Source organism: Lacerta agilis, chromosome 3 (assembly GCF_009819535.1).
Source record: "Lacerta agilis isolate rLacAgi1 chromosome 3, rLacAgi1.pri, whole genome shotgun sequence".
In the NCBI taxonomy this organism is placed as follows: domain Eukaryota; kingdom Metazoa; phylum Chordata; class Lepidosauria; order Squamata; family Lacertidae; genus Lacerta; species Lacerta agilis.
This window is the reverse complement of record NC_046314.1, coordinates 37,500,928-37,573,016: the sequence shown is the minus strand read 5'-3', so window position 1 is coordinate 37,573,016 and position 72,089 is coordinate 37,500,928. Positions and strand designations below refer to the sequence as shown.

Here is a 72,089-nt window from a genome sequence, read left to right as displayed (position 1 = left end):
GACATTCACATCCATTGGTCCATGGGCCAAAGAGGCCGTAGGTTCCACCAGAAACAAAATAATTGGCTGGGGGGTCCTGGCTAGAGGAAATAGTAGGCCAGTTTCAGCATGTTTTCAGGCTAAGAAAAATGAAAATAATACCAGGGCCATAGCTCTTGAGAAAGTGGGAACTAGACAGTGGGCTGTAAAGGTATAGGTCATCAGAACCTCCAAATGGGAACTGATTTTGAGAGGAAAAATCTATTTTCTCACAAAGTGAAGAAACCCTGTGTGTAGACACATTCCCTCATGCTCAGTGTTACCATTCAAAATCTAACGTTACACTGTTGCGTCAAACGTGCTGCAAAATGGCCCTGATTTGAGAGCAGAAAGTGTAGCAAATTGAAATGGATAATTGTGATTAGCAGTGCAAATATTTTACCCCTGCTGAAACGAGGCTGCGTTAACACCCCCCTCTGAAGTCTTGCGAACTCTAGGAAGGAGAAAATACTGCCTCGGAGAATAGTTACAAACCATGGTGATAGCTTTTAATAAAGCTATAAATAATGCTCACTTTGGCTATTTTTGTTAGTAAGTGTTATCAAAAGATAGTTGTTTGTTATCTTACTGGCAACGGACAATAAATCTGATTCCACTTACTGACATCTCCAGGCCTTGCTTTGACAGAAACGAAAGACACATGATTTACAGAGGATTGTTCTTCTGCACTCTCTGCAAAGAGGGGATAGTGCAGCTGGATTTCAGTTACACCACTGGCTACTCCAAGAATGCTGCTTACTTATGAGAAACAGCGTGCAGGACTGCAACAGGAATTAGGAAAAAGCTTCATCCTAACAAGAACAAGATCCAAAATATGAGAACAATACTGTAACTGAATTTGAGGAAAATATGCAGAATACAAACAATAATAACGTTAAAATTAAATGGCAGACTGTGATATATTTCAGAAGCCAGAACACCAGATGAAAGACTGTTTTGACTAATTTGTCTTTTTCAATCCCTTCCATTTGGTCTAGCGTACTCGGGAAGAGTGATAACACCACATTCCTGAAAAAAATGCTTCCAAGTCCTTCATGTGCAGCTGTGTTTTTGTTGTTACTGTTGGTGGCTGTGGTGGTAGATCATTAGCTGTAAGCACAACTATAGGCGGCATAATTACACAGAGAAACCCAGCAACATACAAACAGGATACAATAAATACACTTACCTGGGATTATGGAATGTTTCACTCAAATATCATTCTCACACAGTCCTCCCAGGAGTTGAAGCAGACCATCCTGATGGTCAAAAGTGGAATACATGGCTTCAGAGGACGAGTCGACTTTCAATGGTGAGTGGTGCCCATTGAGGCTGGTAGAGCAGAAGGCAGGGAGATGAACAGTTGTTGTTGTTCAGTTGTTCAGTCGTGTCCGACTCTTCATGACCCCATGGACCAGAGCACGCCAGGCACCCCTATCCTCCACTGCCTCCCACAGTTTGGCCAAACTCATGCCAGTCGCTTCGAGATGAACAGTAGGTGGAGCCAAAGCCAATGACAGGCAAAACCAACTAGAGACCCAGCTGCATTGGCAAAGAAAAAGCATTTTATAAGGGTTATAACACTGTGACACCAGATGGCGCTGTAGAGTCCCATTTTTTCGCGAACATGATTTCCCTTTAAGAAGTTTAGAATGCATTTTCCTGAAACACTTCTTTGATATGTCTAGATCCAGCCTAATTCTGATTTTGTGCACATCCTCTTCCATGCACTATTGAGACTGAAGAGGTTAACAGCCAGCTCTGGGCTGCATTTACACTGCATTTCCCTAACTGGTGATTTGTGCATTATATCTGAGTTTTCACATGACACAGAAGCCACCTAGAAAACTGAGGGAATATTGCACAAGTTGAGCACTTGTGTTATATGATTCCAGGAAAAAAACAATCCCTTAATTTGGAAAATTGTGGGAGTTTTGCCTGGCAATTCCCCCCTCCGTTTTCATGGGCTCACACCAGAGTTGTTAAGACATGAGGCGATATACCAGCATGCATTGAACTCTCCACCCATTTCAAGGTTCACACTGTTTCTTCTCTCTCTCTCTCTCTCTCTCTCTCTCTCTCTCTCTCCTCTTTTTGCCTGACAAGAGCACACTGGTATTTGGCATAGAAATTTCTGCCTAGAAGAATGGTGGCATATAGAGGGAGAGGCTCACAGTGAATCATGTGCATACAGGGTGGCCGAAACCAACATCTCAGCTGACCTCTGTTGATGTTTGCTGCTTGTTCTTGCCATGTGAATGACATTTACCACAACACAGCAGTGCAGCGGGCAAGATGTAATGGAATGTGTGCACGCAGCATGAAAGGAATGTTTAAAAAACCAGGAAGCTCTAGCCTTATGAACAGTTAAACTAACACAACAAACCCCACAAGTGAATGCAGCCCTGGAATAGTTGGAAGCAGACAGGTGGCATGTGGCTATGGGCACACTGAAGTTGATAGTGCAGTGTGGTGTAGTGGCTAAGAGCGGTAGACTCGTAATCTGGTGAACCGGGTTCACGTCTCCACTCCTCCACATGCAGCTGCTGGGTGACCTTGGGCTAGTCACACTTCTCTGAAGTCTCTCAGCCCCACTCACCTCACAGAGTGTTTGTTGTGGGGAAGGAAGGGGAAGGAGAATGTTAGCCACTTTGAGACTCCTTCGGGTAGTAATAAAGCAGGATATCAAATCCAAACTCCTCCTCCTCCTCCTCCTCCTCCTCCTCCTCCTCCTCCTCCTCCTCCTCCTCTTCTTTCCTGTATCAGGAAGGGTGGACTAGATGACTTTTGGAGTCTTTCCAACTCTGTGATTTTATAAGAATAGGGGTAGAGAATGGGAAAAGAGAAACCAGTCCTTCTAATATTTATTCAGCTCTGCAGTGCTAATTGGATGCATGTTTTTCACATCCATCATAATGGTTTCCTGCTATGGAAAAGAAAGCCCATAATAAAACTGATGATTTCAGAGAGCGCACCAGATCAATTTTAGACCCATTATAACTGGTCTGTCATGGGGGGGATATTACATTTATGCTTTATTATATGTTGCTTTAATACTTTTTATTTTAGTTGGGGGGGGGAGTGACAACTATCTTTCAAGTTGATTTCTTCTCAGGTGGAGTGCCTCTATGAAAATAAATTGATTCCAAAAGTTAGCCACACTGTAATGGATTGCTTGGCTTTAGATCAAACTGAGCAGCTCCCTCCACCCCATGGTGTCTCCTCCCCTTGTTTCTATCTTCACAATAAAACTGCTGAACTGAAGGGGGGGGGGCAGGAGAGAGAGAGAGAGAGAGAGAGAGAGAGAGAGAGAGAGAGAGAGAGAGAGAGACCAGCTCAAGGTCAGCTGATAAATCCCTTCTTAGCTATGCAACTTGAGTCCAAATCTCCTGGCTCACTCTTCTCAACTGTGCTACACCTTTTCCATATGTATCTAAGTATGGAAGCTTTGTGCTATTGCCAGGTCAATTCCTGAGCCAATTCCTGATGGAGGGGCTCACAGCATCAACACTCCAAAGGGGTCTTGTCCCCCCCCCCCGGTATCCACAGCCACAGCCTTGTATGCAAACAGAACTCAACCATCGTGATCTGACCCTCTCTACAGTTTGCTCCCTTTAACAGCCTGCAACCTTTTTTCCCTCTAGCTCACATCACAGCAAACTCTCAACTCTGGCTTTGTCTTATAACTAACTCTGAGCTCGCTCTACTATTCATTTTCTTAATGGCCTATTACCTTTCCTTTGTTTTCTTAATGGCTCACCATCCCTAGCTAACAGGACCAGTGGCCAGGGAGGATGGGAGTTGTAGTCCCAAAACATCTGGAGGGCCGAGTTTGCCTATGCCTGTCCTAGGTGATCTCCTGAACACAGGAAGCTGCGTCCAGGGCTTAGGAGTGTGGCATCCAGTTTCACTCCAGACATTGATTAAATTCTAACACTTACTGAACCCAGGAATTTAGGGGAGTCTGGCACCCACAAACTCCTAGCTCTGTGATTTTGGATGTGGGTGTGTGATTGGTGATTCATTGTTTGCACCGCTGCAGCATTAGAAAAATAGAATCGTAGAGTTGTAGTGTTGGAAGGGACCCCAAGGATCATTAGTCCAATGCCCTGCAATGCAGAAAACTCCACTAAAACATCTATGATGGATGGCCAGAGATAGAGGGGAGGGAAGCACTTCAGCAATGTTACTGGGGAAAGGTGGATCCAGGGAGGCCTCAGCAAGAAAATTGGGGAAACAGTTTGGCCAAGTGTCTCCAAGCAGAATTGTGTGCCCTGGTGCACTAGAGGAGTCACAGCTAACCTTGTTGCCAGGGCCGTCTTAAGCCTATCTGGCGCTGTGGTGCAAGGATCCATCCAGCGCCCTCCGGGTGGGCAGCAACTGGAGGGCGGCTCCTCCAGCAGGGATGTCTCCAGTTTAGGAACTGATCTCGGCTCGCGTTCCATGTGGATTCCTTCCACAGGGACCCCTCGGGCTCCTTCCCGCAGCCCTGCGCAGCAGCAGGCTGGAAAAGCACTCCGGCAACCAATTGCGGCGCCGAGAAGAGGGGATCGCGCCAGCCTCCTGGTGGGGGTGCACATACCAGCCGGAGAGAGACGGATGGAGGGATGGAAGGCTGATCACTGCACGCCCGGCTCACTGCCACTGATCACCTCCTCCTGCCTTTCCTCTGGTGATGGGCAGGCTGCCGCCTCTACCGAGCCACTGACATGGCCTCCAGACCTCTTCCCTGGTGCCCTCCAGAACGTGGCACCATGGTTCCCCACACCACTAGCCTCTATGGCTAAGATGCCCCTGCTTGTCGCTTTACATTTGGAAATCAAATGACAGTCATACCTCGGGTTATGTACGCTCCGGGTTACGTACTTTTCAGGTTATGAACTCCAGTAACCTGGAAGCGCAACCTGGAGTGCGCTGCACGGGTGCGCAGAAGCGTTCTGGCAGTTCGTGCATGCGCAGACGCATCCGTGCATGCGCAAACCGCTACTTCCGGATTTTTCACGCGCTTGTTCGGGTTGCGTACTTTTTGGGATATGAGCTGTAACCCGGAACCAATTACATACGCAACCCAGGGTGCCACTGTACTGTTCAGAGTGCCCAACTCTCTCTTAGGGAGGGGGGGAAAGCCCACAGCATCTACAGTAGCTTATTGCAATTAATTAAATGCAGGCTACTTTAAGCTGCTGAGTATTACTGAAGTAGTGCTAACAGCTGCTGAGGAAGAAAACAAATCTAGCAGCCTCTGTGGGGACTCAATGAGAATCGTTGTGGGTGGCAAGAGAAATTTAACCCCAATGATGTGCTCTTCCGCACCCCAGCAGAAGACCAAATGCTCAGTGTGATCTCAATATGAAGAATGAAATAAAGGATTCGTCCAAAGGAAGAAAAGTTATAGCAATGGGTGAGTTCAATTACATTCACATACAGTAGGCATGTTTCAGTCAGGAAAAAAGTGTTCGTTTTTATAGGCCGTAGGCCAGTTGGTCACATAATTGACCAGATGGGGATACAACCCTGGGCTTAATCTTAAATAATGTCGACTTCCGGCGGCGACGCCATCGCGGGCGGTCGTGGGTTGCCTCGGCAGCGAGGCGACCCAGGCCGGCCCGGCGGTTGGAGCCCTGCTACCGCTAAGCGGGGCTCCGGTGGGGCGCGGGAAGAGCGTCCCGCGCCCTGGGCTCCCCGGCGGGCCCGTCAAAGCTCCGAACCCTTCCCTCGTTCCCCCTGTAAAGGGGGAGTGGGGGTGAAGGGACAACGGAGCTGGGCCATTAGGGGACATGCCCCAACCGGGCCAGCGAAGCGGCGGCCGCCGCTCGCGACGAGCGTCAATGTTCTCCCTGCAAGGATGGAAATTAAGAAAGCCCGGTGGTTGTGAGTACATGATTTGATCTGCATTTCGTTTTTAACGATCCGGGAGGTTTCATGAAAAGGAAGTCTGCCTCCCTCCCTTTGGTGGATAGAAAATAACTGTCTTAAGAGACTGCTGTTACAACGATGGTTACAAAGTACTTTAATTTTGACAAGTGAGACTGTTTCGATCTCCCTTTGGGGAGCGAGTCAGTGGAGAATATCTCTCTTTAAAATTGTGCTCTTTGCGCCCTGGCTACAGGAAAAATGGCTGCGAAAGATTGTGACTGAGTGGTAATTTACTTGCACTATGATGGGAAAGTTCTGAAATTGAAGCTGTAATTTGATACCTATGCCCGCTTCTGCCATGCTGGGATTTGTTTTTGAATTGGTTACGAACTATGGATTGACTGATGACCAAAGGATTACTTTCTTGAGACTGGATCTGCTTAATCAAAAATTGGTGATATTGAACCGGGATATGTCAGAAAAGACATTACCCACAGAGGAGACTTTTCAGGAAATGGCTGCATTGGCAAAGAGCTGAAAGGGATGATTGAAGAACAGAGTAAAATGGCTTGGCGACTCCGGAAAAAAGAAACGTCCTTTGGGGGTGGCAGACCCAGGACGGGGAAGATTTTTATATCTAACTCTCGAGGTGAGAGCTCGGGAGTGTTGGCGAAAAAACTAATATGTTCACAAACAAAAGAAGAATGGTATTTTGAACCGGAGAAGCTGGAAGAAGAGGATGTGCGCACCCTGATGCTCTATGCAAGGATTGTTATGGACTTTGTCTGGATCTGTGGACTTATAAGGAAAGAGGACATCTCGAGGAGCGGCTCCGGAATAAGACGGGCAAAGAAAATGGACAGAAGGGGGATAGGGTGAACTGTGTTAAGGGTAAAGCAAAAATGATTGAATATGGTACCCTGAAGCCAGTGTGTTAAGACTTTAAGCTTTTGAAGTAGAAAAGGGATATTTGGATTTCTTTTTATTAGCAGCAGTTTAAGGGAAAGAAGATGTTTGTTATGATTTGATTCAAGAATAATATGTTAAGATATTGAATTCTGTGATGAATTAATGCGAAGTTACAATATGATTCGATTTTAGTTAAGTCAAGAACTAGAATAGATATTGTAATTTAGAAAATAAGATTTTTAAGAAGAATGTTTAGTGTTGATTTTTTTAAAATGTATTTAATTCTTTTAGAAAATGAAGTTATTAAAGTAATATTTGGATTTGGAACCGAAGGAGAATAGGCAGGGGAAGTCAAAACCAAAGATTCGACCAAGAACTTTTTTTTTTTTTTTGTAGAAGAAGAAGAATTACTGGTATGTTTGTATTTGTTTATTTTAGTTGGGGTGGGTAAGTGTTGGGTTAATGTTGGTGATGGTGTTGGATTGTTTGTTATGAAAAACTAATAAATTCTTATTAATCTTAAATAATGTCCAGGGACTAATGCAAGATGTGAGTGAATTGTTCTTCAGTCCTATGCCTGGGATTCAGGAGCAACATTGCTATATTAAATGCATGGTGTAAACTAAAGGGAGAACAGAATCCTGACATTAAATTCTTGAGTGTGTTTCATCTACATTGGCTATAATAGGGAAGTAGGGGTTAAATTTGAAAGTTACAGTAGTTTCCATCAGAAAATGCCTGTGGTTTTCAAGCATACATGAAGGAGAAAGCTCTTCTGCACAAAATGTGTGCATTTTAAAACCAGTTATGAGTTCTGCCATGCCTAAACTCTGTGTAGAAAGAGGTATGAGGATCACGTGGTGGCAAGGAGGGAGGAATGGAGTAGAAGGAAAGGGCTGGCAGAAAAACAAACAAGCGGAGAGAGGAATTAGGATGGCTGAGAGAAAAGGGGTGCCCCACTCATTTTTTGCATTGTTCAGTTCCACCACTGGCTTCAACACAGCCAAACCGCTAGCATGCAGCCCCTGGCAGACTAACCCTAAAGAAATGTGTCCCTTTGACAGAAAAAAGGTGTCTCACCCCTGCCACACACCGTAGCTGTCAGTGGTTTCCAAGCCGTCCTCTCTCTTAGGAACTGCAGAGTTTCCCAGAAACCTATCTGTTAGGTTTGATGCAGGGAGAACCTGGAAATTCACAAACAATCCAACAGAATCTCACTGGGACCTGCCAACCTCTGCACCTTCCAAGACAGAGTAGCCCACTGAGGATCTGAAGAAGGGCTAATTGTCAAAATGTAGGATAGATGGATTCTGTGGAGCTGTAATAGCTCAGTAATTGCTATTAGGCAGACACCTTTGCAGTGTTATTTATGGTGCCTACTAAAAGCATTTTTGGTTAGGCAAGCCTACACAGGCATGTAATTTTAATTTATTGTGCATATGTGTTTTGAACCTGCTGATTTTATCCATGTCTTGCTAAAACGTTGTGTCAATTTGTAGTGTTTGATTTTATTGGGTGCTTTACGGTGTATTTATTCATTAAAAAATATGTACTGTGTGTGTATATATATTCTGTAAACAGCTTACAGGGTTTGGGTTGATTAAGACAGCCTGTGTCAGGTGTCTTTTAAAAAGGGAGATCAGTCTGGCAGACAACCTTCCACAAAGACAGCTTGTTTGTCACCTTTTCCTGTAAGGCACAGTAACATGGGAGTCTTGAGTGCATGCTCAGTCTGCACAAGGTGAATCAAACAGACCTGAGCATCTCTTTGCTCGGTCTGACATGTGGCCAGCATGACTAAGCCGCTTCTGACGAACCAAAGCAGTGCACGGAAACGCCGTTTACTTTCCTGCCGGAGCGGTTCCTATTTATCTACTTGCACTTTGACGTGCTTTCAAACTGCTAGGTGGGCAGGAGCTGGGACCGAGCAAAGATTGCTCACCCCATCGCGGGGATTCGAACCGCTGACCTTCTGATTGGCAAGCCCTAGGCTCTGTGGTTTAGACCACAGCGCCACCCGTGTCCCTATGGTATTATTAGTTATTAATAAATATTATCAGTGCTTTCCCCCCATAGAAAAATACCATGAAGATGTTGCAATAATAGCCACTTTTTTGAACAACAACAAAAAGAGGTGTCGGTACTGTACCCTTGAGTACCCCCTGGAAAAAAAGGACTGAGTATTATTATTACCTTGTCAATGATGTTATTCTCTATCTAGTGATCATTGACTATTTAAAACTGTTCATTATCATGCATGCTGATCAAATGACTAGTCTGAGACATGCCACCTTTATCAGACTACTGAAATGCAAGTTTCTAAACCTTTTCTTCATTCATTAGTTTATTATCTAGGTCAGTCAGTAAATGGTGCTTTCCATAGAATCATACTTGGAAGGGACTATTCCAGCCCAGCCACCTGCAGTGCAGGAATCTTGAGGTTTTTACATTATACACTGAAGGTTGTAATTTTGAGGCTGCAATTAAGAATAAAACATAATTTTCTGATCAAGTCAATTTGGAGGGGGTTAGATTATGTCATAAAACCATGTATTAAAGCATGATGGCATTTTATAGAAATTTAGTTTGATTAGACAAAGGCAGACTAGATTTTTTTTCCCAACCCAAGGTGTTTGTCAGAGGTTGGTGTCATTTTCACATTATTTTCATATGTGAAAATTGAATTTTCAAAGCCACCGGATGCAGGACAGTTGAAGCAGGAGCTTCAGGGATCTCCAGACCTTCGCATTCATTGTTTCTGCAACTTCTGACAAGCAAGGACACAGAAAGAGTTGGGCAATGCTAACCAGCGACATCACACCCTTTTTCTTTACAGAAGCCTAACTCAAGATGAAGCGTTAAGTGAAATGTAGGTCCTTGTTGGCTAATGAGCATTGAAAGGTGTCGAATCCTGTCCCAGCCACATGAAAGACAGCCCTCAAAACCAGAAGAGAACAAGCACACAACAAAGAGAGAGTTGTCAGCGGGGTGAGGGAGATCAGATAATTAATTCTCCTTCTCTAATTTAGAATTCAGTGGGTGAGAATGCCCTCGAGGTTTTGGATCACAAAAACCTCTCTTTTTGAATAAATTAATCTTTTGGTACAATTAAATATCTCACCTCCCCTACTTTTTTTTTTAATTAATAAAATTGGTAGGCTTCTGGCTTTTTCATCAAGAAGAAAATGTTAATGATTTCCCATGTTTTTGTGATTTGCAATCTTAATAAAAAAAATGGAAAGAGCTATATGAGGTTGCACACAACATCAGCAGGATGCTGACAAATCACTTCCCTCTATCTTAAATCATAATGTGGGTTTTGCATAGCACAGTGACTGAGAGTGACCTGGAAAGCATCCAATTCATTTTACCACCAGAAAATCTTGGGCAAGTCACATTTTGCAACTCCTTCCTCTCTCCCCTTTAGAAGGGACAGGAAGGCAATTGTGTCTTCGCTTACAGGAGAGGGACCATAGTACAAAGACTTCTTTACATGCAGAGGTATAATAATAATAATAATAATAATAATAATAATAATAATAATAATTTATTTATACCCCGCCCATCTGGCTGTGTTTCCCCAGCCACTCTGGACGGCTTCCAACAAAGATTAAAAATACATTAAAATATCAGTCATTAAAAACTTCCCTAAACAGGGCTGCCTTCAGATGTCTTCTAAACGTCAGGTAGTTGTTTATTTCTTTGACATCTGATGGGAGGGCGTTCCACAGGGCAGGCGCCACTACCGAGAAGGCCCTCTGCCTGGTTCCCTGTAACTTGGCTTCTCACAGTGAGGGAACCGCCAGAAGGCCCTCAACGCTGGATCTCAATGTCCCAGGTTCAACCCCTGGCATTTCCAGCTAAATTGATCTCAAGTAGCAAGCGATGCCTAAGACAACCGCTACTGGTCAGAGTAGGCAGTCCTGGGGTAGCAGGACAATGTGACCTGGTATTTAAAAAAGCTTCATTTATTTACTCGCAGTGAATCACATAAGTGCTAAATTGTAAAGGAGGGCAGGCTTGCATCCAGCAGTTCTGGGGACTCATGTTCAACTTACAAGAAGGCATGTTGAGACACTTCCCACCCATTCAAATGCCCCACCACCACCAGCAGTAGCCTGGTGCCTTCCAGATTTTAGTCCTTAGCAGATCAGGATTTCTTCACTAGGCTTCTCCTTCTGCTTTTGACTTTTACAACTTCTAGCAGAAGTCTAAGGTGCAGTGCTGGATTACCAGATAGGCAGCATAGGAACTGGGCTATGGACCCCACATCTATTAGGGGCCCTGTGACAACGGATCAAAATAATGTTGATATGATCTTGATCTTGTTGGTTGGTAAAATTAAAAAATGCATTAGGAGATCATTTGCAAGCCCCCCCCCCAAAAAAAATTGACTGCCATGGGGCCTTCACAGGATTTAATCTGGCACTGTTTAGGGGTGTGTGTGAGAGAGAGAGGGGGGGGAAAGGTGTTTGAAACCTCCCACCCACCCCAAGTCCACCCTGCTGCTGAATCTCTGGGTGACTTCATGTCTCCTAGGAAATAATCCAGGCCCAGAAATGGCTCCCCTCACAGCAGCCCTCACAGCCCAGGGCTTTCTCACTGGGATGCTGATGCTGATGCTGTCACAGCTTCTGACTCAGGCAGCAGATGTCTTCGCAGCATTTGGCTCTGACAGAAGAAATTTTACATTAGAAGTCGCCCTGCTAAACATAGAATGTCCGTTTATATGAAAGTCATATGTGACCAGATGCCACCACACCAACCCCAATTGGCAACTGAGGAGCCTCACCCTAATATTCAGGTGCAAATATTGTGTGCTACCCAGGCCCAATGCTCCCTAATTCATTTCCAAGGAGGAGGAGCTCAAAGACATGGCGAGGCAGCATTGGTGGTAATGCAAGTTGGCTGGGTGGGGATAACTTTGTATATCATTAATCTCTCAGTGCCTCCAACAGCCACTGCTGTGGAGAATTCCTTGCGCTGGGAATTGCTGATGCCATCTGCTCAATGAGGCCAACAAACCTCAAAGATCATTGTTTTCAAAGGAAGAGAACAAAAGGCAAACCAGAGGAAGAGTTGGGATGTTTTAACCGTTGCCTGTGTTTACAGTGCACACCACTTCAAAACTTCTGTTGTGGAATAAGATGGGCATGGTAGCAAGTAACCACGCTCCTCCTCGTACAATTGTTAACTGCATAAGGGCAATGACTGAACAGGGCTCGTGTCTCTAATTCTACATCTCAAATAATTTATATCCTCCCTTTCACTCCTTAAAAAGGACTTCCGAAGCCAACCATAAAAAAATAAAATAAGCATAGCTAAAAAATAAAACCAATGGCTTTAAAGCAGAGTTATTAAAGTATAGTCAACCAGCAGAGAGTCATGCAGATATTGCAAGCCATGGGAATGACTGTAGTAGTAGTAGTAGTAGTAGTAGTAGTAGTAATAATAATAATAATAATAATAATAATAATAATAATGTGTGGGTGTTTTGTCTCCATGAAGACTTGGGTGGGCTTCTTTCTGTACAAATAAAAATGAAAATTCCATCTGTGGCCACCGCCACATTATTACATGCATGCATCCTCAAATATGTACAGAAATATAATTTGGGCATCAGTCCTAAGGATGCTTTCAGCAATATGACCCACCCACATTAAACTGATATAAAGTATTGCCAGGAGCTGTTTATAGCAAATTTATGTTCAGAACCATGGAGAGCATCATATGTACCATGCTTTCAGATATTTAAAAACTGAAGTGCCAAAGCATGTTGACAATCAGTAACAACTGTTTTTAATGAAATGTTTCAGTTTCAGGCATGAGCAGCAGAACCTTCATTACACCTCCTAAATAGCGCACAAGGTGACATGACTATTAGAAAGCATCAAGCCCAGATACTGTATGTATTTACTCCAGAAAGAATATACGTATACTAAAATGTTGGAACAAACTCAAGCAGCAAAAAACACACACCCAAGAATTGATTAGGTAAATCTGGGAACAATTGGAGATCATTAAATTAGCTGGGATAATATAAAATAATAAAGGGAGAAATAGATAACTGGAAACTCACAATTCTATATTTATAAAAGAGAATTGGAAATAAGAGACTTAAGGAAGGCTTTGCTGCTATAAAAAAATCTGATGTGTGTGTGTGTGGTAATTATTAGAACTGGCTATTTGACCATTTAATGAAATATTTATATAAATTAATGCTTGAGTTTTAATGAGGTGTTTCATGATATCTGTATTAACAAGTATGGAATTCTAGTTAATTATTAATAAGTGAATTAATTTCTAAACAAATTAATACAGCATGGGTTTCACACATAAGAAGCACATTATCAGAGATCAGACCAAATGATTCCATCTAGCTATCACCCCAAATTTGTCTTTTTTTTTTTTTTTTGCATTTTCCAATAAATGTAGTTCCATTGTAGTTTTAAAAAAAATATAAATCCAAGTTACTACGTAATGAATGTTAGGAGATTTTAGGAATGCCAGTAAGTGATGGGGGCAGTGTTTCTAGCATCCAGAAACCCCAAGATTTGTCTACTTATACCTGCTTTTACACACACTTCTCTCGGTAAGAGCGTCTTGGGCTGAATTTTGATGCAAGGAAACAGCTGGAAAGCTGTTTGTGTATCGTGGCATGAACCTATTTGTTCAGTATTTCTTCTGGAAGGGAATCCTTTTAAAAAGAGGACCACCACCACCACCCCGGCTACATTTTAAAGCATCTCCAATTAACACATTAGTTCTGCACCAGATATGAAAGAACCTCTCTCTCTTTCTGTTAATGTACTACTCTGTGCTTTGTCGAGGGAGCAGGGAGGAGTATATTCAGTACAGAAGGTAAAACCACTGCGGAATGTTCTCCTGATCTTGAGTTTGCAGTAACCAGTGCCTCTTCACCTCCATTATAAAGTGAGAACTAACTTTTTTAAAAAAACTTCGCTGTCCCAGATCTCATTCTGCTTCTCAGTGTCATGGCATTTTCTGAGTAAAGAAAGAGACGGTCATTGTATTAATAGCTACATAAAAGAATCATTTTCACAGCAACTGTGCTGATACGCTTCTAACAGAACCTAGGATATTTATAGGCCACAAATGTGAGCAGAATAAAGTGCCGAACTGAATGTGAGAAAAGTCATTGTACATCAGCAGGGAAGAGAAAACACCTGAATTTCAGATTGCAGTCCTTAACACACTTACTATCAGTGGAGGCTGGTTCATTAGGGCAATGATACATGCCAACGCCCCACCAGCCTCCGTCTGCCCTCAGTCAGCCCCTACCTGCCTTCTTACTTACAGCCAATCCAGGGCAGCTTCCCCACTGAGCCTCTTGGACATGCTGATCAGAAGGTCGGCTATTTGAATCCCCACAACAGGGTGAGCTCCCGCTGCTCTGTCCCAGCTTCTGCCAACCTAGCAGTTCAAAAACATACCAGTGCAAGTAGATAAATAGGTACCACTGTGGCAGGAAGGTAAATGGCATTTCCATGAGCTCTGGCTTCCATCACCATGTTCCGTTGCGCCAGAAGCGGTTTAGTCATGTTGGCCACATGACCCGGAAAGCTATCTGTGGACAAACGCTGGCTCCCTCAAATTGAAGTGAGATGAGCGCCACACCTCATAGTTGCCTTTGACTGGACTTAATCGTCCAGGGGCCCTTTACATTTACTTTATATTTAAAGCATATCGCTTACCTCAGGGAATCCTGGGAACAACTCCCAGGATTCTTTGAGGGGAGCCATGGCAATTAAAGTGCTATAAATGTTTAAATGTATGGTGTGGATCATAGAATCATCTAGTCCAACCCCATGCAATGCAAGAATATTTTGTAATGCATGAACCTATGACCCTGAGATTAAGAGTCTCATGCTGAGCCTCAGTGTTGCCCTGTAAAACTCAGCTGGGATGAGGATGGGGACAAAGCCAGAACTAGTTGGCTCTGCCTGTCATTCTCTCTGGCGCCACCTACTGTTGACCTCCCTGCCTACCTGTCCCAGTTGGCACCAGCCTCTGCTACCTATGAGGGAGTAAGCGCTTTTGACTACAGTGGGACTTACTTGAGTAAACATAGGTAGGATTCATTTGAGAGTTAGGAGGGAAAGGGAGAGAAAAAGGAAGAGGGGGAATAGAGACTTGTAGCCAGTAAAGATGAGAGCTAACATAAACAAACTGAAAATTTTCTTGGCTAATGAGTATGCACCAAAGCTGCTGAGAAGGGAGTAACAAATGGCTAGATCAATGTTTAATGAGGTCAGTGTGAGAGCTGCTTATATAATCTGAGTGTAAAAGCTGCAGCATTGACAAAGCAGATGTCTCCCCTTTTTTGCACTTACCCCTATTCAAGATAGCAAAAACATACAGTATATGTTAAATAACAGCTTTCCACCCTGCAGTGTCAGACATAATTTAAAAGTGTAAGTATGAAAAGAAGGGCCCCACGCACCTTCTTAAGAGGTAGTTTGGATGAATAGTATGGAAATGTCAAAGGGGAACAGGATAAAAACCTTAAATAAAGATCATATGGAGAGATTCCATAAATATTGGATAGACAGTAGAGGTTGGTTTTTGTTTTGTTTTTTTAACCATTTCAGATTAGATACAGATTCCGCTGCCCCACATTTTTCTGGGAGTTAAGGGAAAGAGGAAAAAATATGTGTTTACAGTACAGTAGTTGGTCAGGACCTCATCAGCATAGACATGTGATTCTCCCTTATTATAGCACTTGAGATCAATGTGCTGTCTTGCTCAGTATTTCTGCACTGACTGATGGGGCCTCTCCAGAGTCTCAGGTAGGAGTCCTTCCCAGCTTAACCTGGAGATGCCTGGGATCAAACCTTTCGCAGTGGCTCCAGACAGTGCCTTCAGAAACCCCTGGGGTGACTGTTTCTTCTGGTCTCCCACTTGAAACATGGACTGTCGGACCTAAGGGAGGCTGGCAGGAGGCTTCCTGAACCTTGTGAAGCCATCAGTATGCAACTCCCAGATGATGAGGAAACAAGTTGCAGTTCTATACACACTTTCTCAGGAGGAAGCACCACTAAACACATTTAGGGCCTCTAATAATGCTCTTTAAGAACCAGAGGGCAGAATTATATACATCATGTGGCACAATGGGTCAGTGCATCTGGCTGTTAACCAGAAGGTTGGTGGTTTGAAGCCACCCAGGGACGGCTGTGAGCAGGAGTCCTGCATTCCAAAGGCTTGGACTAGATGTATGAGCAACTTCACCCCCAGTGGAATTATAAAGCACAAGTAACTCTTCGAAATCTACAGCAAATATGGAACGAATCAGAAACACAGCACCCTACCTTTGTTCATATGCCCCAAAGTTCTTCTGTTTACAAGCTGCCTAAAATGGCATTGTGATGTAGCCCAGTTACCCATCCTTGCTTTGAAAATATCCCCGCTTTTCAGTTTGTTTGTGCTTTTAACATGGTTGCAACCGGTTTCTTTCTGGGGCAGATCGGGAGGCCGCATGCTCCGTGAGTGCGGTTCCTCTTCCTGCATCACATCAGGATTTAAATCGTGTTCTTTCAAGAAAGCGGTTGCATCTAAATCAGGCTTGGTTGGGGTTTCTCTTGTTTTTATTCTGACAAAGGTCCTTCCCCAGTGGGAAAGCAGGTGGTTTGCTGTCTATTTGGCTTAAAAGGAATTGCTGCATGTTATCCATCAGCACGGGACCCTTAAGAAGCTTCCAGATTTGTGAGCCAATATGATCTCTTTTGTTGTTGTTCAGTCGTTCAGTCGTGTCCGACTCTTCGTGACCCCATGGACCAGAGCACGCCAGGCACGCCTATCCTTCACTGCCTCCCGCAGTTTGGCCAAACTCATGTTGGTAGCTTCGAGAACACTGTCCAACCATCTCATCCTCTGTCGTCCCCTTCTCCTTGTGCCCTCCATCTTTCCCAACATCAGGGTCTTTTCCAGGGAGTCTTCTCTTCTCATGAGGTGGCCAAAGTACTGGAGCCTCAACTTCAGGATCTGTTCTTCTAGTGAGCACTCAGGGCTGATTTCCTTAAGAATGGATAGGTTTGATCTTCTTGCAGTCCATGGGACTCTCAAGAGTCTCCTCCAGCACCATAATTCAAAAGCATCAATTCTTCGACGATCAGCCTTCTTGATGGTCCAGCTCTCACTTCCATACATTACTACTGGGAAAACCATAGCTTTAACTATACGGACCTTTGTCGGCAAGGTGATGTCTTTGCTTTTTAAGATGCTGTCTAGGTTTGTCATTGCTTTTCTCCTAAGAAGCAGGCGTCTTCTAATTTCATGACTGCTGTCACCATCTGCAGTGATCATGGAACCCAAGAAAGTGAAATCTCTCACTGCCTCCATTTCTTCCCCTTCTATTTGCCAGGAGGTGATGGGACCAGTGGCCATGATCTTAGTTTTTTTGATGTTGAGCTTCAGACCATATTCAGTGGAGCTTTTACATTTCACCAAATATATTTCTGTTTCTCACCTGCTTTTCATTTTCAGTGCTGAAAAACGTGCTATTCAGAGCCAATATTAGTAAGGGCTTGGTCCTATGAGCTGGGTTCAAGCATATGGGTACCATTCCATGATCGTACCCATGCCAGTGAATGCATTACTCAGCTTACTGTGCAAGCATTTACAGCTGATTCAATATACAGTACCTGAGTGGGGGTTATGTTCTAGGGATGGTGTATATCCACAAAAACCCATAGACCTGAACCAACCCCACACAACCAGCCTTACATTTCCAGCAAGGCAGGGAGCATGTAAGCTCTCGGACTTGCTTACCAGGCTCTGGAAGCTTCTGAGTTCCCACATGTCAGATGCAAACAGAATTGAGAATCTTGTCTCTGCCACAGGAGATCTCGTTCCATCCTGCACAGGTGCAGTTTTGCTAAGAGAGAATGTTATCTCTGGGGTGAGGTGAGGTGAGCATAAACAGAAACATCTTTGGCTAGGGAAGGCTTGCCATAATTTTTTTTTGGGGGGGGGGGGTGTTTTGACTGAAGTCCTGAATGCAATGGAAACTCAAGAGGTCAGAAGTTTGTCCAGTCTCATTTGTGAGAATGTTTGATGCGTTTTGAGTGAAGGAAAACAGAGTATTGAGATTTGCTTGCAAAGAAGGTTGCTGGGAAGAAGACATACTTTATTGCCTAATTTTGTGCATACACATCGCTGCGTCGTTTTCTTTATTATTTGTAGTCCATGGCGCAACTGGCCATGCTGTGTCTAGCTCAGGAATTCACTTTGGCCTTTTCTATAGCTATTTCCATGAATCAGACATTCTTAAGGCTGAGTCATAAGGATGAATGCAAATTAGGGGCGTAACCCTAATACATGGGGCAGCTGTCCACATGTTGGAGGGAATGAATTCCATAGGTTCCTCCTTCCCTCTTGTGGTGTGCACATAGCAGTGCACTGGTTTGTTACGGGGATGGATGAGAGTGCTGGGCACACACCTCTCATGCTCCCATACACTCCTCCCTCTCTCCTGATGCAAGTTCTTCAAGTTGGAACACATAATGTCCATACACTCTAGAAGAGAAGAAAACAGCTCTGTTCATGCGGATACCTTTCTGTGTGCATAGTTGCATCTGGGCGGGTCTCTGGAATGTGCTGAACTTCTTTTAAAAAACAAGGGAACCAGCCAGAAATGGGCTTAACTTCCACAACTGTTTCCCCCACTCACCTCCACTCCTTTGCCTCCTCTCTACCACCAGATGTGGGAAATGAGACCCAGCGGCATTTCACCACACCAGGACTAAGGGGTTTTCCACACCATATTCTTGATTGTCAGCTTTATTCTGATATTAGAGAACACCTTCCCAAGTCCTTACTAGAGAACATTAAATATTGGAGGTTGAAAGCGGGGGAAATAGCTTTCTGTTTCAAGGAGCTCATCAGAAGGTGACTTGGAAGGTAGCTACTTTTTTGGTAAAGGCCTCCAGCACCAGGAGATTTTGGGTTTTAAGAGTCTAAATTCATTCTGGTATCTTTCTCCCCTGTTTTAATGTATTTTTAAAATTTAGATTATTTTTGTTTTTTGTTTTACAAAACTATGTTTTTGCGTATACTTTTTGTGGGGGGGGGGAGAGGGTTTAAGCATATTTCACTCCTGTATGTTGCTTAGATATATTTCATTTTGTTCTCTCCTGATATGGTCTTCACAGAGTAGTTCGGTAAGCTCTAGCCTATTCATTGGGCTGAATCATTTCAGCGTAGGTAGCCCACTTTCCCTCAGAAGCCCAGGTTCGTGAAGTGGCAATGCTGAAATCGCCTCCTGCTTACTTGAACGCTGAAGCGCCCCCTACACCATGCAAGATGCTTTCCTACGACTTCACCCCCCCCCCCTTGGTGGTGTCCCATTTCAAGGCCCAGCATTGCACTGTTAGCAGGGAGCCTAGATGCTATCGGCTGCTTTTGGGTATCTGCCGCTTTTCAGATGTGTCCTTCTGATTGGTTTGCAGGAAGGTAGTCTGATGTCTCATCAAGCAGTTCTGGTGCATTTCCTCATCACTTTCCTTATCGCAAGAAAAGAAGAGAAAAGAAAAAGGTCCAGTTTTGTGGGAAAGCAGATTTGTTGTGCAAGGGCATCATATCAGCTGTACAACCTGAATTTGCCCTTATGTGACCGGACTCCACCCAGAAACAGTGACAGCCTGGAAGTACTCCAAATAGGTTGCTTCGTATTTTGCTCTTGCCAGCAAAAACGCTGTGCGAGCTCTCTCTGCGGAGACCTCCTGATGTTGCCGTCACCTTGCAGGAAACAGCGCAATTCAGCTCATTTGTCCTGCCATGCTCAGACATGTAAATTCATAACACTCAAGTCACAGCTCATTATCTGTAATGTAATGAAATATGGATTAAGATTGTATCTGGTAACATAGGGATCACACACATGTGGGTTGTTGTTTTTTTAAAAAGGAGCAGGGACAGGGTACTCACTTAAGTTTTTTTGCTGTGACTCTAGAAAACTAGGTGCACCTGTCAAACCAGATAGTTTGGGCACAGAGGAGTCTTCCCTCAAGGCCACAGTGAAACCCTGGGAAGAGTTAGTCAAAGCTAATCATGGGTACAAGTCTAGACAATCATCTAATCCAACTCTTTGCTCCTTGGCCGCCTTTGGTAAGTGCAGCGCAAGACTCCGACACTGCTCCAGCATCAAACATGCAACTGCACATCCGAAAGCTGAAGTCCAAAGATCTCCACATTGGTTTCTCTGGCCCAAATACCCTCTTCAGCTGCATTCTCTCTCTAACGCAGAGGGGAAAGAACAGAGGTGCCATCTTGTGCCCAAGACGACATCATGCGCACAACACGCAATACATGTACAATGTTGCATCATCAAGAGGAATCCAAGTGCGGAGCCCGGCATGGCATAGCTTCAATGGCTGGCGGTTCCTCCTCTCGCATGCTCTCTCATGCCAACCTAGCAGTTCAAAAGCATGCCAGTGCAAGTAGATAAATAGGTACCGCTGTGGGGGGGAAGGTAAATGGCATTTCCGTCCACTCTGGTTTCCGTCACGGTGTTCCGTTGTGTGCCAGAAGCGGTTTAGTCAGGCTGGCCACATGACCCGGAAAGCTGTCTGTGGACAAATGCCAGCTTCCTTGGCCTGAAAGCGAGATGAGTGCCACAACCCCATAGTCGCCTTTGACTAGACTTAACCACCCAGGGGTCTTTTACCTTTATTGTAAAGTAAATTTGCATCTTTCTTCACCTTTACATCCCTGAAGCCTAAAAATACACAAGTGGAAACTGTTTTGTTTGTTTGGGGTTTTTTTGCAGGGGGTGGTGGTGGTAAAAGGGAGTTGGAAACCTGGGCCCAAAATACTGTGGACTGGAATACAGTGGTACATCGGGTTACAAACACTTTGGGTTACAAACTCCACTAACGTGGAAGTAGTACCTTGGGTTAAGAACTTTACTTCAGGATGAGAACAGAAATCGCGCGCCAGTGGTGTGGTGGCAGCGGAAGGCCCCATTAGCTAAAGTGGTACCTCATGTTAAGAACGGTTTCAGGTTAAGAACGGACCTCCAGAACGAATTAAGTTCATAACCCGATGTACCACTGTACCTGTAAAATGTATTGGATATGTATTTTCTCAAAGGCTGGCTCCACTGTGTGAAGAGATAAACTCCTGTTTCGCTGGGTGCATGTTCTCTGTTCCCTGGTTTTCTGTGCATCTGTGGAGGTATTGTGCCATCTCCTTGTGACTGTTGTGATTTAGGGAAACTAGAGTTGAGTTGCCTGGGAAAATACAGCTAAGAACATGAACAGAGCAATCCTGGCCTGGAGCTACACCCACTGAGTGGGGTGGACTCACACCCAACACAGCCTTGCACCACTGCAAGCCAATGATGTGCCAACACAGCGAAGATAGGGATACAGCTGTGGCAATGATGAGCTGTGCAGGTGGAACTCCTTTACTGTCATGTCAATGTAAACATGGAAGGGGAAGGTGGGTGGCGTCTGGGGTGTGGTGGTGGTGGTGGGGATGATCAGAGTTTAGTCAGAATCCTCTCTCACTGCCCTATATGCATTTGCCCCATCACTTCCCTTATCACAGAAAGTGTTGTCATCAGATTGTGTGTGTACGTGTGGCTTGGATGATTTTGTATCTGCAACAATGTAATCTGTAGTAGAAGGAAGTGCTGAAGTGGTCAAACTAGTCCATTTGTTAAGCTAATGTTTTCTGGCCAACTCAGTTAGGCATCCATTTACCGGTACATGTCTAAAGAGTTGGTCAAATTAAGATGCATTACCCTAGAGACATCTGGCTGGAGGCTACATAATCTTGGAGGATAGCCCAGGAACTGACCTTGCGTCTTAGTCTGTCTGGAGTTGAAAAGACACAGAAAGGCTGGACTTGCTCCATGTGCCGAGACGCAACTATGGCCACCTGGAAGCCTAATGGGGAAGCAAGATCTGTTGGAATGTTAATGCTGCAAGCCCCCACTCCCCAATCTTATGCTTGGGTTATATATATGTATAATCAAAGCCATGTATCCTAAAGACACTACCATCTCCAGTGGCCTTCGTCCCAAGGAAACCCAACCCTGGGTAAGCAGTGGAACCCCAAAAGTCTCTCACCACCTGGAGACTGGGGGCATGAAGTGATGTGATCTTTGGATGGAGTGGAATTGCTGCTCAAGAACTCCTCCAAATCAACCATAATTGCACAGCCTGAATTTCCCAGTGTGTCTCTGAGTTCCACCTGAAGATCGCAACAGACTGGAAGTGCCCAAGTTGAGCAATTTGCTCTAACAGAGATGTAGACTAGAGGTGAACTGGAGCCTTACAAGTCCTTCCTTCCAGTCTTATCCATCTCAAGCATCATACCCCTCCCCACAACCACCTGGATCAAACTCTTTATTTGTTTTTCTGTGCTGCAAATAAATAAATAAATAAATAAATAAATAAATAAATAAATACCTACCTACCTACCTACCTACCTACCTAACTGGAAGGCAAGTGTCATCTTGCCAGGGGTGCTCCCTGATCTCTTGGGCCTTACAGTGGAGCTGAGGGACTTTTCAGCAAGAAGAACAAAGTATCCTGTGGCACCAGAAAGACTTTATTATGGAATAAGTTTTCATAAGCTTCATCCAATACATAAAGTGTATTCCTGTGTTCCACCTAAATGCATACATGCAGGGCAGTGAGGAGGCTTAAAGCAGTGAAATCAGAGGGAAATGAAATGTAGAAGAGCACAGACAGTGATGATCATAACTATCTAATTAGCAGTTCTAATTCACAGAACATGTGTTGGTAATGCAGACATCCTGACACTGATAAACCAATTCATATTAACAATAATTTGTCTCTGCATTGACCCTCTTAATGTGCTGCATTATAATTGAGTAGTTTCATGTTGCAGTCTCCCTTTGAAGTTCCTTTGCTTCAGTGTGGGGGGTGCCGGGTGCACCCAAGACCAGTTCTGCATCAGGTAATGCAACAAACCCAGACTCAGCTTGAGTTTATATCCAAAACTCAAATCCAGAGCCAGGACAACATTGACAAAATTAATTTTGGGCTCCTACCAAGCACAAGGAAAGACCTTGGGAAGCACAGCTTCCTTAGAGGCTGAACACTAAATGTTCCTCCAACTGATACTGCTAGCTGAACACTTCTTATCAGAACCAAGGCACATGGCAGCAGAACAAACAGTGGCTGGAGACAGGGCTCCAATTCAACTCAACTCATATTGGGTCCTTGAGTGCCTTCTTGTTAACTGTATTTCCAAACCAGGTCACCAGAGGGCCTGGCAGGTAAGAGCACACCCGACAGAAGAATGGGCTGAGCCATGCACTTAGGCAATGGCACACTTTAATTCACACGCAAGGACCTATCTGCTGCACCTGCTAGCCGTGACATACAGGGTGGGCCAAGGGAAGGAAAGGGCAGGGCACCCGCACCTGCAATAGTTGCAGGACAGGTTACACCTGCTGAAACCTCCTCCACTACACAGCTACTAAAGGCGCAGGAATCCTGTCCTCTTGCTTAGTCAGCCACTGGGGGACTGAAAGACTCGGCAGATATCTGTGTGCCTATGGCTATCGGTTCTTAGGTTTGTCCATCGCTCTGCTTTGCTTGTCTCTTCAGAAAGACCCCATCCAACACCTCTGTCTGTCCCATGTGGACCAGAGGTGAGGCCTATTGCAGCAGGAAGAGGTAGAGGAGGCAAGTTCTGCCTTCAGTTTTTTAGCAGAGTTTTGCGTGTCTTTGGCGGCTCCTTTCCTGGCAGCTCTGACTCAGACTTGTTCTGGAACAGGCATGTGAAGAAGGGGAGGGGGCCCTCTTGCAAGTCTCTTCCAGGAACTCACCCACGTTTCCAGGAAACTTTGGGGTAAAGGGGTTCAAAGCACACTGGGCACCTGGCTTCCTCTTACCTGAGTTTGCTCTCTGCCTTGATGAGTTTAGGCAGTCCCTCTGGGGCTGCCCTTCTCCCTTCCTCCAGAGCTCCTTTGTCTGGGACATTTTCAAGGTCATTCCCAGAAGTTTCATCTAACACCAGCTGCTAATCCCTACTAGGTTCTGCATCCCATATAGGTAGGGAACAGGATGCAGCGCAGCAGCCCTCCTTCACACTCCAGCAGGAGAAGTTTTGTGGGTTCTTCCTGGAAACATGCTGCTTCTACCAACAATCCCAGAGAAAATTTGTGATTGTCTAAAAAGGGATGAATAATGTTTGCCAGTACCCACTGATGTATCTATGAAAAGTAGAGAAATGTATAGGTGTGTTTTCAGGCAATCAGAAAAGTGATCCGAAATTGTGAGCATTTACACATGAACATTGACATTCACCGAATAAATTATTGACTTTAGAGGCAGAACATTGACCATTATTTCTGTGTTCATTCAGGATTTGGGAGGAAATGCTTTCCAGTGTAGCATAAAAGTGAAGATCAATATGGGACATGTACCTAAAATGGCTTGGGACCTAAGTCCCTAACATAGCACCTTCCCCAATATCAGCCATCTCCAACCCTATGGCGGGCACTTAAGGCTTCATCGATGGTGTCACCACTGGGGGATCCCTGGTTGGAACTGACTTGTGACAGGGCCTTCTCAGTGGTGCTTCCCCATTTGTGGAATGCCCTCACTGTTGAGGTGCACCTGTCTCCCTCATGACTGGTTCCAGGAGGAATTTACCCAAGCGTATGATGGTTGAAAGACACTGTTTGTGGCAAGCCTGCCATCACCAGCAGAGGGAATGTTTTTAACTGTCCTTAGAATTTTAGAAATGTTTTTACTTACTATGCTCTTACTGTTGATGTGTTGGTTGCCCTGGACTTCTTTGGAAGGTAAGGCGGGATATAAAATAAAGGAACCAAGGAACGAATAAATGAATAAGTAAATGTATAGCTAAATGACCAGTTTTATTGTTTGAACTAGGCATCACCATTTTCCTCCAGCAAAACCATACTGGGGGGAGGGGTTGGGGGGGAGTGGGGGTTGGCAGGGTTCACCTGACATTTGCGGCATAATTTGCAATTGCAATCTTTTGCCAGCCTATAGATCTGTTAAAAGTATAACAAGAGAAAAAAAGGAAAGGGGGAAAATATTGGATTGTATGAGCGCTGAGACATTACTGCTAAGTAGATTCTATCTGGTATTGTGTAAATGTGGACTAAAACCCAGTCTCAGGGGGCAGGGGTGAGAAAATCCTCTAATTAAAAAGAGTCTGAAGACGGAGCACTAGGAGGCTGCTTCTTACATGTGCACACAAGCACACATGACAAATGCATGTTTGCAAATATCATTCAGATATACATTGCTGAGAGTTGGGGTTGACTGCAGCTTCGCACCACCTTTTTTACGTATGGTGGCAAGCATATGTTTGCTATCATGTAATGGATGTAATGTCATGAGATTTCTGGGTTGGTTTCTGTGTATTCGCTAATGAAGTACCGTCATGGCTTTCAACACAGTCACATGCTTTTTTTCTGTAGCCCTCTAGATGTCAGCATCACACAATTCATTTCACCTAAACAAATAACAGGAAGGGGTGGAATCCATGCCTAATATATCACCTTTGGCCAGTGCTATTCAACCAAGGATTACCGGTACATTGAAGGAGTTTGAGTTGTCTGGTTTGAGAGAGAGAGAGAGAGAGAGAGAGAGAGAGAGAGAGAGAGAGAGAAACCACCTATAATGTTCAAAGCTGGTTGTATATTCAGAACAAATTTCAGAGTAAATTCATAGCGTTATCTCCACCCCACCCCCACCCCCACCAATAATTGCTCTGCAGTTGTAGTGTGGTAGGAACCAAGTGGAACCGAGTTGTGTGAAGAGATTCTTCATTGTACCATTTGTATAGCATTGCATTGTTCTGGACTGGACCCTTCCTAAATGCACGGCGACGAGAGACAATTTCAGGTTGCAATACTTAACAGATAGTTGTTCCATTGGGTTCCACATGTGTGCACCAACACGTGCACAGTTTTTACACGATTGTAAAAGAGAGGATACTTTTTTCTGTATCCATGAAAGAAAAAGACACCATGTACAAGATTGCCCTGAGGCAACTGGATTAGTAGCAAGGGATGTGAGAAGCTCACAACTCATGCTCCCTTGCCCCATTCCCCAGACAGAGCATATATTGTTTGCCCCAATCTTCTTTTGGAGCCTCCCCAGCCTCCCCGTGGAGAGGATAATCTCAATGGAGGAAGATTTTTCCATTCTTCCCATCTGCAAAGCCCCAAACTAGGTCAGGAGCAAAGAAGATCAAGAGCAGCAGTCTGTGGTCCATGGAACTTTCTCCAGCGCTTTCTTGAAAGCATCTATGACAGTATTTCCAGGCTAAAATAAGAGTGCCTACTAATACATGACTTATGCTAATGCAGTAGTTTCCAGTTTGAGTGTGTGATAGATATCCACCTTTTATTTTATGTAAATGTGTTTCCCAACATGAAACGTCTTATGTGACAGTCATGCCTTCCCTCAAACTACTGTGTTTTGTTTCTGGGACAAAACAAGACTTCTCACTCCCCACTGCTTAGTGCCAATCTTGTTGCAGTCTGAAGAGCTCTGTAGCCTCCAGAGGTACTTCCTGTCTGGAGTATAGACCTTGGTCAACAGCCAGAGTCAGCTCACTCCCCTACAACAGGGGTCACCAGTAGGCTTAACCCATCCATTTCTATTTCTATTTTGCATTTAATTCTAGCCTTGTGCTTTGTATTCGGGTTATTTTTCCCCTTCCCCTCTTCTAAAGCCTATGGGACTCACATGTAGAAATTCTGGCCCTCTGGTGCTTTTAAACCAACCAAATGTTATTCTGTGTCCAGAGAACACTTGGTTCCCATATCAACCAAATGCAAAACTTTTCTCCACTCCGTAACTGCGCCACTAGGAGATATGCTCAACTGTTCCATTCAATGTTCCCAGAGAGGAAGGGGAAAGCACCAGAAATCTCAAGGTCGTTCCTTTATCACAGTTCTAAATGGTGAAGTAATAATTCCCTTATATTAATAGAGAAGAGTGTCAACTAATACATGACTTATGTCAGTGCAATTCAATTGAATTGTGAGGCTATATATATATATATATATATATATATATATATATATATATATGGATTTTTATCCATTCTTGTATGTATGTGTGTGTGTATATATATGTGTGTGTTTGTGTGTGTGTGTTCCATTAAGTTTGAAGATAACCCTATTTAATATTCAAGGTAATAAAAGCATATAAAAATCTATAGGCATAATCTCTTAAAAATGAATCCATTTCGATGTATCAAACATTTTGAGTTAAAGTCTGCTTTCCTGCATGAAATAACAAACCCAGAGGCAATTATATGTGGATTTTTGAGGTGAAGTATTTTAAATACCCCGGGACGCGGGTGGCGCTGTGGGTTAAACCACAGAGCCTAGGGCTTGCTGATCAGAAGGTTGGCGGTTCAAATCCCCGCGATGGGGTGAGCTCCCGTTCCTCGGTCCCAGCTCCTGCCCACATAGCAGTTCGAAGCCACGTCAAAGTGCAAGTAGATAAATAGGTACTGCTCTGGTGGGAAGGTAAATGGCGTTTCCGTGCGCTGCTCTGGTTCACCAGAAGCGGCTTAGTCATGCTGGCCACATGACCCGGAAGCTGTACGCCGGCTCCCTCGGCCATTAACGTGAGATGAGCGCCGCAACCCCAGAGTCAGACATGACTGGATCTAATGGTCAGGGGTCCCTTTACCCTTTACCTATTTTAAATACACACAATAGGTAAATCCTATTGATTATTGCGGAAATCATGACCTCAATTCAATGGTCCCCGGAGTCCCAGAGGCCGCAGGATTCTTTCTTCCCTTTGTGGGCTGCTTTGCCCAGTTATGTCCCAAACTTCATGGACATTTATCATGGAGAAATATTCCATGTATAATACCACACTGAACAATACTTACCACCCCTTGCTCCTGAGCATTTCAGTCTCCAAGCAAGCGGCCTTGCTGAGTGCCCTCACATGTATGCACCAAAAGCAATCCTTTGTTTCACAACTGCTCCCTGAAGCATATATACATTTTGTAGAGCAAAAGACGTGTGCATTACATTCACGGTGATTTTGGATTATGTTCCCGAATAGAATGAAGGCTATATTTAGCGACAAACCTCTTTCTACGTCCAAAAGTGCTGAACTGAAGCAGCGGCAAATCATGTTTTGTTGCACTGAGGGCTTTGCTCAAGCGGCTTTCTGACAATCCATCTATTAATGCAGCTTGATGAGTTCAAGAAACTGAAAGCGTAGGCAGTTTTATAGGAGGCTTACATTGATCTGTGTATAATTGGTCTATAACGCGAATGTAAAACCTACATTGGTGAGAATGTGGGTCCAAGGTATTCCTTGAATTCTGTCCACCATTAACAATCTCCCTCCGCTGCAGGCCAAGCAGTTTCAAAGAGGATCAGAAGTGCACTTCACCCTCCTTGCAGAAATACCTTTAAGCTTTGCGTTTACGGAACAAAGGATGAAGTTATTCTCGTTGCATAAACCAGGGTGGTTGTTCTTGACTTTAGTTTAATCATTACCCGTCTTTCAATACTACTTTGGCATTTACATCTGTCTGAGGGAGATAATAAATGCTAAGTTTTTGTGTAAGAGAGAATTCCTTCTTTGCACTTAGAACATTCACATCCTGATGTGCCACTTCATTTTAAATCACTGAAATTATTCTTCGAAGCTTTGACAAAAAGCTTTGTGCTGATCACAACTCTTATTCATGTTGCAGCACCCAATGACTCAACAGACAGCATATTTCACACACAAACACACGCACACACAAATCTAATGCAAGGACCGGCCAACAGGGTTTCTTCCAGTTGCTATTGGACTCCTAATTCCATCCTCCTCCCAGGGAGCACAGCCAGTGGTCAAAGATGATGGGAGTTCCAGTACAACACCATTTGGAGGGCAGCGAATGAATCTCCCCTTGGCTTTGGACACCACAAAGCTGCAGCAAATGTTCAGTGGCCTTTAGCACAGCCACATCTATGCCAATCCCCTTTTCTTGTATGGTAGTTTTTTGTAGCCATCCTTATGTGCCTCTGGGGAGATTTACAGTCTGGAAAGCCAGAACAGTAGCACACAATCCTGCACAAATGATCCCTGCAAGGAGGTTTTTCTAGGAGAGGTCACCAACACTTTGAGGGCAGTGGGCATGTTGGGAATGTTGAGAATAAGTTCCACAAAATGGCTGCTGGAGGGGGTTGCGACTGGCATATCACAAAATGGCTGTTCTGGGATGTGTGTCACCACACAAAATACCGGCACATGTAAACAGCAGAAGAAGAGACAGGAGCACAAAATGGTGTGGGCATGTTCTCCCATCCATGGGAGAAAAGGCATCACATCACCAACCTCATTCACAGGGAGAAGTTCTTAACACCTCTTCTTTGTTGAGAACAGGAGGATAGGTGGGTGCCCAGTCCTGGCATCCAATGAAATGTGGGCATGTTTAAGGGGGTGTATTCAATGTAGGAGAGGCTGAGTCAGTGCAAACAGAAACTGAGAAGGAAGAGCAAACAGCCTTAGTGTTTGCATATGGTTCAAGACTTTTATATTTACAACCACACAAATGTAATTTGGGTGGTGTAGTTGTTAGTTGTACACTGCTTTGTGTGGGCTGTGCTCTAAAAGGAAGATTATTATACTTTGAATAAATGTAGATATAAATAAAAGGGAAAGGCGAAATATTTCACATTTAGAAAGCTTAAAAAAGAGTAGAGATCCACTCCTCACAAATATTGGTTTTGCTTCACAGAATAAATTAAAGACACCAGCTAGAAATCTGAAAATAACACCAAGGATCTTTTTTAAAAAAAATGTTTATCAATAGCAGCTTATTTTAGACTGCTTTGCAAAAATAATTTCACACACAAGATACCTTTTTGCAAACTCATGAAATCAAATGGGTGCTAGTTTTTCCTCTGCTCTCCTAAGAAAGCTTTTGCCAGTTTAAAACACCCTTCTTCCTGTGGCTTGTTTTAGGAAGTGATGTACTGTATTTTTCGCTCCATAAGACACACTTTTTTCCTCCTAAAAAGGGGACATATCTGTGCATCTTATGGAGCGAATGGTGGTCCCTGGAGCCGAATTGCCCAGGGGCCAAAAGAGAATCATGCTTTTTATTTTACAAAGAGAAAAGGGGGTGTTGAAAGGACCCCGCTCAGCAGCTGATCAGCAAGAGATCGGGAGAGAGATAAGAGTCCCGGCTCCCTTTCGCCCTGCCCCCTTGCCCAGGCCTCCTTTGTTAAATGTGCTGCAGAGGGAGGTTGTTTGTTTCCACAGCGACATGTGACTGGCTGATTAGATTATCTGTCTGGAAACTGTAGAAAAGGCTCCCTTTCCTTTAGAACCTGCAGAAATGTGAGTTGAACCCCATAAAAACAGGGCTTTTCCTCTTTGCTTTCCCCCCTTTGCAAAAGGAGCTTTGCTTTTCCCCCTTTGCAAAAAAGCTGCAAAACTTTTAGCTGATCCTCAAAAAAAAAAACCAGGGCCTTTCCCTTTGCAAAAAAGCTGCAAAACTTTTAGCTGATCCTCAAAAAAAAAAGGCTTTTCCCTTTGCAAAAAAAGCTGCAAAACTTTTAGCTGATCCTCAAAAAGACAGGGCTTTTAGAGGAGGAAAACCAGAAAAATATTTTTTTTCCTGTTTCCTCTTCTAAAAACGAGGTGCACCCTATGGTCCGGTGCGCCCTATGGAGCGAAAAATACAGTACTCTTAAATAAATATACTCCTGCAATCCTAGACAGTCGAACAACACAATCCTATGCATGTTTACTCAAAAGGAAACCCCTATGTTTAATTGCACTTGTTCCTAATAAGTAAGTATTTTCTGTTAGCATGAGATACCAAATTACAAAGTCTACAAACCACCCAGGAGAGGCCACAACCATTTCGGTGAGGTCACATTTAGAGAGAACACAGCCTTTTAAGGGACAGATGAGATGTGCCAACAGAATGTGACAAGCACACACAAGCCATTCTCTTCTTCATATGTAGGTTTAATATGACAGTTTAAGCATTAAATATAAAAGTTGTTTTTTATTTTGAAACACAGTACACCTGAGACACATTACACAGGATTCCATCTGTCATATTATTCAACAGAAGATATGGGAATCTTTGTTTGACGTTATTCAGTGCCATAGCTTAATGCACAAAAGAAACAGGCTTTGGGGAGCTGAGGCCGTTGAGAAATCGATACTTGGATGGGCTGCTATATCGTGCCTTAAAGAAGCTTCCATTCCTGGTATGAAATGTGTGGCAGGGAGATGTCACACACTCAGCTTCTTCCAATCACTCTAAGGGCTGTTAGTGAAACTTTTCCTGCTGCCTGGTATTGAAGACACAGGAGCCCAATCTAGGTTGCAGCTCTTGCTCTAAGTGAGTTCAATATGAGCAGGAAGTCAAAATCTGGCAGGTGCAGATTTGTCTGTTCAGCACCAGGACAGGAGGTGCTGGACTCACTGAACTTCCCCCTGACAAGCAGCTGTCAATTAGGCACCATGCTAGGCACCTTGGAGGCTCCCGTGAGATGTTCTAAGGTGTCCTTGTTGTTTTTAAGAATTGACGTGCTCGGTAGATCTGAGCTCTATGAGCCATGCATGCCTCAAGAACGCACCTGGAAATGGCCCACCAAGTCGTGCGCACAGCCAACGGAGCGCATAATGGGGCAAATGCATGCTACGGTGCCTGCAGAAACTATGGCACTATGGTTTAACACTAGGGCTGGCTTGCGGCACTGTATTTGCCGTTCCAAAGGACCTTTCCCAAACATCTGGTTTGCTGCCTTGAACTAGCAGCCAGCGAAATAGCTGAACAGATATGCCACAATGCTACATGTGCATGTATAGGTGGTCCTCCACAACACAAGGTTTATCAGAAAAGCACAAGACTAACATTGGCAAAAAGTGACATAGACAACGTAGAGGAGAAAGGATGGGAGCCATTTATGCAGGACTTGTTCATGTACATTACCTTGGTTACTCAACATTTGGTTACTTGCAGCTGAATATATAATGTGCTTACATTGGAGGGGGGGAGAACCAACATTGTGTTTGAAGTGATGTTGGGTAAGATCAATGCCCTGCTTGTGACACGAAGGCTCTTTCACAGACGCAAGTCACCACCGAGTGCTGCACTCATGCATGTGTCAACAGAGCTTTTAAGAGACTAACTTGGGAGAACTGTAACTCCATACAAGGATGGCTTCTCACTTTGCTTCCAAGCAGATACCTGAACACAAAAAACATACATGTAGCAGCGGCTGTGTTTCCAAATTGTCAGTTTTCACTTTAAAACACACACAGAAACAGTAGCAAGAAAAGGGAAGTCATACACGCCCGCATCTAGCTTGTCCTCTGGTACCTGCACTCAGGGGCAAAAGGAGGCTTGCATTGAGAGATGCAATCCAAACGTAAACACTGGAAATAAACATTGATTTCTTTGTCAATGGTGTAAACAGCTGGCCTGGTCAAAATTAATACTTCTCAGAATGTGTGTAGCCACTTTTGCAACATGAAGGCAAACACCGTGCAGGAGTCCTGTCGATCATCCCCATATCCTCCAGAAAAAGAACATTGGGGGGGGGGGGAGGAACCCATGCAAAGAATGAAAAGGGATAAAGAAGGCGATGGATTGAAAGAGGAGGGGCAGAACATCTTGAGCTACTAGTCGCAGCCAAGGTTAACTTGTAACATGGTTCTTCTCACTGCTTTGGCATACAGCCATGCCTAGGTTTTAGAGTCTCTCAGGTCTGGTTTAGCTTTTTGGTGGTTTTTACCGATTGCAAAAGGATTTTGCGAACTACAACTGAGAAGGGTGAGAAACTGACAACTCCCTTCTCCCAGTGTAAATTGATGCAGCTCTTTACATGTCACAAGTGCTTTGAATAGTAACTAAGGGTGTGATCTGCAAACAGTGACATTCCACTTCCCCAATGAGAGGAAACGTACACCGGGGAAGCTGTCACATATCCTAATCCAACACACGCCCTCTTCCAATGATCGCTTACATGTTTAAGGCTTCAGCACCATAAGCAGGGTCCCACATTGCACAGGAGAAAGGTTCTCTGCTTACCCCTGGGGACCAGGGTGGGATGGGGACAAAGAAAGAGTCAGCGGACTTGCCTTCTCCTGCCCTCTTCTCACATGCTGAAAGCTAAGGTCCTGCTGTTGGGCTTCCCACAGGCATCCAATTGGCCCTTATGAGAAGAGGGTGCTGGACTAGAGAAGCCAATGACCTGATCCAGCAAGCTTTTATGTTCAAAAGTAGAGTTGAACACCTGAATTAGTGAGACCCACTTTCCCTCCATCAGTGCTAATCCCACATAGAAATTGGAAGGGAACATCTGCTTAAGATCTGATGCCAGAGATAAGGAAACTAACTGTGGCTTTGGTGTTGGGACTACAATTCCCAGCATCCTTGACCACTGGCCATAGCGACTGGGGCTAATTCCACAGGGCTAGCCACCACCACCACCCTTATGCAAAGCTAATCCTTGCAGCAAAACTGGCTGGTCCAGAATTTGATAATTCAGTTGTTAATTCCTTTTCTTCCAAATCATAGTGTATCCCAACTTTATGAAACATGGTGATGACTCTGAGTCTGACATGCTTTGAAGTGAAGATAACTTTAGTTGCTCCAACAGAGCTGCACTGATTTATGCCTTTAAAAGGATGTGGCCCACTTTTATGAACACAACTATTTTTCTGTCAGATGTGACTGTGCATGGGGGGAAAAACACTTTTTCTCACAATTAATAATATCAAGTGATCACATGAAGAGGGTGTATTTTTACACAGATCAAAGCTAGTCTCAAACTACTGGAATATTTCCCATGGAGATACTGTAGATTAATTTTCCATATTAATTTTCCTGATAAGAGCACATCCTGGGAGGGGCTGTGAAACAACAGGACAGGCAGGACAAGAAAGAGATAAAAATAAATGAGTGTTTAGTGGGTTTTTTAACCACCAACTGAAAGGAATGCATTCTAATGCTCTTTTACATAAAAGAAAACCAGAAGGCTGCAATATAATGAAAATAAAACAGAAAGAACTCAAGCACCTTACAAAATTTTAATATAAAAATGAAAGCCAAACTCTGCATTAAAAATCAAATAGCATTCACCAGTGAATTTATAGAGCTGATAAAGGCATGAAAACAGGGCACCTTTTGAACTATTCTTGCATTCTAAGAATACACTCCCCCACCCACACACCCCACATAAAACCCATTAAGGCATCTTAAATGATGTGCCTTCTGCTTATTACAAACGCCATTATAATTAAAATTAACTAGACTCCAAAGAGCTGCTCAAGGACTTGCATGCTCCTGGTGGAATGGATGGAGCACAGTGGATTTTTAAGCTACCATCCCCACACGTCCCAGAAGAGCAGACTTGTTCTGCCCCCTACAACAAAACTGCTTTCAAAACTTCCCTGAGCTATGAGTAACAAAATAGGGCACATATACAATACTATAATCATCTGTGATTTTATCATTAAAGATTCCATAGCACCTTCCTCTTTTCCTTTCCCTTTAGTACTTTTAAGACCAACACCTGAACTATTCTATTGCCCTGATACAGAGGATCTGATATGCACACAAGGAACACACCCTTATCAAAATTAAAAAGGAAGCCCTAGCAAATGGTGGGATAAGTGGCATATTCGCTCCTACAACAAATATGTGAAACCCTTTAGCCCCAGTCCAAAGCTAGTTAAGCCGTATTCAGGTCTTCATATCCTGTGTAAGCAGGTGAGGCAGACTGCAGGGATGAGTGCCCTAGATCTGATCCTGTTCTCGTAGCTCCCTGTGTGTTGGAGAGGGAGAAACAGATGGAACAGGGACTCTCCTGTACTTTTGGGAGCTTTTTACACATTTCAGAAAGCTAGAAAGTCAAGGCTGTGGCACATGAAACCAACAGGAAGCTCCCTGTTTCATCCATTCACTCTCCAAATTGTAACAGCAACTGGGTAGGGTGGGTTCATCGTTGCAGCCCTCTGTCACATGTTTACGCTTAATAAGAATGCCTGAAGAGGGCTTACGTCATGCTTAAACGCCCATTAAAATGAACGAGAGTCAAGCAAGAGACAACCAGCTTCTTCCACTGATAAGTTATTAACTTTCTCTTGACTGTGAACTTTGTCATGGATCTGGGAAAGGCTCATGTGCACCTCATGCGAGCTTTAAATCAGAGCATCCATATTTTTGAGGGGGTACTTGCGCTTCAAACAATAAATATTCAGTTGATAAGTGGTCTTTTAAAACCCAGCTAGGCTGCAATGCTATGCACCTATTTAACTCACTTCTGAGTAGACATGCATAGGATTGTGCTGCTGTTTTTTGGTCCCACACTTTTCATTTAGATGCCTCACATATTCACAGAATAGGCTATCCATACTGCCAAGTATAGCTATTTGGGACTCTGAACTGGAAGACACTAAACACACTAGTCCAATCCAGCACTATTATGTAAAGTGATACATTTTATAGGCAAAAATATAATGCTTCTTTCTATAGGAACCCTCCCCCCCCCCATACCCTTCCACTTTTAAGGCAATAGAACTATTAATCTACTTAAGGTTCTGGCTTGTATGCTTTTACAGGCTCCGATTATACTGTATTACATGGCACACTACAGATTTTAACCTTTGTTCTACAATTAATCTCGCTGACAGCAATAGGGTTTTTAAGTAATATCAATGCTTCTAAGGTAGGGGGGGAGGAATCTGTAATTCATACAAAACATTTTTGGCAAATGCACGTAATGTAGCTCAAAATGGCAGACATGCCCGGTGTTCTCATCAAGAGGTAAGGTCCATTTTGTCAGCTTCACATTTTAGAATCTACTTGGCAGCTAATTCTCTTCCATCAAGCTGCAATTCAAAGCAATCTATGAAGTACATGCAAAATGGCTGTTGTTTTAAGAACTGGCTGCTGAATACCAACCAGAGGGGATGTGAGATTTGATTCCCCGCCCCCTCCAGATAGAAAGATAATACCAGGCCACATCTACCACAATAAGCACATTTCAGCACAATTAGCACATATTCTGTTGGAGTGGTATCTTTGCAGCTCAACGCTGCTGACTTTAGCATTTAACTGTGTTCAAGAACAGCAGGTTAACTCTCAGCTCAGAATGCAGTAAACATCTGAAACTCTGACAATGCTCACTGTACAATCAGATTCAACACACCCACCTGTCACTTTCAGAATGGAAGTAATGTCTCAAATGTGGCATCAGAGACTGTTAGGGTCAATGGTACCCAAGCACCCACCTCAGATATGTTTGCAAAAAGAAAAAGGGAAAAGGAAGGACACGCCCCGCCCATCATTACCATTTTACCATCACCATATACCCAATTTTTGTAGCTACTGTCTTATTTCATATTTTCAGTGTCAAACGAAATAGTAATGGTGCATATTGGTGTGCATCACAGTGATCCACTACGGAAGCCGTTGTGTGCTGGACATCAAGAATTTCATTCACCCAGACAATGTGCTTGCTGAATCCTCAAGGAACTTTTCCTAAGGCTCCGACTCCTGTTTTGTTTTTTGTTTTTAAAAAAGAACCAACAATTATAGAGTTATTTCTTTCAAACACTTATTTTACCTTACAAAAATTACTCAAAAGTGACGAACCACACACAACATTAAAATAATAAAGCATCAAAAGCATCAAAATACACATTTTTTAAAAAAATAATTGCAGCAATGTCACAACAAATAGGCATTTTAAACAAAAACTTCAGCAGCAGTTGAAAACAGAAAATTAGAAACACCTGCTCTGCTCATGCAGACTCCCTGTGCATTTTAGAACCCTTCAAAAGCACATGGGAAGCCTACATGAGAAGAACAGGCTCGTGCTTTGGCCCTCCAGATGTCGCTGAACTACAACTCCCATCAGCCCCAGCATGCATAGCCAAGGAACAGGATGAAGGGGATTGTAGTACACGGCCACAGGCTCCCCAGCAGTGGTATAGAGAGTCGCCCACCATTTAATGGAGAATGACTGGGAATGGGATAGAAGGAGCAGGGCAATTGCACTCATCCTCTCTACTTCCTTTTCCATGTGATTAACAGTGGGTGGAAGAAGAAATGCATTAATAGGGCTTACATATCATAGTTTGTGTACGAAACAAAATAAAAAATTCCTTCCAGTAGCACCTTAGAGACCAACTAAGTTTGTTTTTGGTATGAGCTTTCGTGTGCATGCACACTTCTTCAGATACACATATAGTTTGTGTAGCTGAGGCTCAATTGCCTCTATGCCAATCCCAACTTTTTTTAAAAAGATAGCATGGAGGATGGTTATCACTAATGGTCAATAGGCCCAACAAGTTAAGAGAGCCCAGAAAGGTGCCTCATAGGAATAGGCTCTAAGCTTTATCTGCTCACTAAGAGGACGCCAAAGGAATCAGCTATGACTCCAGGTCACATACAAAGCAAACTGTGACCTGGTTTGGCAATATTCCCAGGAAATCCAGTAAGTTTGCAACACAGTAAGAGATACACATATTTCAATTTCTTTGATATTTTATTAGTATCAAACCCTAAATTTAAAAAGAAATTAAAAAGTAGCTGAATTAAAAAATCAATTACACTACTTGGATTTAACTGGGTACATTTTGACTTTAAGTGTTTATAAATTATGAAAAAAATAACCAATTGTCTTTTTTTTTTTTAGGTTCAAGCTAAGATGTTGCCGAAAATCCCATACCCTTTTATTCATTTTTCAAATCACAGAGCACGCCGTCTATTCCAGAAAGAAAATATACATTGAAAACTGCAAGCTGAATCTCATTAAGCCTCATATCATATTCACCTTTGATGCCAAATTAGGTTTCAATCCAAGAAACGTAAAGACAGTGTTGCTTTCCTTGGCTTCAAAAAATGAGTCATAATCCTAGAGAAAGGGGAAGAGAGGGGGGAAAGGTAATTATTTTTAGAGCTTCATACCACTGATACTGTATCAGAGTTGCAGTATAATCATGCTTACTGATATATAAAAGAGTAACTTTATAATAGTAATGGAAGGTTAATTCCAGTTTACCCATCATTTGAAAATGTGTGTTCTCACTCCTGCTTTGTAATTGATACGAAAAAAGGAGAGAGAGGGAGGGAGGCAGATAGAATAAATTTAGTTAAACCCAGGCCACATTCCACCTGATGATCGGCACCATCAAAGCAATTCAGAGGAGCATAAAGAGCTGTTTATCAGATGAACTTAATCAGATCATTGGTTCATCGAGCATACTGCCCTGAGTGGAAGTGGAGATAATGGTTAATAATTCACAGTAATATAATTACATATGTTCATTGTAAGAAGCAAACAGCTCTGGCATTTCACCAAAAAGCATCGCAGTACACAGCCTACACACAGCTCAGGCCTACTTCCCAAAAAACAGGTTCTGCAGCTTTCTCAGCTATTGGCTTAATTTCAAGTTTCACATGAAAAAAGGAGTAGAGGTTGCAATTTCTGGTTAAATTGCCTGAAAGTTAAATAGTTTTTTAAAAAAATAAGAAGAAGAAGAAGAAAGTAAACAACCTGACAGTTCAGTCCTATGCACGTCTACTCAGAAGTAGGCCCCATTACTCCCAGGCTGGCAAGTTTGTACAAGATTGCAACATAACTTGAGGAGGCACCAAAATGTATAGCTAAGAGCCACCTGTTCCTAAGGCAGGTTTCTAAACGAAAGTTCAATAAATCAATAGCAGGTTTACCTCATAGGTTGCCCCCCCCCCAATGGGCAAGGGATAGCTGATTAATTGGTTTCTTACAGAAATATCAAGAAATATATTCAGAGCCAGCTAGCAAACCTCTTGGTCAGGGGTGTAGCAAGGTAAATTGGTATCCGGGGGCAAAAAAAAAAAAATCGTCACCCCCCCCCACACACATATACATATATATATTACATTAAAAGCCAGATTCCTGGCTTTAAGGAGCAATTAGATTTTGTGGGGTTACAAATGAAAGCTCTCTCTGCACTGCTTTCGGGAGTTGATATTTTGACAAACCCCCTGTGTGTGTTTAAACCACCCTTCAATTCTGTTTGCAGTCTATTGCTTTAGCATTCTGCTAAGAGCCTTATGGTCTGAATAGGGGCTTTGTAGTTAAAAGCTTAAAGAAACAAAAGACACGTCATTCACTACTGATCATGTGCAAACTACATAGGCTAAAAAATTTCCATCCTGCAGCAACTCATCAATCCTTTTTTTTCAGGAAACCCTATTTGTACCTAAGACCAGTTCACTACATGTCTAAAATTGGGCGGTAAGAGGACTGAGCAATCAACCCTGGAGAAGCTGTTCCAAAATCTGGGACCCTTTAATGGTGGTGCAGCCTGCATTTACTTAAGAAACCCCTGTTCAGACCTTGCTTCAGCCACAACCTTGCTTTAGGATGGAGCTATATGTTTCAAACTTGTTTTTTTTGCTGAGATAACATGAATGTGGGGCGGTGGAGGAAGGAGGTACATGCTAGAGAAAAATATGAAAATCCGGCACCCAACTCTTCTCACCTACAAATGTCCCAGAGGTCATTTCCTACCATGCCTGTACTTGCTTCTACATTTGGAGTGGAGCTGTATACATGCACACAATGTTTAAAAATGACCTGGCAAGAACCAACTGGTAGGAAAGGGGTTAATTCTGTCCCACAAATTTTCTCTACTCTTGCACCATATTGCAAGGGAGCCTTCTGCACATGAAGTTTGCCCTTAGATTAGCCTACTTTCAGCCTCTTCTCTGCAATAAGGGAATAACATTGATCTGCTTTACAAGAGTGTTGTAACAATTAAGGGCATAATGTATCCAAAGCTCTTATAAATGCAAAGTAGCATGTTTAGGATTACCACTTGACCCTCTCAACAGATCTCAGCCAACACTTTTGTGCATGCCTTGTTAGAATCCACACTTTTTCTATTTGGACTTTAATAAAATAAGTAGAAAATATCACATTCACATTTGTAGATACATATTAAAGCAAGAGAAAGTATTAAAAAAAGGAAGCCAGTTAAGTTCATTATGTTTGCCAAAATCTAATAGTTTTTCAGGTACTTTTTCCTAGCGCTGACTTAAGCTTTCCGCACATGGAACTGTTAATGTATTTTCACACATTTATATCCCACCTTTCTTCCATCATGGAACTCAAGGTGGTGTACAAGAGGTTTCTAGGTCTCCCATTCAGGCACTGACCAGACCCAGCCCTGCTTAGCTTCTGCAAAGTGGCTGTATCATGCGCTCTCAGACCATCTCCTGAAGGAAATGAGATTGAGTGAAATATGCCCACCAAATGAGATGTACCACCTGCAGCACAAATGGAAAGGGCATGCAAGTTATTTTGCTAATTACATTAAAAGCATGCAAATTAGTCTGAGAATGTGTTTAGCTTCTCCCCCGGGAGCTCAAGAAGTATTCACTGCAGTAGCGTTATACAATTTGCCAAGGAAATGCAACCTGCACACATGATGACCAAACAGCTGTGCCACTTTACTTGCAAGATGCAGCATATGAACAGGGGGGTATATGGTGGGAAACTTTGGCTAAGTTTGATTGGCTTTGGCTCAGGCTGGCATCTGAATTCCAAAAGGCAACTGAGGCAAAATTCACTGGAGTCCAGCCAACATGAAGCAATTTGCATTCCATGCATCTAAAAGGAAAGCAATATATTCTGCTGTAAATTGCCCTGAAGAAAAAGGCCTCACGTGCCTTTTGAAAAGGCAAAGGGGTTACCAAATGGTTAAATACTATATTCATATTCTTTGGGGATTGTTCTGTCAATTTACAGGATCTACAGTAATCAAGTGCATTCACTTAACTGTTGAAAATCTTCTTCAGGCAAGTGACTAGTTAACAGGATCAATAGCAGAATGCTGCAGTGGAACCTCACAACTCTTGGTAGGTCAACCCCCTCAATGAACTTGCTCCAGGCCCTCCCTGCAAGTGTTTCTTGCTTGGCTGGAATGTGTCCTTCGACTGTGATAATTACCTCACTTATTTGGCTGGAGGATGGAGATATGCATGTTTGTGTAGAAACCTCTGGCTTATTCATGCCATTGCCACATCCACTGCTCTGCCCACCACTAGCATGCTCCTGGAAGGTCGCCCATGAAGGCATATGGCTCATGGACTGAAAAATATTTTTGATGCTGCTGTTGGAAGACTCCAGACACTCCATTCAATCAGCACTGTTGCCAGGGGCTGGGGGGGGGGGTTGCAGTGGGGGCAACATATCCTCAACGGGGGCCCCTCCTTCAAGTGAATGTAAGTGAACTTCTAATACCTCCAAGAAGATATTCCTACAAAAAGCAGGTCTTAACAAGTATCCAACATGCACACACCACCATCTCTTACATGAAAGGAAACCATTTTGTAAGGAAGGTTGTGCTGCACCCACATGCCTTGATTTATCCTTATTCTATCCAAGCAAGCATTACATTACACACAAAATAATGTGATGAAGGGATCCCCAACAGGCAAGGGTGCTTGTTTGCTTTTTAATTAATGATGCCCCCATGGTTTTGATTCTAAAAACTGACACCGATGACATTGGGAGGAAACTCAAGCGTTTTGCAAGCATTATTTTTGAATATTCACAAAAACTCTCAAAGGTTTTTGCAAGTATTTGCTGGGAATATGCAAAATCCTGTATTGTTTTTTATGTAAACTGGGGGGGGGGGTATGAGCACGAGACTCTTTATTCCAGTGTCAAGGGTTTGCCCCATGTTGGGCAAAAGATTCCTGCATTGCAGGGGGTGGTCCTTTCTGGCTCTCTGATTCTATGAAGAGCTTCATGTCCTAAGCAGAACTGTCCTCATTCTGTTCTCCACCCTACCTGCCTACCGGTACAACTCCGCTAAGTAGGATTGGGGGGGGGGGGTTCGGCAAGTAAGGCAACTGTCTTTGATGTGAAATCTGCAGAAGGACCCAAGTTCTACAAGCCCCAGCACACAGAGATCCCACCATCGCATAATGAATGGGCAAACACCTTTAGGCAGAACCATGCAGGCATTGTCCAGGTTTGTTTTGAGCTATACACAAAGTTTGCCTGAAATTACCATATTTTTCCATGTATAAGATTAGGTTTCTCCCCTAAAAAATAATGTCAAAAATTGGGGGGACTCTTATACATGGATATATCTCTCCCCCCCCCTTTTCTTAAATCTGAGTCCCCAAAAATAAGGGGCGTCTTATACATGGGGGCATCTTACAGATGGAAAAATACGGTAATATGTGGAAGCCAAGGTCCCAAAATATCAGGATGAAAAAGTTGTACTTAGATCCTGTTATCACTGCACAGCATCAAAACAAGAAGGCTTCCTTTTAATTAAAATGATTCCACAAAGGGGAGATTCCATCAAATCCCAGGATTTAGCTGAGGAAGCATTTAGCTGTGCTGATATAGCAAAGTGGATGAGAGACTGAGCTACAAAAATCAGAAACTCTCTGGCTTTCAATCTTACTTCTGCCATAAGCAAACTGCTTTCAGCCTCAGTTCCCTTGTCCATCTGTCTGTCCCACCTTTGCAATTTGAGAGATCAACCTACTGACTTACCTAGTATAAGTGGCGGGAGAACCTGTGGTCCTCCAGGTGATACTGGACTCCAGCTCCCATCAGCTGCAGCCAGCATGACCAAGGATGATGGGAATTGTATTGCAGCCCAGCAGTATCTGCCAGGCCACAGGTTCCCCATCCCATATGCAAGAACTACAACAGGAACATTCATGAATGAGCATTCAGGTATAACAGCATCCCTACTGAAGCAACAGCTCCTTCCTTGGCAGTTTCAAGAGCAGAATTCTGGTCCTCCCCTAATACAGAAGCCCAGCTTATTGTGCTGAGTGTTTTCATTTTCACATCACATTTACACACATTTGTGGGTGACTTGAGAGTACACCTGCTGTCTTTAAAATGTCACCCAGGTAGCATCCCTGATAAATGAAGTACAGTATAGTTTTGCATCTCCTTGCATTAACTACAGTATATTCTGGCGTATAAGACTACTTTTTAATCCAGGAAAATCTTCTCAAAAGTCAGGGGTCGTCTTATACGCCGGGTGGAAAATCTGTGGTTGAGTATATCTCAAACTCTATATTTTAACTGGAAAAGTTGGGGGTCGTCTTATACGCCCAGTCGTCTTATACGCCGCAATATACGGTAAATTACCATGGCTGTCTGCCAGAAGAGACAGATCATTAAGCCACTCTGAAAGGATTTATCAATCATTCCTTGCAGATTGTGTGTGTGTGTGTGTGTGTGTGTGCAGGAACTGCATAAATACATAGAACAGTGACATGCTTTAAAAGCTCAGTGTTCAAAGCATGCATCAGAGCATGCTTTTATGTCTCTCTCTTTTAATCATGCACACACATACATACATACACACACACACACACACACACACACACCCCTCTGTAATTATATAATTTGTTTTTAATGTTGTATTTTAAATTGTTGTGACCCTCCCTGGCACCCTAGGGTGAAAAGCAGGTGATAAATCAAAATTGATAAGGAGGATGATGCACAGGGAGAAATGAAGAGGCAAAATGATGAACACAGGAGGGGATGTTCCTTTTTACTCTTATATCTGCAGAAAAATCTTCAGCAAAAACCCATCTTTAGGGTCCTTGCTCAACCCATGAGAAAATATGGAGAGAGGTTTGCTTCACCCTTCTCCACAACACCTGAAAACATACAGAAAGGCAAAGAAAGCTCCCATAATTGCAGAAATAGCTATCAGGTTGCTTGTCAAGCACAGACTGCACTGAACATAAAACAAGTAAGGGTAGAGCTTGGCTGTTTTCCAAGGACAGTCAGAACCACCAATAATACTTTGTAAATCAGATTCAGATAACTCATGACCCCACCATCACAAGACTGAGGCTCCCGTTTTCAATTATCAATTTTAAAGCTCAAGTGCTCATTACACTTAATTGCAAAGACAGCACAGTCAAGCAACTAGAAAGAGATTAAAGCAGATGCTGGGAATTCAGATAAATAACAGAATCGTCACATTATGTTGGCATTAAATAGTAGTGCAAGGGTATTTCCAGATGTTGGCTCAGTCCAAAGATTGTGGGTGTCTAGGCATGCCCGACAAGCCTGGGGTCAACTCTGCTGATCAATCATAATCCAATGGGGACACAGCAACTACTGCACAAACACTATTAAGAGTAGCTCCAACCCCCAATAACAAGGAACCCAGCTAACACACATATTATATATGTGTGTGTGTGTGTGTGTGCTTGACCATCAAGGAAGGATCTGGCATAATAAAAATTTTAAAAACCACACCTGTCATGCCTAAAATAAAGGATAAAGGGGAAAAAGTGGCACGCCTATTATACCTCACCAGCAAAAGGAATGAAGACTCCAACAGCATCCAATAGAAAGGCGGATTGCCTGCTGACGTCATCAGACCCGCGCCGCCAAATATTGCCCCGTCCACCATTTTATAACTCCCATTTGTAAGCACCCAAGGACTTTCTGACACAAACTGCTTAGTGGAAATGTGGAAAAAGATGGAGTAGGAGGCAAGGCAGTTGCGGAAGAGAGGGGGGAGGAAAAAAATGCGGGAGCGAAATAAGCCCGAGGCTGCCTGAGAGGTCGCAGTGCGTAAGACCGGCTCTGAGGGGATTTTGTCGCTGCGGTGCGTAATTTTGGGACTGGGGTGGGGAAGAATCCTCTTTTTAATGGCGTAGCGCATGGGGCCAGTTAATTGTGAGGAGGGGGGTCTTTGTGGGGGGTGCGCTTTTACAGTAAAAAAAACCACAGCAAGGCCTGCAGTAGGCCTCCATAAGGTGCCCAGTGCCCTCACTTAAAATGGCCGCTGCACACTCACAGGCATTTTAAAATTTCCCAAGTGCCCTCACCTAAAATGGCCACCGCAGCTTCGCATGTTCAACACACACAGTCCCAAGTGATCAATACCACCAACCAATGTGTTCTTTTATGTAAAATGCATCTCTGGGTTATTTGTGGGGCATAGGAATTCGTTCATTCACATGCTCTGAGGGACAGTGGACCGGCCCACGGCTGAAAAAGGTTGCTGACCCCTGCTCTAGAGGGACAGGGAAGAACGAAAACAGGAGCTTCCAGAATACTTTCGGGGTCAGAATTTTAAAAAGCAAAAAACCCCACAGCAACATGTGGCCGGGCCAGCTAGTAACAAATAATTTTAATTTTCTTTTTAAATGACTTTTTAATTATGATACTGAATAATGGAATTAGTCAATAATCTGCCCTAGAAATTTCCCAAAGTAGCATGCACATGGCTCCAGGACAAAGATGATCAAACATTTAGGATCCAAATGCAGAATTGTTAGTGTAGGAAATACCAAAAAAACAGATCAAAAATTGAGCATTAACCCTGACCATTCTGCATAGGGTTTTCCTGATTATCATGCTATCTATCAATGCAAGATGGGAACAACAACAAAGTACCACTATGGTCATTCTCTCGATTTTTGTGTTGTCAGGAAAAACCCCTGGTGCTTATGCAGTTCACAGAGATGAGGATGGCCAAAGCTAACACAGGTGAGAAAGATAGAAGCTTCAAAAGTTACTTACTCCACAGTACTGATCATCATTGAAAATCTGGGGTGGGAGCGGGTTGCCTTGTGCAGGCTGTTTGTCTTGAGGAATGTTTTTATACATCCATCGCCTTTGCTCCTCCGACATGGTGATATCCACCTCTTCAAAGTTGATCTTGTTGCCTTCCAGAAATCGTACAATGTCTTGCTGCCTCTTCTTCATCTGGAATTGGGGGGGGGGCAGGGGGGACAAAACAAAATCAGGATGCAACTTAGTTGTTTGCTAAGACACTATGCAAACCAAGTCAGTGGGATAAAGTTACTTTGAACACATGCAGTACAATTGATTTCTGGCAACAGGGCTTTTAAGTGTGATGGATTTCCTGCATCCCCCCCCCCCCAATCACAACCCCATGATGGTAGAACTGGGAGGCAAAAAATGTTACTGTCGATGCAGGTCTCTTAAGTGCAACTGTTGACCAGTAGTGTCATAACCCAAGGATGCAGCCTTTTGTTCCCATGGCCAATTTTAAATTCTATTTTTCCACAGGTTTTTTTTTATTCTCTGAATCAATGGGCAGGTTTAGACAAAAGCAGAAAAGTCTCCCTGCGGCAGGTGTTACATCCAAATTCAGAGAAGCTGACCTAAGCCATGTGACAACAAGGGAAGCACTGAAGGCACTGAACAGGACTAATCCATCAACCTGGTGCCCTGAAGATACCTTCATCATGCTTTGAAAATACTTTGGACTACAGCTCCCATTAGCGCCAGCCAGTACGGCTTAGCTAACCTATCTGAACAATGAGTAGATCGCCATATACTTCCACTTGATGTAGCTAGGCGTGAAGAGAGGCAGACAAGACGGAGGCACACTCAGACTCAAGATATGAACGAATGGTATTTGGGATTTAGTTCAGTATAGTATCAGCACTCGGGACTCTCTGTCTGCAACCTCATTACATAAGGCAGGCAGACGTGCTTGACCCAACCACGGGTCTGCATTCTGATTTTGTGTTTCTGTTGGTTCCCTAAGGGAATAAATCACTAGAGCATAGTAAGCTGTTCACCTTATCCTGTCTAAATGCCAGATAACGCAACCAGCATCTTCCCTGGGCCTTAATATGCCAAACTGAAGGAAGCAACACAAGGCATCTTTGCTGTTTGAATATGGATTCATGATGCTTTATCTTCAGCCTCTGCCTCTCAGCTTAGCCTACCTTGCAGGGTTGTTATGAAGAGAAAGACAGAAATCCCCAAGCCTGCCACCTCTAAACTGACTCGACAGGATTACAATTGTTATGATAAAAAAAGAGTATCTCCCTGAGAAAAGGCTATGGGGTAAATGCTAAACAAATCCAGAGTGGAATCGCTAAGACGATTGGATGGCACCTTGTACGCCTCCTTCCGGCAACTCCTGCAGCCAAGCTGGTGACAAACTTATTGCTCTGCTTTCCTTTGGACCACAGCAGAAAGGCTAAGAGGGGGTCTTGTTATCTGGGCAGCCCAGGACCTTGCACCCCATGCAACCTTGAGCAATTTGACTTCACCCCAACAATATGTTCAATATAGAAGAGCTTTTTTCATTGCTAAACTGATTAAAATTAGAATTTTTTTCCTTTAAAAAAAAAGGGTTGAAGATGTCCAGTTTTCATATTTGCACTGAAGCCCCTCACTGGAAACTGAAGAATGTTTCCAATGGGCTATGTCTGAATATCTTACTATTCTGTGAACCTATAGAATTCCTGGACACAGTAGGTTGCACAAACTTCACTCCAAAGTAATTTTATTCTGGATTACTCTTAAAGCACAGGGTGGGTTAAGTGGCCTTGTCATCACTTTCTAGCTTTCTAGGGTTACATGAAGCTACCAATGTGCCTCTGTTGATGCCTCAACTGAAAAGGGCAGGTTCTCTTGTTTCCTTACAAATAATTAAACTTGAATTGAAGGGAAAGGGTTGATGTTATGGAGCAAAATTAGGCAACAGCCCATAAAAACCGTTTCTCCAGCAGGCCATTGACTCAACTGAGACATATGCTGGGATCATCTGAGAAATACTCCCGTTAAGAAGCCCTGCTGGGGGCCTGAGAAAGGCGAAAATCAGTGACTCAGTGGCTATTTGCCATAGCAACCGCATCATTATGTACATCACAGGAGAGCTGCTGGCTTCTGCAGGCAGATGTTCAATTAACTTCTAATGTGCCACACATTTGGGGCGTGGGGAGATGAGAGAATGTTATCATGCAATATGCTCTCCAGTTTTTAAACAAAAAAAAAATCAGCAGTGGGAGGTTAATTTTTGCAGAGATCGCTGTTTGATGCACTGCCCTCTAATCGAGCTGGCACAATCTGTCTAGTCCTTATACTGTAACACAATGCAATGCTTTTGCCTCTTAAAAAAAATATAGCATTGAGGCTCTCTTAATGCCTGTTATGCGCCTTTTACATCCTTCCTTAGACTCTTGGCTGTTGTAAGTGGGAAATGTTTTTAGTAATGGCAATTCATGAAGGACATGTCTGTATGCACATATATTGTTAATGACTGTTCAGAAGACACAAAATGGAGATTTACAGATGGGTTATTCACAGCAAGTAATCCATAAAGCACAATCTGGTGAGTGTTTTTCACTCGTATCTCCAGTCTGAAAAATGGCAAAGATAGAAGCACAATATAGAGCACTACAATAAATGGCAACATATACTTGCTTACTCAGATGTAAATTGCATTCAGTTCCATGAGCATAACAATGCAGCCTAGGAGTTATTGTAATGTTATACCTATACATTATATTGCTCACATCTAGAATCACTGGTATGAGTTTGTGTTTTGCTTGCAAGCTAACAGGTGCATCAGTCCTCCTCAAAAATACGGCAGAAGCGTATTTCCTCAATTTCAAAAAATGCAGGTTCACCAGATGACATCCAAAATGTTGAGTATACTCAACATTAATTCCTTTAACCCAACATTCTGTTTTGTGAAAATTGCATTTTTTCTATGCTCAAGCATGTAATCTTAGCAAAAAAGGGTCCACAGACCATGGATTTGCTTGACTAGAAGACAACTCTTATTAAATATAATTGTGCTAACAAATGGGAAAAAAGATTATATTGTATTACATGTATGCAGTTAATTATATATAATTATATACATACACAATAATAATACACATACTCATATAATCACCTTTTTCACTTGTTAGCACAATTATATTTAATAAGTGTTACCCTGTAGTCCAGTATTTCCTAAAATAGTGGGTTACCACACTACTTCATAAAATCATAGAACTGTAGAATTGTGGAGTCATTGAGACAGTGACACATAACAGCCACTTATAATATCATTTTAACTATCAACTATAATCTTTGCCTGGGTTGTTTGCAAAACGTTCTAATTGCTAGAAGGGGAGCAGTTCATTGACAGACTGCTGTGAAGAAGTACAACTTCTGCGAAGGAAACTTTGGCTAGGAAGCAAAACCTCACAGGAGATACACTACTGCATTTACAACAATGCCATGTGTTTTTCACTGTCTATCTACTAGGAACAGATTGTCAATCTGAGCTCCAGGAGGAGAGATGTAGTCAAGAAGGGACGACAAGAGCCAGTGATGCTGACCGAACAAAAGAGAAGATTAGGAACGTAAGGGAGTTCAGCATTGCTTCAAAAATTACAAGCATATTCTGTGTACACATCATCGTATTTTTATAAAGGTGGCTATGCAAGTCAACTCCACTACCTGTAGACACAGGGAGGTGAAAAAAGCTACATTTCCCTGCTGATATGGGTAGTATTAAATAGTGGGTGGACATAGCAGACGACACTGATTTTCAAGCAGCTCTCTTTATTCTCAGGCTGGAACAGAACAGAACTGAAGGGCTGAGCCAGCCTGCTTATATAGTATTCAGTAACATGCAACAGTAACGACTCTCTCTCTAGCTACCCAATCCGTGAGCGGCAATCTCAATCCTTCATTTGCATGTGCGGACCTGAGTGAGAACTGCAGCCACGGTAGGCAGTGAAACTATATACACAGGGGCGTCGTAGGGTGGGGGCGGTGGGGGCGGGCCGCCCCTCGTCCCGCCCCTAGGCGGGTGTGTGCGGTGCTGCTTCTCCCGAGGTGACAGAGGCAGCGGCGGCGCGTGGGGTGACAAGCGGCGGCCCCTCCCACCACTCCCACGCGCCGCCGCTCCCTCCGTCATCCCGGGAGCAGCAGCGCTGCACGGACGAGGCTCCCGAAGTGGCGGCCCGGCATCCCTGGGGGCGGGGCGTCGCCGCGTGTGCGTGCGTCATGACTTTGCGCTACGGCAGCGGCTTCAGGGCTCTTTGCAGCCCGTCGAGGCCCCCAAGCCCCCGCCCGGCATACCCTGGGGGCGGGGCGTCGCCGCGCGTGCGTGCGTCATGACGCACACGCATCGATGCCCCGCCCCCGGGGATGCCGGGCCGCCGCTTCCGGAGCCTCGGTGGGCTGCAAAGAGCCCCGAAGCCGCAGCCTGGCACCCCTTTGCGCTACGGCAGCGGCTTCGGGGCTCTTTGCAGCCCGCCAAGGCCCCCAAGCCCCCGCCCGGCATACCCCGGGGGCGGGGCGTCGCCACGCGCGCCCCGCCCCCCAGGGGTGCCTCTTGGCTTCCCGCCCCGGGCAGCCAAGGGGCTAGGAACGTCCCTGTATATACACAACACCCCTAGTAGCCTAGGGTGAGAACTTCAATACATAACAGGTAGTGTGTATACACCCCATGAAAGGAGTGCATTTTGTTGGCGTATAGTCTCAGTCCAGGATGCATGGAAGACTGAGAGAGACCCTAGAGGAAGGGTAGCTGAAGTAAAGGGAAGAGATAGGCCATGGGGATGAAATATAGAGAACATATAGTAGGGAGGTGAGGAAAATCATCTGTTGTTTACATGCACTGGCAGGAAAGGGTCTCAGAGCAAATGAGTCTAAAGAGATGAGGAAATCATCATAATTTTTTTTTAATTATACCCCACCCATCTGGTGAATTAGTGGGAAAGATGGGCTAGGGGAAACTCTCATGCAGGACTATGTTCTTGGCAGGATGGGAACAAAGAGGCACAGCATCTCTGATGACTGGTCAACTTTGGCAGAATGTATCAAGGAGGCATGGAAGCCAATGGGACCATGTGAGTACATAGACTGAATATCCTGTGTCAAACTAGCAAGCCAAATACTTGCAGGTCAGCTGCAAGTGCCTAGTTATTCCACATTAACATTCATATACAAGTAATTAATATACAGAGTGCACTTTTTGTTCCAGTGGTGACCAAAAGAATAAAACTGAAGTGCGTCATTCCAAACTTCTAATATAAGGGGGGGGGGGTGTTTGCACTCGCTAAATGCTACACACACACACACACACACACACACACTTTGAATGTAAATGGGGAAAGCTCACCTCGGTGAATGCATTTATGCCAATGGACAAAGCAAAATGCAGTAACCTCTGAAATATGTTATTTGTCAGCTGGTTCACAAGCAGAGCTTACACTCCCCCTTTCAACAGAGACAATTAGCTCATCAACTGGTAGGGAACACAGGACTAGCATTTCTGCACGTCGGAGCAAATTTATTCAGCAGCTTAGCCCGAAAGCACAAATCAGCAGATAGATAACAAGAGTTGGCTAAACAAATGTCAATACTGTATTAAGCAGTTTAGAAGTACCGTAGGCACAAAAAATGCGCAGTCGCCAGACAGGTGTCAACAAGCTAAGATGGAAAACTTCCAGCCGTACATTCCCAAGACCGGTTGCTTTATTTCCTTCACACTTCCAAGGAAGTGATGAGCAAGGACTTAGAACTCCAGCAAAACTACTTTTATTCAGTGAAAGAACAGGCACCTACAACTCTAGAACTTCAAAGGTGTACTCAACCAGCATGGAAATGGAGCGATGCTTTATTTCTTTGATTCCATTTAAGGGCTTGTCCACACTTCTGCTTGTCCTGTGTCTAGAAAGCACGGATCTGAGAGGTTTCCCCCATAAAATACCTTAAAGCGATTTCATAGTAAACAAAAACAAAAAAACTTTGGCATTTAAAAATGATTCCATATGTAAAAATATTTTCAAATCCAGCACTGCAGGTGCAAACTAGGTTAAAGGGTTCTATTTAAGAGGCTTGATGGAAAAGGAAGGTCTTCATTAGGTGCCAAAACAGCAATAGAGATGGGGCCTGTCTGATATATAACAGGAGGACGTTCCAAAGGGTAGGTGCCACACTTAAGGCCCAGTTCCTGTACAGTACAGAACAGAGATGTTTTCTGTAGGAGACCCTCTTCAACAGAATGCCAAGATCAGTAGAGTACATCAGTATAAGGCCATTTTTTAGGCAGAAGACGTCTTCTCCAACTGCATTCATGTCTCACCATCAGAAGCCAGAGAATGCATTCCAATTGTCTGACGTTGACGTTGCACTGAATGTTTTCTTTTTCAAACCCGCAGAGAACGATCAAATTCATATATCATTTTTCAACAATGAAAGGCAATAACGGGGGGTGGGGGTGGGGAGGGAATACAGAGGCAGCACACCAAAGACTTGATCCTGAAAAGCTTGTGTGGTGAAGTGGGTTGTACCTCTTTCAAGCCAGATAGATGCTTGGGCACTGCTATTTCTGACAGTGCAAATTGCCAAGAAGGAGATTCAGTTACCCTCCTTCCCCCATCTTCCAAATGAGTGCTGCCAGAAATGAAATCACTGGCCACATGGTTGGTGGGGCACACTTGGAAATAAGAGAAACCTAATTTTTTAGTTGTAGCAGGGTTGGGAGAAGAGGTGGAAATGGGTTCTCACAGGGGATGCAATTCATGTGCAGAAACAGCTTTTCACTGTTGTTGGCTTTAAGGTCAGGTCTGCATTTGATGTAATAAAATATGAAACACATTTCACCAGCATTATCAATGCCCATCCCATCCTAAAGTTTGTTGCTCCATTCATTTTCTGATAAAAAACCAAAAGGCACAGATTATCTACAATATATAACAATGAAATAAATTTAAGCTGCAATCCTAAACACATACTTATTTGGGAGTGCAAGCCTCATTGAATACAAGATCCATTGGGTCCTATTTCTAAGTAACAAGTTCCAGAGATGTAGCTACACTGATATTTTGTAAGGGGAACACAGGGAACTTGCTGCAATCATCCAGATGTTGTGGGTCTCTAAATCCCATCTGCCCCAACCAACATGTTCAGGGTTGGTGGGAGCTGTTCTCCAACAGCATTTGGAGGGTCCTGGATTTCTTATCCCACTTCAAAGGCTTACAAATTGTTTATGGCATAGAAAGTGTGCATGCTGGAGTGTATTTCATAAGATGCACGAAGGCTTATGCTAAAATAAATTGAGATGCTACAATACATTTTTTGTTGGTTTTCCTAACAAGTAAACATGGATCAGATTGCTAATTTTCAGTACTCTCTCTCTCTCACACACACACAGCACTTCCTTGTGTACAAATTTCTGCAAAGGCATCCCATGTGTTTCAAAAGAATGGACAGAACCACATATACAAGCAGCAGAGGCACGTAACAGTAGCAATCAAGTGCCAAAGCAAGTCTGGGCTTGGTTGTAGTTTGAGAACACATAAGGAGTCAACTCGAATACAGCAAGCACCCTACAACAAAAGTTTAGCCCCCAACACATAAGGCAGGGGGCTCAAGGAAGTATAAGGATAGCATCCAGGAGATAATGAGTTCACCCTTGCTCTTCCCCTTAGAATATATTTGAGGTTGGGAGGGATTAAATAAGGCTTGAGCCTCAGCAATGACATAGCCAGAGTGACTGGCAAATGGTGACTGTATGGCATCATGGCAGCTTTCACTTAGGCCTCACCATCCAATCTAGCCACACATGCTCATTCACATTAGAATTACCGATGCCTCTTGGGATCACCTTGCTATGCGCCCAAACCCCTCCACTTCTCCTGGTCCAACAGCTGGAGATAAAACCATAACAGGAGTAGCTGGAAGGAAGAGGGGGAAGTGCCAGAAGGGCAATGACTTTCTGGGATTGTTCCCCTCACCATCCTATACAAGGACCATCAACAAGCACAGGATCTTCAGCAAGCAAGGGAAGAACCCTCTATCCCTGGATGCTAACACTTCAGGTACATTACAATGGGAAGGGTGGTAGGACCCTATCTGCTGACCATCACAGGAACCGAGACACAGCTGGAATAGTTACAGCCTTTATTAAACACCATCAGTGGTGGTGAACTCTGAAATTGTGCAGCAGTGGCAATGGCTGGAGTGGAAGGCCTGGCCCTTGAGTAAAGCCTCCAAGGAAGAATGCCTCCCCCAAGTGTGGTCTCCCCTCTTCCCTTGTTTACCCAAGTGGGGTATTGTCTCCTGGGAACTCACTTTGTCGGAACAGAGTGGAGGCTGATCCTCTTGTGGCAGAGTACCTATCAGGGTTCTAGTAGGGGAAGCGTTAGCAATGTGCACAGAAAAGCCCCCTTGTTATGCAATGTGCTCGTTTGTCCATAGTTCCCCTCCCCCAAAACCAGGACATTCCTTTGTGAGCTGTAGGTATGTGTGACTTGGAGCCAGAGATAAATGGCCCCGGGATGCACTGCACCTTCTTATCTGATGTGTTCATCTCCCTATGCAGAGTTCATATACAACTGGTGGTGTGATGCAACTCGGTGTTGAATAACACCTTATCTTATGCTGCGTCATGGCAACATGGCGAGACTTTGTTTTGTTTCTCCCGCTCCCATCGAAGCCAATGGGAAGAAATTCCTGGTGTAAATAGCTGGCAGCCAATGGGGGTACAGTCGTGATCCTCCCCCATGATTCCATCCTATTTTTGCCAGCCCTGTCACCACCTCTTCACCAGCAGAATTGCACTGCTAATATATCATGGGAGTTCCACCTGTATATCTCAGGTTTTGCTGGAAAAACAAGGTTAGCACTTCTTGTACTCCAGGGTGCCCTAAGCAACCCATCTCTTACAGTAGCCTAGCTTTTACTCCAGGGGTCAGCAAACTTTTTCAGCTGTGGGCCGGTCCACTGTCCCTCAGACCGTGTGGTGGGCCGGACTATATTTTGGAGAAAAAAATGAACGAATTCCTATGCCCCACAAATAACCTAGAGATGCATTTTAAATAAAAGCACACATTCTACTCATGTAAAAACACAAGGCAGGCCCCACAAATAACCCAGAGATGCATTTTAAATAAAAGGACACATTCTACTCATGTAAAAACACGCTGATTCCCGGACCATCCGTGGGCCAGATTAAGAAGGTGATTGGGCCGCATCCAGCCCACGGGCCTTAGGTTACCTACCCCTGTTTTACACCATATGTAACAGGGAGGCCTCCAGTCTACAGGCCTAAATAGGTCCATGAGGCCAGTTCAGCCAAGCCATGCCTACGTGCCCACACCTGTCTTGTTATGATGCCAGTTGTGGGGCAGGCAAGGGCAGGGTTTGGCCGACAGTGTGTTTGTAGGCACCTGTAAAGCCATTTTCTAAGTGCAGAGGGAGAGAGTATTGAGGGGTTTTCCTTAAGAGCCCTACAGCAATAAAAGGTCACTTGACATCATTGTGACATCAAGTGATTTACAGGTGGGCAGCTCTACCCACCTGTCAAACTTGGCCTGTGGGAGGTAGAGGAGATAACAATCTGGTCCCCTGGGCTATAAAAAGATTCCCCACCTCTGTCATACACAGAAAGCATCTGCACACTTTAAAAAAAAATGTGACAAAAACAAAACACGTTGGTGTTTCATTACTACAATATAAGCCAGCTGCTAATAACTGACAGTAATAATAGGAGGAAGGCTTCTATTATGAGTGTTCAATGACTGTACATTGTACAAGTGCCGGAAAGAATCTATATTTACACAGCAGGCTCCTGACATGGATAAATAATTGTTATTGGCCATTAGTACTTAGCCACTGAGCACTGCATATGCATCATGACAAACTGTATTAAGAGGTTTCACTTTCCTTGTGCCAATGAAATGAACACAGATATTATACTGTACAGCTAAAAGTCTTCCAGCAGAAATGCACGGTCTGCAGATGCAGTGCGTATATGTTCGTACAGAATGCAATGTTCAGTACCAGCATTACTGAAGCACAATTCATTGCCACCACAGAGAAGCTCTCCAGTAAGTCTCCAGATACCAAAAATCTGAATTACCAGTCCTAATAGATAAATGGATTACAAGATGAAATGGATATGCAGTTGTCGCAGGTTATATGAAAAAGTAATTACACCAAGACAAAGATATAGGACATTTGAACCACTAACACAAAGTCAGAAGCAATATTGATTTGATTTTAGTACTTTTACATGGCTGTGACTATTTATTTAATTTTTCAATGTGACATAGTTTGCTTGGCCCTAGGACCTTTAAATTATCAAACTAATACCAAACTGGTGCTGTTGCAAGAATGCAAACTAAGATATACAAGCTATTTGCTTATTTATTAAATCTGTTAGTTGCTTTCTCTTGCTCAGGGCAACCCAAAACGACTTACAATCAAATAAACAAGCAAACAATAGACCCCACATAGATACATAAAAACTAAAAGGAAAGAGTAATTAAAAAATCTTACCCCATCCACTTCTAAAAAGCTACAGGTACGGTAGTTAAATGCAAAGGCCAGGCTATAGAGGAAAACATTTGCCTGGCACCTAAATGAAGGCACCAGACAAACTTCCCTGGGGAGAGCATTCCACAAATGAAGAGCTACTGCAGAAAAGGCCCATTCTCGTATTGCCACCCTCTGGACCTTCTGTGGAGAAGGCACATGAAGGAAGGCTTCAGATTATGGTCTCAGGGCCTGGGTCAGTTCATATGGGGAGAGGTGGTCCTTAAGGTATTGCAGTCCAGAGCCTAAGTCCAACAATGAGTCCTGCAGCACCTTAGACACTAAAGCTTCAACCCAAACCCCTTTCGCACTGGGCTGAGGTGCATCACTTTACTGGCATAGATGCACACCAAATGGGCCAGCAGAAATACTGCCAGCAAGACCCTCACTGTTTATAGTCCGTGGAAAGCTTCAAAAGGGGGCATTTCAGAGAGTGGTTGTACTATCCTGGAATCTGCTGGATCCCTGAAGCCCAACTGCTGTGCCAGCTCCAGGATGGCACAGCCATTTACCTACCCTGCCTTCCACCTCTGCTAGCATGAGTGATGGGGTTGTGGATGAAGCGGTGGCTCCATCATGCCCTGTGGCTGCCCAGCCAAGCAGGGACTGGATTTTCCTGACTGGAGTTAGTATTGCAGCCTTGCATTCTCTTACCTGATGTTAAGTCTCACTGAATTCATTAGGACTTACTACTAAGTAAACATGGTTAGAATTACACAGTAGTTCATTAGGACTTACTACTAAGTAAACATGGTTAGAATTACACAGTTAGTCTTTAAGGTGCCACAAGACACTTAAAAAAAATTTTTTTTTTTTTTGCTGCTAACACAGAAACCTGAAAGCATTTCTTGAGTATTTAGGACTATTTTAAGATAGTGTACAGAATAGGTTACCACAGGTCATGGGCTTGGGAACTATGAACGAGGGCTGAAAGCTTGGATCAGTAGTTCATTCAGCTTAAGTAGTTCATAAGCATATTTACTGAAAAAGTCTTAGTGGCAAATGACAATGGTAGAGCATGAGACTCTTAATCTCCAGGTCATGGGAGCCCCTTGGAGAGCAAAAAAAAATTCCTGCATTCCAGGGGGTTGGACTAGATGACCCTTGTAGTGCCTTCCAAACTCTACAATTCTATGAAGTATGCATGTATAGGATTTGGGGTGGGGCAATTATGGCAGGGGACACCTTTAAAATCTGTAAGTTACAAGTGACACTGTTCTATTCACTCTTGTGTGTTACCATAATATGGATGAGGGGTGGCAATAGTAAACTTGGCCTTTCCTTCCAGCTAAAAGCTGCACCTCTTGCCTATTACACTGCAAGTCATGCTACAATTCCTTCAGTATTTCAAACTCAAAAGACACTTCCATTGAAGTTCCAGCAAAAGCAAGCATTCCTCAATGCAAACTGATTAACCAGTTAAAAGGCAGGTTTTTAAGTCACCTAAAAATCTTTATATTAATTAAAGCCATCTACTACTGGTTATGAGTGGCGCTGTGGGTTAAACCACTGAGCCTAGAGCTTGCTGATCAGAAGATCAGCGGTTCAAATCCCCGCAAGGGGGTGAGCTCCTGTTGCTCGGTCCCTGCTCCTGCCAACCTAGCAGTTCGAAAGCATGTCAAAGTGCAAGTAGATAAATAGGTACCGCTCCGGCGGGAAGGTAAACGGCGTTTCCGTGCGCTGCTCTGGTTCACCAGAAATGGCTCCCTCAGCCAATAAAGCGAGATGAGCGCCACAACCCCAGAGCCGTCCACGACTGGACCTAGTGGTCAGGGGTCCCTTTACCTTTACTACTGGTTAAGCAGCACATTTGTTCATCATGTGTCAATATTATTAATTAAATCTAACAGTGGGAGGTAAGTTGTTAGGATCGCAGTGACTCAGACATTAATATTTACCATACTTCTTTGACTTACACAAGTCTATTATTTATGGTGGTTATGGTACAACAGTTATTTGTTCAACAGTTCTGCATGAGTCAGTAAAAATTATATTTCAGCACACAATTTTTGGTTCAGTTACGTAAATATTTTTGCCACTTCTGTCTCTTAACATCTTCTGTTACAATGCCTTAATGCCAAGCCCTTAATGAAATTTGCCTTACTGCACATGATGATTATATGTTTACCCAGTAGTGGGAAATAGGAAGTCCAGAGCACTTATTTTTTAGATGTCCCTTCTATGAAGAGGCACATAGTGAGACCATTGATCCCCTGCTGGTAAGGCTCGCGGACCTCCTGGAAAAGCAAAAACACGACCTTTTCCTGTTAGGCAAAGATCAGAAAATGACGTGGATGGTCGCCAGATTCTGTGTACAGATCTGTAGGCACAGACCACCCCCTGATTCAAACTAGCCCATTAAGAAAATCCCCAAACTCGGTTCCATGGGTGATTCTGGGTCATTTCTCTGCGATAGCTTATCTTAAAGTTTTTAAGTGTTTATAAGCTTATCTCATTTATAAATTTTAATTTTACAGTTGCACAATGTTTTTAATGTTTGTTTTCCTGTTGGGATTGTACTCCCAAGTGTGTTTTATAAGCTGGTCTCCAACTGTAATAAATTATCTATCTGTCTATCTACCCAGTAGTGTACTGTATTGTGGCATCAAGTTTCAATTTACACCCAAATATGTGTGAATAGAACCTCAGTCTAGATGTGCAGCAATCTGAGCAGATGTGAGCTTATGTGCATCTCCCCTCCCCATCCCAAGAAAATAGAGCATTCATCATTCTGTGCTGATTTTGAGGTGCTTTAATCCTTCCCCCTTTTTACTTAAAACCAACTGTCTTCCTGATTTTTTCACATACAAAAGTCCAAAATCAGAAACCCAGATCACCATACTACATACAACTACTACTACAACATGGGGCCGGCCCTCCAGGGCTGGAGGCCAAAGGGGACAACAACGCTTCAGACCATAGGAGCAAACTCCTAAGGCTGAGGTCCCTTTGCCAACTCCCCCCAAAAATAAAATATCTGAGGGCCCGCCACACAAGTTGATGGGCACTGCCATTCCAACAGTATAGGTGCACGGCGTCATGTGATCGATTACGTGGGACGGGGCTTACCTGCCCTCCCCCAAAATATGTTATTCAAGTTGGCAACCCTGGTGCTGATTCTGAGGTGCTTGACTGGTTGGAAGGAGGAACTAGGATTCGTCTCCCTGGCCTTTTTTGTAAGAAGGAAAGAAGCCCCGTTATCAGAAACCCAGGCACCACTCCAGGAGGTCCTCCAGGGCTGGGTGCCAAACTACAGCTCGGGGTGAGCCAAGCAAGCGCCTTCTTTCTCGGCCAGCCAGAGGTGAAAGCAGGGAGAAAGCAGAGAGAGCTGCGGGGAGCGACGGAGAAACGTCTATAGGGCAACCCGAAATGCTCTCCATTCAATGGAACTGATCCGCCTCTGGGGTGACGAGCCGTTTTTGTCGGGGATTCCCCTCCCTCCTTCCGTTCACCTGCAGGGCGGCGGTTCTGGCGCGTCTGGTTCGGCGCTGCGGGGACGCAGCGTCCCGTATGGGATCAGCCGTCAGTCGCCCGCGGGGCTTTCCCCAAGGAAGTCCCCTCAGGAGCCTTCATTCGCCGTCCCTTCCTCCCTCCGTCCCTTTCCCCTTCTCCCCCACTCACCGTCACGGAGCCCGAGAGGGAAGCGACGAACACTCGGAGCACCATCTTCCCTCCCTGCCTACATTCGCCTCGCAGCGGCGGTGGCGGCGGCTCCTCTTGCCCGGACGAAGGCGCACCGCCGGCGGACTCCTCGGCGGCTTAGCGAGGGAAAGGTGAGGCGAAGTTGCCCAGTGCGGGGCTTCAGCCGCAGCCGCGCGCGCGCCCACACAGCCCTGCTGAAAAGCAGCCCGAGCGCGCCCAGATAAGCAGGTTGTGGCTTCTGCCAGCAGCGGGATTCGGGAGATAAAAGCGAGCGAGCGAGCGAGCTGCAGGGAGGGGGTTAAGGTGTGCGCGGGGATCTCTGGGAAATGGAGTCCTGAAGGATGTGACTGCCTGGAAACGCCCTTTCCCCACCCCACCCCAGTCGTGAAATGTTATGAGGTAGCTGTGTCGAGTCATTGCGTCATCGCTTCATTACTCAAAAGATTAGCAATTAAAACCAAGACAAGCCGGGAAGCAAAGGTGGGGGTTGGAGAGAGGTCTAACCCTATTTCATGTAAGAATCCTCACATTGTTACCTTTTGCCTCGTTTCTAACTGACCCCTTTGACAGACTGTTTCCCAATCCTTTAAAGGTAAAGGGACCCCTGACCATTAGGTCCAGTCACGGACGACTCTGGGGTTGCGGCACTCATCTCGCTCTATAGGCCGAGGGAGCCGGGGTTTGTCCACAGACAGCTTCCAGGTCATGTGGCCAGCATGACTAAGCAGCTTCTGGCAAACCAGAGCAGAGCACGGAAATGCCATTTACCTTCCTGCCGGAGCGGTACCTATTTACTTGCACTTTGACATGCTTTCAAACTGCTAGGTTGGCAGCTGCTGGGACCGAGTAACGGGAGCTCACCCCGTTGCAGGGATTCGAACTGCCAACCTTCTGATCGGCAAGCCCTAGGCTCAGTGGTTTGGATCACAGCGCTACCCATGTCCCTTCCCAATCTTTTACACTGATGCAATTTATATATGCCATCCAAACACCGTATTGTTACATGCCACCACAATCTCCGAGCTGTGCAAGATTTAGGAATCTAGGCACTTGCCCAGGGCTTGTGCTGCCTTTGGAGATGAGGCACGACAGAGACTGTGGTGTCTTTATGGTATGTGGTTTATTTACCTATATATATATACAACTTGAGCCTATGATCGAGGGGCTTCCAGCATTACACTCCAAGAAGGTCAGGTTTCTCCCATTTCTGCAACCTACAATTCAATCTGCCAACCCACATTATGCTCTGAATCCCCCTCTGCAGCCTGCTGCCTTTAACACACTGCAATTTTTCTTCTCTACCTCACATCGGGTAAACTGCAATCCTGAATGCAACTTTTGCTAACACACAGCTAGAAGTCCACCTCTCTGCTGTACAGAGTCTCTGCTAATGGGTAATGGTACATATCCCTGCCTTTGTTTACTTAACGATTCAGCCATTATCTACCTTTGCATGTCCCATATCCAGAATATTGCAGTTGGCGGCAGTGTCTGGGCAGAAATCGCCAAAATGTCTGGGAAAATCCAGTTACAGGTGGGTAGCCGTGCTGGTCTGCCATAGTCGAAACAAAATAGAAAATTCCTTCCAGTAGCACCTTAGAGACCAACTGAGTTTGTTCTTGGTATGAGCTTTCGTGTGCATGCACACTTCTTCAGATACACATGCTTCTTGATCCCAGACAGCGGTAGTGTCGTGTTTGCCAATTTTCCATCGGCCACTGCGTTCCTCCCTCTGCTCTGTCCCCATTTTGCCCCCCCCACAAGCTCACTGTTTGAAATATGACAACCTTATATATGTCTTCCAAGCAACATATCTAAGATTATTCATTAAATATATGTATTTTCCCCACAAATGCAAAATTTGTGGGGGAAATACCTATATAGATCACCCAAGTGGGGTAACTAATACAAGAATTGGCTGGATTCCTAGAATCAAAGCACAGAGCTAAACACACATTTCTGCAAGAGAGAGCCCCCAGCAGAGTTTTAAAATAATAGAATCATGCAGCAGAGTAAAGTGTGATGAATGTAGGTTGTTAGACCTTTTAATATTCTGTTTAGTCTGTTAGTAGAGCTTCCCCATTTCTACCCCTCTTAGTACCTGTACTGAACAGACTACATACCTTAATAAGTTTTAAAATGTTATACTTACAAAGGTCAGGGTTCATGCATTTATCAAGGCAGCAGCAAGTCAACGCAGGCAGAAATCTTGAAATACAAAATACAGTGCAATATGAACATGCTCTGAGCTTGCAGCGAGCAAAAGAAACTTAACTTCCTTCTAGGTGAGGGGCATGACCAAGTTGAGTCTAGGAATACAGTTCTGTGGTCTTAATCCCTTCATCCTTTAACCAGCCCTACACTTGCTAGCTATGTTTGACTGCAGTTTCCCACAAAATTAGCCTCTGGCTTTGCCAATGAAAAGCCTGCCTAGTTTCTCTTTACTTCTGCTGCCTGCCTAACCAGGAACAGCTGTGTTTTTGTTTTTAAGGAGTGGAACAGATCTGGGTTACAAGCCAGATTTTATGTTTTCAAAAATGGAGCGCAGCCATTGCTTCTTGATCCCAGAAGAATCAATTGATTCGAGAATCAGTGAAGACTTACATAGCCCATAAACAATTTAGAACAGTGGTCCTCAAATTCCCTTCCCCCCCCCCGGCCACTTGAAAACTGTTGAGGGTCTTTGTGGACCCTCTTGTAGCAATTGAAATGTGCTGTTCTAGGTGTGGGATGATTTTTAATTGCATTTTTACAGACCTCCCATGAACCACCAGAATGTCTGCGGACCATGGTTTGGGATTCCCTGATTCAGATCTATTGCAGACATGTCCAACCGGTTGATCCTGGTAGATTGCAGTCGATCGCAAGATCCATCTCGATCGCTGTATTTTTTTTAAAAAGGGGAGTGAATGTCTCCATCCCCCGCCCCACTCGCTCTGTCGCTCCATCACGTCAAGTTTCATGGTGAGCGACTTATGTTTTCATCCCTTAAAAAAGCTCAGCAGCTCTTTGCAGTCCTTCCCCCCAAAGAAGCTCAACAACTCTGGGAGTAGATCGCAGTCTCTTGGGAGCTGGATGTGCCTGATCCATTGCATATTTTTTTGGCCCCAAAGCGTACTTTTTGAGAAACTGGTTTTATTCTGATAATAAAAGCTCATTGCAGATTGATTCTGCCTTATTCCTCAGTGTGTCTATTTGGAAATAGGTGAAAACAAATATAGGCAGTCCTGGCAATGTTGGGAATGTATTCAACCCTGCCCAATAATGTTGTGGGTGGATATTTACCAAGATCACAATCATACTTCCTTCTTCGTTCACTTGGAGGAATCAGCATGGAGAACCAATCCAGGAGAAGGGTTTGAAACACATATCAAGTAACCACCATACACACACACACACTTCTGAATAACAGGATCTAGAATCAATCTAGACTGAAGCCAGCAGGTTAAGGAGGAACATGAACAATTTCAAAGTGGAGGGGGGGATTGATTGAAGTGTAATAGTGCATATGCAACTTTAGGGGTGATCTGCTATCCTGGAACTAAGCCTACAGGCTACAACCTCCAGCCTAATTTGTGTACTGTCAGGGAACTGCCACCTGGCCTGCTGAGGGGAACGGAGGATCTATTAGCTTACAGAGACCCCCAAAGCCTTTTGAGCAGCCTCACCTCTTCCAGCCCAAAGAGCAGCCACACCTCCAGTGGGGAGGAAGGGGAAGGGGCCAGCCGGGAGAGGAGAAGGCTCGGGGATGCTGCTGAGAGCCCCAGCACCTCACCTCGTCCTGCTGGTCCGGAGGGTAGCACGCCATTTCCGGTGCCCCAATTGCGCAGAGGGGTGAAACGCAAGGAGGGTAGGAGGAGATTTGGGGTGCCGAACCTCTTATGCTGGGGAAGGAGCCGGAAGGGGCCACTCCCGGATTCTGCCAGCGACTGAGACAGACATGTTTTTGTAGCTCTGCACTGTAAATAGTTTTGCACATTAAAACTGCCAAAAGACTGTTTGGACTCCTGCTTCGTTACTCGTAAAGCACCATCACGTGAACCTTAGGCCTACATGTACTTTTTCTTTTGTTTTCTCTCCCTTCTCCTTGGTGTAACTTGTTGCCTGATTAATGAGTTCTAGAGAACTCAGAAAGCTTGTAACCGTTTTGTGAAATTTTAGTTGGCCCCAATAAAGATATTGTCCAAACCTTGATTTTGGAGGAGCTTGTCCTTTTTTCTTTTTTTAGCAGTACACTTCAGCCCTATTCCGTTGTTACTATTGTGTAGGGCCAGTTAGAGCCGTGCCCAGTGAGGGCTTTAAGTTGTGCAAGGAGCCTCCATGAGCAGAAGAGGCTTCCCAACTGAGATGAGCATGAAGGAGTGGGGCTATCTTTAGAAACAGATTACACAATAAAAGAAGAAAAAAGAATCAGTGTAGCACCCAAAAATAAATACCAAACTGTGTAAATAAATCCTTGCAACAGACTCATCACTAGTGACTCACTGGAAAGGTCTTTTAGAGCAGAAAAGTTCACCTCTGTCAAACGCTGATGGGCATCTGTGGAGCCTTCTGTCACCTGCTGCATTCATAACACTCAATAGACATATGTTGGGTGAAACAGATATCCTATGGATTGCCACTGTTAAAGGCCGTCAACAATTGCCATCTGGAAGGAGCCTAGAAGGCCACATGCAGGCTGCAAGGAGGGCTAGAGAACAAAGGGAAGCCTGCATGTTTGGGTCAGAAATGTAACTCACCAACCATTCATTCTGCAGTCCAGTGCAAGCTAAGTAGACGTTCAGACACAGGACAGAATTGCATGATGCCTTTCCTAATATACAAAGTAATACAGAAAGACTCGTAAGGAACCAATGTAATTAGAATTATATAACAGAATTCAAAAGAGGGGGAATTATATAAACATGCTATTTAAGGCATCTTTTTTGTTTCCTTTTGCCATCAGGAAGCAGTTGATTTTGCATGATTTGTCTTCAAACTCAATGCTTGCTCCAGTTTGACCCTGTTGTATTAAATGCAGTATCATTTCTGGACCTTCCAGATTTTCCAGGCTGCACTCATAACGTATCATATTCTAATAACTTTTCCTCTTACTCAACAAATTCTGTCTTGGCTCCATCAGGTCTCAGCAAATTTGCTCTTTACTAACACTGAACAGTCCACATACTCCACCCCAGAGCTGCCAGATAATTCTACCCTGGCTCTTTGCAACAGACCAGGATTACCTCTCAAGTATTATTCTTTGCTAGGAAAACTACACTTCTTGTGTAATACAGGTTTTGATGTCAGGGACCGGCAGGGCTCTTGACAAGTGTGTGACGGAGACGGGGGGACAGTAAGGCAACTGATGCAGGAGAGGGGAATAGCTGTTTATGGGGTTTGTGCTGCCTGCAAGGGAAGTGGAGAAAGTAAGGGTCAGAGCTGTCAGAGACAAAGGTGGGCATGCAGGACAAGTCAGAGGCGGGAGAAAAGACTGTTCAGGTGAGGGATGGGCCAGTCGAATCCCCGCCATCCTCCACCCCAATGTCTCCTAGAATCAGGAGGGGCTTGAAGAGGAAAGAGCAGCCATGGCTTCCATATAAGAGAAGCCTCAGGTTGGGTGCATACATAGTTTGTTATGTACCATCAGATGAGGATACATAAGATGGTGTGTGGTCCCACTGTTGCCGCAACTGCTCTGCAGGGCACAGACCTGGGAGAAGCTGTCTAGAGACTAGAAGCATGTGTGCATATGCATTTGGGGCACCTTAGGAGATGCTGTAAGTATATGCTATTGACAAGAAGGAATTACTATCAGTTGTGTGCCATCCTTAGCTGGGGAAGCATGACCATTGATCAGGGATGATGGCAGTTGTAGTTCAACAACATCTGGAGGGAACCACATTGGATGTACCGGTACATCCAGACTACTGCCGTTTTGTGGGTAAGATTCAATCACATAATCAGGTAAAGTGGATTTGGCACTTTTAAACAACAAACCCGCTTCCTTCGCCCTCCAGAAACTGACAAATCAGGATAAGTGTTCAAAACTGTTGTGTATGGTTGCTTGGTCTTTTTTACACTGAACTGTTTCTGTTGTTGCAACCTGCCCTGGGACCCTATAGTGAAGGTAAGGTAAGACATCTATTAACAAAAACAGGTGGTCTGGAAGCGGCCTTGGTGTCCAATTCTCTGCAAAGGCATTGGGATTTAGACTGCGGTCTCATACACACTCACCTAGGAAGAAGTTAAGTGGAATCACATTGCCTTAATCATAGAATCATAGAATCATAGAGTTGGAAGAGACCACAAGGGCCATCCAGTCCAACCCCCTGCCAAGCAGGAAACACCATCAAAGCATTCCTGACAGATGGCTGTCAAGCCTCTAATGGTTGCAGCATGTTCATAATTTCAGATTTCTATGGAGTGGGAGACGGCATGTTTAGCTAGTTTGTTAGTTGTTATTGTCCAACATATCCAAAACAAAGAAACGTCACATTAACACAATTTCAAACAATTAAAATACTAAAAACATTTAGTTACTTAGAAACATTCATCAAGCAGCCAAACAAAAACATGAAGCTGCAGCAATCAGTGAAGCAGCAAATAAAATCCAAGAACTACTTCAACAATGTTTAAAACCAGAAAACAATCTACCGTATCTTTGCTTCAAAGAAATATCTACAGTACTGTAGTAATGTGATGTTCTTCCACAGAAAGAATCTGCAGAATTTTCCACTTCAGCAGCAGTCATCAAGGAGCAGTCAGTAGCAGTCATCAAGTTAGAAGGCTCAAAATGTGTCAAATCAAGCTTCTACAACTGCTGGGGTGGGAGGGCATGTATACATGTAGCAACGAGTCAGCAAATACCCGTGCAAATAAAAAGTGATATTGGGAACGCATAAATTGAAGGTGAAGACACTTTTAACAAATCTGGAGAGCTAGAGTGCTGGGAATAAATGTGTAATAAGAAAATTTGCTGCAGAATTTAAATATGATAATACTATATATTTGATGACAGTGACACCCAAAGGGTAACAACTGCTTTTTCAAATAAGAGAACTCAAGAACCATTCATAGGAACCACCCTAGACCCTGCAATCATCATTATGGTTCTTGAGGCCCTTCTTCACGTGCCCCCTCCACAAGAGGTCCAGAGGGAGCCCACACGAGAACAGGCCTTTTCTGCAATGGCTCCCCACTTTTTAAATGTGTTTGTGTGTGGTGGGGGGTGTTATTGGCTGGCTTGCTTGTTTTATTATGTATTTTGTGTTCTCATTTTTGCATTTTTATGTTGTAAATAACTCTGTAATGAAGAAAAGCATACAAATTTATTAAATAATAATAGAATACATATAATTCTTATTCAAAGTGTAAAATTAGCTCATGAAGTTAGTGAATTAAATAAATTTTCTTAAGATTATGGTTCTTAATATAGCCAATCACGTAAAAGAGGAAGATTTTTAAAAAAAAAACATTGTGAAAGAATGGGCTTCTATCACTAATACGAATTTTACTGGCGTACACAACCATGTTAGGTTTTGCTGCAGTTGAATTCCCAGCCAAATAATCATTGTCTGAGTCAGTGTTAAGGCTCCACTTAGAGGATTCATAGACAACTGCAGTGGTGACTCTTGTTCCTTTAAATTGAGGATTCTTCTGTGAGTCCCCTCATTCTACAAACTTGCGTGCAGAATTACATTCTTAATCGTCACTAGACGAGTAGAAAGGAAATGGTGGTTCAGAAAGTACATAGCGTAAGTCAGAAAGAGATAGGAAAGGACCTCTGTACAATCACTCCTTTTGTGGTGTAGTGTTTAAAGTGTCAGACTACTACTGGGGACACCTGGGTTGAAATTCCCGTTCAGCCATAAAGCTCACTATCCTGGGCTAGTTACTATCACCCTCAGCTACATCACAGGCTTGTTGTGTGGACAAAAATGTGGTAGAAGAAGAGATAAATTTAACAGAAAACCTTGGAGAAGTAGGTTCAGCAGCCATGTGCAGACGTTTTATCTGTGTAATGATTGATATAAGGGCAGCGTGAGAGGAGAAGGTCAGGATCAAGCCTACTAACCCTATCCCACACTACATTCAAGGTCTCATTGTCATAAGGGTTCTAAATGTCTACACATCAATATATGTTGGCTCTGTATGTGTGGTTGATAACTTCCACTATTTTTCAGGATACAAGTTGTGCAATAAAAGCTAAATTAAACCATTTAAAACCTACATATGTTGGGGGCTACATGTTTGAACCTCTGTGGTGACAAAATCTTGAGTGCAAGGGATGGAACCAAATGATGTGATCACAACCCATCTCTCTTGCATGTTGGTCAGACTAATCATGATCACGTTGATCTACATAAGTCTATTCTCTAATTGGTAAGTGTTATTTTTACATATCAAAGTCAACACAACTAATACACAGTTTAAAGCCCTACTATAAAAAAATGACTCATTTTCCATACCATGGAATTCAGCCAACTTTTACTCAGTTTGGCCACGTTGAAATTAGTGGACCTAGCTTAGGCATGTTCACTAATTTCGATGGATTTACTTCAAATACGTTATTGAATTCCATCCATTATGTATACTGCGTGATACTGATTTTTGTTCTCTAGTTGTCCAACATCTTAAATGCACTAAATAAAATAAAACTTGAAGAGAGATCAAAATCAAAGCCAGGACATGAAACAAAAGTTATGATAATTAATGCAAAATTAGGAAAGTGATATGTGTGTGTATCAGAGAGAGAGAAATATGTGATTTCCCTTGCAAGGATTAAAATTTCACAGGTTATGAAAGCCTTCTTTCTTGAATGTAAATTATGATTCACTGTAGGCGATGCAAATTCTGATGCCTTGATATGCTGTGAGAACACTGTTCAGCTCACAGGAGCCTCATCCATGTTTGCCTGCCAAAAAGTACAAAAGGGATATCAGTAGTGACAGGAGCAGCTCTGCTGCTGTTGCTGTCAGGAGGATATATTGGAAATCCTGTGAGGAAGCTACAAATAGCTCAGCGCTATGAAAGCCGACAGCAGCTGAACATCTTATGCAGCAGGAAATAAGAGTAATAAAAAAATGCCCTAGTTTATAAAACTATGCAATTGCATCTGAGTGGATGAATCAAAAACAGTGGGGAATGTCACCAGCAAAAAGGTGATCCGAGACTGGAGATCACCAGGGCAGCCAGGTCACTGTGGTGACTAGCTGTGGGACCCCTCGCAGTGTCCTTCCTCAAAGTGAGCCCTACTGATGAGACTCGTGAGACATTTTTTCCTACACCATTCCCTTAAATAAAAAAGACTGAGGCCTAAATATATGATCTACCGCAGGGGTTCGGGAACATTAACCTCTCTATCTGGCACTTGCTACTCTCTCCAGGCCCCACATCTTCTCCAGCTACATCCTTTCACCCCAGGCCCCACCTTTCAATTAATTTTACATATTTTGCCCCTGGCCCCACTCACCTTTTGGCTTGTGGCCCCTTGAAGGTTACTCAGAATGGAATGTGGCCCTCAGGTTGTAAAGGTTCCCAACCCTTGATCTACTGGACTAGCAGTTAAATATTTATTGGTGCCACCATGCTTTGCTTATAAACTTCTTATGGTTGGCCACTACCAGAGACAGAAGGCTGAAGCAGATCCAACAGTTTTTATGATCAGGATTGCATGCGGCAACCACCCTGCCAACATAACGCCACCATCTTAAGTGTCCGGAGTTTCAAGCCCTGAACACTATAACAGCTCAGGAGCTGCAAGCCCTTTCATCCGTTCAGTTTTGGCATCTGAAGACAGAGAGGTGGATATTAGGAAAATGGATGTCTTGGTTCTACAGGCTGTAGACAATCAGGGAAAGCCAACATGGTGCCCTATCTCCATATATTGTTGGACTACAACTCCCATCATCACTGACCACTGGCTAAGCTGAGGCACCACATTAGTTACTAAGTGAGATACCTTTTCACATTCTGGATCTCTTCCACTCTCCAGTTTGAGAAACCTTAAGTTTGGTGCTCCTCTTCCAAGCTCCAAGGCCTTTGGCTACCTGTTCTCCAATTCCAATCCTCATCTCCTGCTACTACGTCTTGTCCTACAGCTTTATTCTGCCTTTACCCTGGGCTGTCTACTACCCCTAATACCGTATATCGCGGCGTATAAGGCGACTCGGCGTATAAGACGGCCCCCCAACTTTTTATGTGAAAAAACAGAGTTTGGGGTATACTCACCCAGCCCGGGCTCCATGGTGGCTGAGGTGGTGGTGGCGGCTGGAGCGGCGGGGAGAGCGTCCCCCGCGCCACACAGGAGATCTCCGCGCTTGCCGGCCGAGCGCACAGCGGCCTCCATGGCTGCTGAGGCGGCGGCAGCAGCGCTGGAGCGGCGGGGAGAGCGTCCCCCGCGCCACACAGGAGATCTCCGCGCTTGCCGCCCAAGCGTTCAGCGGCCTCCATGGCTGCTGAGGCAGCGGCAGTGGCGGCTGGAGCGGCGGGGAGAGCCTCCCCCTCGCTGCACAGGAGCGCTCCGCGCTTGCCTCCATGGCGGCTAAGGCGGCTGGAACGGCGGGGAGAGCCTCCCCCTCGCTGCACAGGAGCGCTCCGCGCTTGCCTCCATGGCGGCTGAGGTGGCTGGAGCGGCGGGGAGAGCCTCCCCCTCGCTGCACAGGAGCCCTCCGCGCTTGCCGGCCAAGCGCAGAATGGCCTCCCTGGCGGCTGAGGCGGCGGCAGCGGCAGCGAGGAGAGCCTCCCCCTCGCCATACAGGAGCCCTCCGCGCTTGCCTCCATGGCGGCTGAGGCAGCGGCAGCGGCGGGGAGAGCCTCCCCCTCGCCATACAGGAGCCCTCCGCGCTTGCCTCCATGGCGGCTGAGGCAGCGGCAGCGGCGGGGAGAGCCTCCCCCTCGCCATACAGGAGCCCTCCGCGCTTGCCTCCATGGCGGCTGAGGCAGCGGCAGCGGCGGGGAGAGCCTCCCCCTCGCCATACAGGAGCCCTCCGCGCTTGCCTCCATGGCGGCTGAGGCAGCAGCAGCGGCGGGGAGAGCCTCCCCCTCGCCATACAGGAGCCCTCCGCGCTTGCCTCCATGGCGGCTGAGGCAGCGGCAGCGGCGGGGAGAGCCTCCCCCTCGCCATACAGGAGCCCTCCGCGCTTGCCTCCATGGCGGCTGAGGCAGCGGCAGCGGCGGCTGGAGCGGTGGGGAGAGGCTCCATGGCGGCTGAGACGGTGCACGCACACACTCAGCCAGTGGCGGGGCGGATGTTGCCAGCGTACAAGACGACCCCCGACTTCAGAGAAGATTTTTTGGGATTAAAAAGTCGTCTTATATGCCGCGATATACGGTACTCTTGGAATGTCCATCCCACACCTTACAGCCCATCTAGATTTCATGCTACAGTTCTTTCTGTGGTACAATACTCAGCCACACTTGGTCTTTTAGCCCAGTTAATTGACTATGAGTGCCACCACAGACTGCAGATTTTCTTGGGCATCAATCTATAGAAGTTTATTCTTTCTATTTTCATTGTCCTTTTTGTTACAATAATACACATTTTTTGGTAATGTTATGGAGTCTCTTAAACATGACATAGTTTAGGGCCTCAGCATGTTTTAATTTTGCCCTGTGGTCAGGGTCCATTGGCAGCATTGAATTCTGGTGGCAGCCCTGCATGTGAAATTCAGTGGGATTCTCTGAGGGAGAGTTAGCTTCTGATTTCACAAACATGGGATGTGAAGGGCGGGGGTGATTGTTTCATTTTTGAAAGCTAGCAACATTTCAAAAAAGGAAGTTTAGTTTTTATCATTTGCTAAAAACAAACGATTGATCCAATCTTAGTCAAAGATCAATTAGATTTGCCTATGGCTGCCTCCACTTCCTGTAACCCAGCTAGGAATTGGCAGTATTATCAACAATGTAAATGCATTCCTAAATCTATATTTGCAAAGAGTTTTGTGACTAGGGTTATTGTTTCCTTTATATTTTCTGATTATTTAATTAAAATGTAAAACCTGCACTGAAATTTAAAATGGTTTGCTTCTACTTTCCATTCAACACTGTCAAAATCTAATATTTTTTCATGATACTAATAGTTTGTCTTCTAGTTTCTTGTTTAATCCTGCTGTCTTCTATATGCTTTTTTCTTAAGGCCATTCTACTAGTTTTAAATGGTTATGAGCCACTTCAATATAACAAAATAAATACGGGCACTTTTATACATGACATTAAAAAGCCATTCAAGCGTCTTCCCTGCCATTGACTCATATGTAAATATTGTTAATATGGAATATGAAGCATAGGATAGCATTTTTAAAATCAGTTACATTATGATTATGGCAAATGTAGTTTTTACATTCATATAATATGCCTGTTTGGAGTTACAGTATTCATTTAATATATCCCCTTAGACGATATATGTTATTTATTTCACATATGTAGATTCCATCTGTCCTCCAGTGTGAGTGACAATACATTATCACATATAGCGATAATACTTTGGTACCAGAGATTTTCTCTCAGCACTTAATACTGCTGCACCTAAGTGTAAAAAAAGTACAGT

The 72,089-nt window shown here is 44.1% G+C and overlaps 1 protein-coding gene across 1 annotated transcript; it reads right to left on the bottom strand.

The window, feature by feature from the left end:
- Positions 1 to 30,755: 30,755 nt before the first annotated feature.
- Positions 30,756 to 59,643, bottom strand: SH3BGRL2 (SH3 domain binding glutamate rich protein like 2). Its single transcript, XM_033143288.1, has 4 exons — positions 59,540 to 59,643; positions 45,350 to 45,535; positions 37,604 to 37,684; positions 30,756 to 36,321 (listed from the first exon to the last, which is right to left on the bottom strand). The coding sequence occupies exons 1-4, from the start codon at positions 59,582 to 59,584 to the stop codon at positions 36,307 to 36,309; spliced, it is 327 nt and encodes a 108-aa protein (XP_032999179.1). The 5' UTR covers positions 59,585 to 59,643; the 3' UTR covers positions 30,756 to 36,306.
- Between the last annotated feature and the right edge of the window lie 12,446 nt (positions 59,644 to 72,089).

What these genes read in the sequence shown, in the direction of transcription:
- SH3BGRL2 (XM_033143288.1), bottom strand. Translation starts at nt 59,584, where the DNA reads ATGGTGCTCCGAGTGTTCGTCGCTTCCCTCTCGGGCTCCGTGACG. An exon ending in CCCTCTCGGGCTCCGTGACG is followed by an intron (nt 45,536 to 59,539) that starts GTGAGTGGGGGA and finishes CCCCAATTCCAG; the next exon opens with ATGAAGAAGAGGCAGCAAGA. An exon ending in ATGATGATCAGTACTGTGGA is followed by an intron (nt 37,685 to 45,349) that starts GTAAGTAACTTT and finishes CCCTTTCTCTAG; the next exon opens with GATTATGACTCATTTTTTGA.